This window comes from Leucoraja erinacea, chromosome 16 (assembly GCF_028641065.1).
Source record: "Leucoraja erinacea ecotype New England chromosome 16, Leri_hhj_1, whole genome shotgun sequence".
Lineage (NCBI taxonomy): Eukaryota > Metazoa > Chordata > Chondrichthyes > Rajiformes > Rajidae > Leucoraja > Leucoraja erinaceus.
The window spans coordinates 36,166,568-36,238,656 of record NC_073392.1 but is presented as its reverse complement, the minus strand read 5'-3'; the positions used below and the strand labels follow the sequence as shown (position 1 = coordinate 36,238,656).

The 72,089-nt window shown below is 43.9% G+C and overlaps 2 long non-coding RNA genes across 2 annotated transcripts; one reads left to right on the top strand and one right to left on the bottom strand.

Moving 5' to 3' along the window:
- Positions 1 to 50,742: 50,742 nt before the first annotated feature.
- LOC129704811 (uncharacterized) lies at positions 50,743 to 67,999 on the bottom strand. The gene is made up of 5 exons (XR_008724777.1): positions 67,334 to 67,999; positions 65,012 to 65,073; positions 53,396 to 53,489; positions 52,565 to 52,752; positions 50,743 to 50,875 (listed from the first exon to the last, which is right to left on the bottom strand). It is a non-coding gene; the product is annotated as an uncharacterized LOC129704811 (long non-coding RNA).
- On the top strand, positions 50,848 to 55,435 carry LOC129704812 (uncharacterized). The gene is made up of 3 exons (XR_008724778.1): positions 50,848 to 50,884; positions 52,678 to 52,783; positions 53,751 to 55,435. It is a non-coding gene; the product is annotated as an uncharacterized LOC129704812 (long non-coding RNA).
- Positions 68,000 to 72,089: the final 4,090 nt, after the last annotated feature.

Below are 72,089 nucleotides of genomic sequence, written 5' to 3'. Positions count from 1 at the left end.
GAATGATTTAGTGCCAGAGCACTAAGTTCCATCCTGCCCTTGGGCGATGTCATTGTGGAGTTTGCACATTCTCCCTGTGACCATGTGGGTTTCCTTCAGGTGCTCCAGTCTCCCCCCACATCGCCAAGATGTACGGGTTTGTGGGTTAATTGGCCTGTGTAAACTGCTGCTAATGTGCGGGGGATGGATGTGAAAGTGGGATAATACAGAATTCGTGTTAATGGCTGATCAATGGTCAGTGTGGATTGGTGCACGGAAGAGAATACTTCCATGCTGTGCCTTTCAAGCAATCCATTAATCAATCAAGCTTGCTTCCATTCTGGTTTGTAGTTTCTCAGATGCCTTGGACCCAAATAATGCCATTTTATTTTTGTGGGAAGGAACTACAGATGCTGGCTTAAACCGAAGATAGACGCAAACAGCTGGGGTAACTCAGCGGCACAGGCAGCATCTCTGGAGAAAAGGAATAGGTGATGTTTTGGGTCAAAACATTTCTTCAGAAGAGTTTCGACTCGAAATGTCACCTATTCCTTTTCTCCAGAGTTGTTGTCTGACCCGCTGAGTTACAACGGCTTTTATAGAAACATAGAAACATAGAAAATAGGTGCAGGAGTAGGCCATTCGGCCCTTTGAGCCTGCACCGCCATTCAATATGATCATGGCTGATCATCCAACTCAGTATCCCGTACCTGCCTTCTCTCCATACCCCCGATCCCCTTAGCCACAAGGGCCACACCTAACTCCCTCTTAAATATAGCCAATGAACTGGCCTCAACTACCTTCTGTGGCAGAGATTTCCAGAGATTCACCACTCTCTGTGTGAAAAAATGTGTTTTTCTCATCTCGGTTCTAAAAGATTTCCCCCTTATCCTTAAACTGTGACCCCTTGTTCTGGACTTCCCCAACATCGGGAACAATCTTCCTGTATCTAGCCTGTCCAACCCCTTAAGAATTTTGTAAGTTTCTATAAGATCCCCCCTCAATCTTCTAAATTCTAGCGAGTACAAGCCGAGTCTATCCAATCTTTCTTCATATGAAAGTCCTGACATCCCAGGAATCAGTCTGGTGAACCTTCTCTGTACTCCCTCTATTATCTTCTGCCATTTTATTTAACTAATGGAATAGACAGGTTGTTGCTTCTGCCGTTGGCTTCAATTGTGCCTTAACAAATGTACTCATGTCCTCAGTGCCAACCTGAATGCTCATTCTCCATGCTGATGTGTGTAAACCGGGAGAATATCATAGAAGTCGTGTCACACAGCACAGAAAGACTTCTTGGCCCGGCTGTCCAGGCCAATCATCAAACACCCCATCTGCACTAATCCTAGTAATTTTAATTTTACCCCCCCCCATATCTCCCCCCACCTGCCCCCCCCCCCCCCCCCCCCAATTATACCCTCCCCCTCCAACGCCTCCAACCCATCCAGGCTCTACCACTCACCTAAAGAAGGGGCGATTTACAGAAACCAGTCCATACACAGCCAGCATATAGCGGCTGGATGTCATTTTATTTGATTGGTGGTAGACATTGCCAGGGATGCAGGCATCGACTGGAGCATCCCCCGCAACACATCACATTACACAGAGAATCTGCAAACTCCACATAGATGGTACTCAAAGTCAGGACTGCACCCAGGTCATTAGTTGTGCGAAAGAGCAGCTCTAATAACTATGCCATGATGCCACCCAGTATTGTTATATTGTCTCCTCTATTCTACTGATAATCTATGCCCTGACATAGTTTATTGAACGCTGTTTTTGGAGGCTAGTGTTGGGCATGGAAATGACATTGTCTGCCCATTGGAGCTGACTGAATATAATTTGAATCTCAATAGCAGATATGTTGAAGATAGACACAGAATGCTCAGCGGGACAGGCAGCATCTCTGAATAGAAGGAATGGGTGATGTTTTGGGTCGAGAGTCTGAAGAAAGGTCTCGATCCAAAACGTCACCCATTCCTTCTCCCCAGAGATGCTGCCTGTCCTGCTGAGTTACTCCAGCATTTTGCGTCTATCTTCGGTGTAAACCAACATCTGCAGTTCCTTCCCACACAGCAGATATGTTTCCCTGGGATAGGATGCAAACTCTGAACATAGAAACATAGATGCAGGGGTAGGCCATTCGGCCCTTCGAGGCAGCACCACCATTCAATATGATCATGGCTAACCATCTAAAATCAGTACCCCATTCCTGTTTTTTCCCCATAATCCCTTGATTCCGTTAGCCCTAAGAGCCAAACCTAACTCTCTGATGAAAATCGTCCTCAAATACCGTCACGTGTGTAGTTGTTCAAGGAAATGGCAGCCAAGATTCCGCTATCTCCTCAGCCCGTTTTGACTAGGTGGGGTACATGGCTCTCTGCTGTACTCTACTATGCTGCAAATTTTGAAAAGATAAAATAAATCGTCAACTTTTTGAAGAAGAAGAATCTGCTGCAGTCAGGATCGTCAGTGAAATCATGCAGAAAAAGTCCCTCCACCGCGATCTTGTGTTTATTGCTTCCAATTTTGCAAACTTCCCACAAGCTATCACTTCCCTTGAGAAACGTGGCGAAACATTAGTGAATAACTTGCAGGTTTTCAACAAAGTAACTTGACGACATTCGTAAAGTTCTTGGCGATGTAGGTAAAGACATACTAGAAAAATGTGAGAGTGATTTTAGCTAACAAAGATCTTGAAGAATTACAAAACATAGCTAAAGTTCTCAAAGGTAGTTGTAATGCACAAGATATTGACATGAATGTAGAGTCTGTAGCTTGTTTCGGGTATGCACCAGTGACCTCAGCTGGGATAGAAAGATGTTTTTCACAACTGAAGCATATTCTGTCTGACAGACGGCATAGTTTAACACCAGATAATTTGAAAACAAATGCTAGTAATTACGTGCAACCAGGAAACTTTGGTCATTTAATTTAGTATACCTTTATATTATTATTTTTATCCATATTTTGGTGGTGGAAATAATTGACTTTTTATGCCTTTTTGGTCAATAAGTGCCTTTTTTGTGCCTTTTTTGTAATTTTATTATGCCTTTTTTCCTGCCTATTTCAGAGTTGTTTAGTGCTTAAACATCCTGGCTCTAGTCATCATCAATGCTTGCCTTAGCTGGGAGGTGGCACCTGAGACAAGGAGAAGCATCCACGTTTCAGAGTTCTTTATGTTCTGGGGTGGGGCTGAAGGGCAGCACTGTTAGGTTGTGGGGATGGGCTGGTCAAGATGTTCACTGTAAGATCCATTCATTGTGGAATGTAACCACAAGGAGGTCAGTCTTTGGATGAGTAGTCCATACAGCTTCAGTTTTGTTTCAGTTTCAGTTTAGTTTATTGTCACGTGTACCGAGGTACAGTGAAAAACTTTTGTAGCGTGCTAACCAGTCAGCAGAAAGATAATACACAATTACAATCGATCCCTTTACGGTGTATAGATACGTGATAAGTGAATAACATTAGTGCAAGGTAAAGCCAGCAAAGTCTGATCAAGGATAGTCCAATGGTCACCAGTGAGGTAGATAGTAGTTCAGGACTGCTCTCTGGTTGTGGTAGGATGATTCAGTTGCCTGATGACAGCTGGGAAGAAACTGTCCTTGAATCTGGTCTGAAGAAGAGTCTCGACCCGAAATGTCTCCTATTCCTTCTCTCCATAGATGCTGCCTCACCTGCTGAGTTCCTCCAGCATTTTTGTCTACCTCTGAATCTGGCGATGTACATTTTCCTTCTATACCTTTTGCCCGATGGGAGAGGGGAGAAGAGGGAGTGGCCAGGGTGCGACTCGTCCTTGATTATGCTGCTGGCCTTGCCAAGGCAGCGTGAGGTATGGAGTCAATAGAAGGGAGGTTGGTTTGTGTGATGGTCTGGGCTGTGGCCTCAATTCGCCTAAACAGTGTCATCTGCACACTAGCTTAATGGCTGAGGTCGGAGTGATCTTTATCAATGTTGCCCCAACTCTGGTTCACCTTGGAAATGTGCACATAAAGGGGCCAACAAGGGAGCCCAACTTCACCTTCAAAATCACTTGATTTTATGAACTGATTGGAATTATAGAGAAACCACAATTGAAAAATACCACCTCAGCTGAATATACTTTTATTCCTGAATAACTGAATTACTGATATAGAAAACAGTATCAAATAAGCCAGGATGAGGTATTCCACACCAGGGCATCGGAAATGTCCTCATTCTTCACGGAACGGTGGTTCCTCTCCCCCACTATAGATGAGGCTCTCACCAGAATTTCTTCATTACCCCGTAACACTGCTCTCTCTCCCCACCCCCCCACTAGTAACAAGGGCGGAGTCCCCTTGGTTCTCACCTCCCACCCCACTAGCCGTCACATACAACAAATAGTCCTCCGTCATTTTTGCCACGCCCAACGTGACCCCACCACTCGCCACATCTCCCCATCTCCCCCCCTGTCTGCTTTCCGCAAAGACCGCTCCCTCCGTAATTCCCTGGTTAATTCTTCCCTTCCCATTCGTACCACCCCCTCCCCGGACACTTTCCCTTACAGCCGCACGAAATGCTACACTTGTCGCTTTACCTCCTCCCTCTACTCCATTCAAGGACCCAAGCAGTCGTTCAAGGCGCGACAGAGGTTCACCGGCACCTCCTCCATCCTCATCTATTGTATCCGCTGCTCTAGATGTCAGCTGATGTACATTGGTGAGACCAAGCGTAGGCTTGGTGATCGATTCGCCGAACACCCACAATAAACTACCTGATCTACCGGTGGCTCAGCACTTCAACTCCCCCTCCCATTCCGAATCCGACCTTTCTGTCCTGGGTCTCCTCCATGGCCAAAATGAGCACCACTGGGAATTGGAGGAGCAGCACCTCATATTTCGCCTGGGCAGTTTATACCCCAGCGGCATGAACATTGAATTCTCCAATTTCCGGTAGCCCTCATTGTCTCCTCCCCTTCTCAGCTCTCCCGCAGCTCTCTGGCTCCTCCTCTTCCTTTCTTCTTCCTCCCCCCACCAGCCCCAACCTACATCAGTCTGAAGAAGGGTTTTGGCCTGAAACGTTGCCTATTTCCTTTGCTCCATAGATGCTGCCGCACTCACTGAGTTTCTCCAGCATTTTTGTCTACCTTCCATTTTCCAGCATCCGCAGTTCCTTCTTAAACAAGCTTATAATTGTAATATTTTCAGAATTTTGATACGTAAATATCCCAAACCTCCCAGAAATAATACCATTCACTCACCCCAAATACCCTTCAGTGTACACCTAATCATCCCCTGGGTGACCATAAGACATAGCAGCAGAATTAAGCCATTCGGCCCATTAAGTTTACTCCCCCTTTCAACCATGGTTGATCTGTTTTTCCGTTTCAAACCAGTTTATGCTTTTTAGAAAATGAGCGAATGTGTGAATGAAGCGGTGAATTGATCCTCCAACATATCATCTGAAGCTAAAGACTTGAACAATTATTATACACCCTTCCCCCATCCCTTTCCATTTTATCCCAGCAGAGAGAACGTTATGTACCAAAGAGCAGCACGCAAAGAGCACACCATGTGCCTTTCCATGAGCCCGATGCCATTCTAAATCCTGACGTTGCTGGAGATCTGAGAAAAACAAGTTCATCTTCTTCTGTCTGGGCAAATCACCAACAAGGACTATATCCAAATTAATGTGGAAGAATTAAGCAGAAATCTGTAGCTGGTTTTATTCCGGTTAAGGTCTTATTAAATCATTGGATAAATCTACCAGGAGGCAAAGTACAGAGCAAGATGCCTTCATTTTGTAAAATGGGTGTTTAAGAAGTCAGAAGTGCAACACTTACATTGAAGTAAGAAGTTAAGATAACTCAAAACTGCATGCACATGCATCCTTATATCTACCACATACAAAATACATTATCCACGATTAAAGCGTTTCTGATATGTTCTCTGCCAAAACTGCATATGCAGCTTATGATCTCAATTAGAGTGAACTTTCTTTCTCCGCAGCGGCTGTGCCAGATTCATTCTGCAAATTCCCCTTTGTTTCACTTGGACATTTCTTGACAACAGATTTTTTGCGGCCTCAATAAATCACACCGGGAATGAGAACTTCCTACACAAGGTACATTTTTAAGAAATCCTGCTTTGCCTTCAGTTTTATATTACTACAGCTTAATGAAATTTGGAATGGGTAATTGAAGAGTAACCGTTTCAGGGAACATTTGAATGCTGATGTATGAAAATGAAGAGATTGTTGCCTCCTGCCAAAGAAAACTATTTTGAAGTAGAATGAAATATAACGGTATAATTATGCCACTGTCAATACCTCTGAAATTAGAAAAAAAAAGGAAATGTCAAAGGCTCACTAGAAAAATAAGGCCTGGCTTAATTATTCCACAAGAGAAGGATAATCAGCATCTATCACGGCCACAGGCCAAGTATACATGGCATTTAAGGAGCCACATGTTTCCTTTGTTTTCTTGTATAAACTTTTAGTGTAAAATTATGTTTGCCTAATGAAACCAGTTGATTCTGCCTTATCCCCGACAGTATATCGTATTAGAGGCATGCACTTTAATGCAGCACCACTAAAATCATTTGAGGTTAAGAAAAATGCGAATTGCTAGGATCTATTTTTGTTCATGTAGCATCACCGTACCCCTGGAATCCAAAAGAAAATTAGCTTCCATGTCATTAAACTCAAAGAGTCGAAGATCTGCTCATCATCTGCCATTTTGTCTGTTCTTTTTTCCTGTTTTTTAAGGAACCAATTTCCATACTAAAAGTGAAAACAAACAGGCATATTCTGTATGTCTAAAGTCAAAACGTTGCAAGTTAAGAAATTGCTGCTCTTATACTGTGGTGGGAAACATCCCATCAGCATTTTAAAGGCATATGTGATTGCTGCAGTTGTTTGCAATTACTCGGCTGGAACTGTCTTCCCATAATTGGGGAAACTTATATTGCTTTAATCATTGCCAATGTTAAAAGACAATCAATGTGTGGAGTATGCAATGATATTGCAGTTGGTTGTTCAATGACACTTATTTTAACCTGTTATTCCTGTTTAGTCAGAGAAATAGGTTGGACCTTTAATGATTTTTGATCTCTCAATGGAAGTGAGGATCATTGATTACAAATACTCGATGGAGGCTTATCTCATCAACTGACACTTAAGAAGGATTAAAATGGTAGTTAATACTAATAATACTACTACTAATAATACTACCACTACTACAGCTATTATTACTACTACCACTACTACTACTACTACTACTACTAATAATAATAATAATAATAATAATAATAATATGTGCAGCACATGGCCCAGCAGTGGCGTTGCTGCCTTATTTTGAGACCCAACCTAACTACGCCGTCTCTACATAGTCTGTATGTTCTCCCCGTGACTGCATGGATTTTCTCCGAGATCTTCGGTTTTCTTCCACACTCCAAAGACGTACAGGTTTGTGGTTAATTGGCTTTGGTAAAAATTGTAAATTATCCCTAGTGTGTCGGATGATCGCTGGTCGGTGCGGACTCAATCGGTCGAAGGGCCTGTTTCCGTGCTGTATCTCTAAACTAAGCTAAACTAAACTAATCTAAATGAGTACTGGAGTACCTCAGTGGGTCAGTCAGGATCTCTGGAGTTCTACAAAAGGGCGGAGAGTGCTAATTTAAATAATAGATTTCAATAATAGACCATGTGCCCAATTTCATGATAAAATATATTGTCTATAAGCATTCCAACAGGGCATCAGACTGGAGTAATGAGTCAAGAAGATGAATATGTTGGAACAGTGCAGAGCCAACATCAATTATATTACAAATCAAACCAGAAAATGTTGCATTCAGTAGTCAAAATAAATAGGCAGATTATTATCTGAATGGTGTCAGATTATGAAAAGGGTAGGTGCACCAAGACCTAGGTGTCCTTAAACATCAGTCACTGAAACTAAGCATGCTGGAACGGCAGGCAGTGAAGAAAGCTAATGGCATGTTGGCCTTCATAGCAAAAAGGATTTTAGTATAAGAGCAAGGAGGTCCTACTGCAGTTGTACAGGCCCCTGGTGAGACAGCACCTGGAGTATTGTGTGCAGTTTTGATCTCCTAATTTGAGGAAGGACATTATTGCTATTGAGGGAGTGCAGTGTGGGTTCACCAGGTTAATTCCCGGGATGGCGGGACTGATATATGATGAAAGAACAGATTGACTGGACATAGTAATTGGAATTTAGAAAGATGAGAGGCGATCTTATAGAAACATTTAAAATTCTTCAGGGATTGGACGGACTAGATGCAGGAAGAATGTTGATGGATTCCAGAACCAGGGATCACAGTTTAAGAATAAGGGCTGAGATGAGGAAAAAACGTTTTCAGTCAGAGAGTTGTGAATCTGTGGAATTCTCTGCCACGGAAGGCAGTGGAGGCCAATTCACTGGATATTTTCAAGAGAGTTAGATTTAGCTCGGAGCTAACAGAATCAAGGGATATGGGAAGAAAGCAGGAACATCAGCCATGATCATATTGAATGGCGGTGCTGGCTCGAAGGGCCGCATGGCCTACTCCTGCACCTAACTTCTATGTTTCGATGTAAAACCATGTATGTGCCGCACATCAAATAATAAAATCAATTCAATTGTATGAGATTTGTATGAACGAAGTGCCTAATTTGGAGTTTGGAAAACTGTTCCAGTTCAGATCAGGTCTGATAAGAACTTATGAGTTCTTTATTTTTCTCATTAATTTTCACTTTAAATTACTTTAACATTGACTCTTTCAGCATTGCTCTGGACTTTCAGCGTAGATTCTTTGCTGAAGGCTCTGGAGAGCTTTGAACCCATGGCCTCCTGACTTAGAAGTGTGAGTGCTACCCACTGAGCCAAAACCAATACCCTGACATTTTTTCATTCTCCAATACTACTTGTGCACAAATGCTCATTTACAGATACAAGCTATTAGTAAAGTTGACGGTGATACATTAAAATTACACAGTGGTATTTTGAAATGAAAGGTGGAAAGTGTCAAGGAGTGCAATGAATTTTGAATGTGGTTGTGAGGTATTTTGTGTGTATAATAAAATTGTGCCTTCTACTGCATACGGTTACATATATGCAGAATTCTAAGGAGTTTAGTCTCTTGATACTTGTATGAACAGAGACACTAATTTGAAAGTTTCCACGTGAACCATTATGTAAACAGACTAGTACTGTACCAGGAAGCAGAGTATAATGGAGGCATTAAGTAGCTGTTATTATTTTGCATAACGTTTTTAGCTAAAATAGCCTGAAAAGCCACATCAATTTTCACTCAATAATTATTTCTGTGGTTAGAAAATTCAATTGACTCTTAGGAAGCATCAAACTAGCATTTTAATAAAACAAATGATTATTTCACAGACAATGCTGAAATGTTCTATACAAAAAATATTAAAATTGATGTCGTAACAAAAAGGATTTTTCATAACTTCTTTACTTTTTCTGTGCAAGACAAATGGGTTGGAACTAAATTTGCTGGAACCTGGAGTCATGCAATGATGTTTTGTCTATTGGATAAGAAATAATTGTTATGTGAAAAATTGGATGTTCAATGTAATTCTCTTAACGTTGACCACTCCTGGCCTTCTGTGCAACACAATGTGTGAATCTCTATAAATAGCTTTGAAAAGATTGTAAAATATATGCCATGAAGAAAAGCAAAATCCTTGGAGAAAATGAATCTCAGAGTGATGAATGACAATGTCCATGGTGAGCCAGCCACCAGATATTGCAATCTAAAAATAGAGACATGATGAATTTTACCAATTAATGAAAATATGGCTCCAGGGATTAATAACTATTTGAAATCGATCTCAAATGTTGGAAATTCACTTTCAGTCCCTACGCTGAATGGATGTGCAATTGCAGTCTCAGCAACAAATTGCCAATGAACAAAAACATTGATTGGGTATTCAGTGCCAACCTTTTGGTTCCACAATAATGAATTTGGCTGTCTACTTTGTTGGCACCAGTCTTTATCAAGATCTGGGAAGGGAAGATGGGGATTCGGAGGGAGAAAGGCGTGCAGGACTGGGGGAATTTGGAGGTGTGGCCATGTAAATGGAGACCAGGAACACCTAAAGTATCGCAGTGAAGTAATTACATTCCTGGAACAACAATCCAGAGATCCCTGCTTTAGTAGTCCAGAAAAGTTGAGCTCACATCCCAATGCAACAGTTTAACATGAAAGATATGGAAGACTGGACCATGCAGCACATGAATACACCCTTTGGCCAACAATGCCTGTGTTGACCATTATGCAGAACTAAACTTATCCCATTTGTTCATATCTCAGAAGACATTTATCTTTCCCAGATAACTTTTCCTTTGTGATTAGTTCCACACCGACTTTGTATTAATGTCCCAGGATCCCCAATTCTTCACCCAACCATCTTCCCCCATCTTGATCATCTTCTTCTTTTTTAATACATTTTAATGAGAGGCATCTGCATATCATAGTCCAAACCAATACAGACTTTGTTTAATGGTTACATATTAAATATCCAGGTTTCCAGGGACCAAGTTACCAAAGTAGCTGGGATCCTCCTTTGTCGGTTACATATTAACATTGCCTCTAATTATTTATTTATATTTATAGATAGGAAAAATAAAAGAAAGAAAGAAAGAAATTAGAAAAATAGGATAAACTATCAATAATACAACTTAGGAGATAGGTCCGTAGGTCACAGAACATCACTATTTATCTAGTCCTGGGTTTAGGTTTCAGTCCGGCCACCGCACGGTCCAGTCTACCCCTTCAAATAATCTATAAATGGAGACCATATTCTAGTAAATAATTCTGGTTTGTCAATTAAGTCAAATCTAATTTTTTCCAAATGTAAGGTCTCCAACATCTCCATAATCCACATCTTGATTATGGGGGCTGTTGGGTTTTTCCAAAGTTTTAATATCAATTTTTTCCCAATTATTATACTGTAATCAAGGAAATTTCATCTTGATCATCTTCTGGCCAATATCTCCACCTCTACTTTCCATTCAAATCCTTCAAGAACAAACTCACCTAACAAATGTTATTCTGCTGATTAGTTGTCATCGCTCACCTTTCCCTCCTTTGCTGAGATTCTCTCTCCCACACCATCAGTTCCCTGCTGTAATCTTCCACCATCCACCTCCCAATCTATTTGCAATGTAATTTCCTTTGTCATCTCTACCTTTCATAATGATAGCTGTCAGTGGAGGAAATTCATGTGCGAGGCTTGTAATGTAAAGATTAGTATATTTCACTCTTTTCAACGGGATTCCAATACTGGCCACATTTTCCCATCTCCACCCCTTTCTGCTTTCCACAGAGAATGTTCCCTCCGCAACTCCCTGGTCAACTCGTCCCTTACCACCCAAATTACCCCTTCTCCAGGTACTTTCCCCTGCAACTGCAGTAGATGCAACACCTGTCCCTTTACCTCCCCTCTCGACTCCATCCAAGGATACCAACAGTCTTTTCAGGTGAGGCAGAGGTCCACCTACACCTCCTCCAACCTCATCTACTGCATCTGCTGTTCCAGCTGTCAACTTCTGTACATCGGCGAGATCAAGCGCAGGCTCGGCGATCGTTTCGCTGAACACCTCCGCTCAGTCAGTCTTAACCAACCTGATCTCCCGGTGGCCCAGCACTTCAACTCCCCCTCCCATTCCCAATCTGCCCTTTCTGTCCTGGGCCTCCTCCATTGTCAGAGTGAGGACCAGCGCACAATTGGAGGAACAGTGCATATTTCGCTTGGGTAGCTTACACCCCAGCGGTAAGAACATTGACTTCTCTAACTTCAGATAGCCATTGGTTTCTCTCTCTCTCTCTCTCCATCCCCTCCCCTTCCCAGTTCCCCCACTAGTCTTACTGTCCCCGATTACATTCTATCTCTGTCCTGCCCACTCCCCTGATATCAGTCTGAAGAAAGGGGTCTCGACCCGAAACGTCACCCATTCCTTCTCTCCAGAGATGCTGCCTGTCCCGCTGGGTTACTCCAGCATTTGGTGTCTACCTTGGAATATTTCACTCCACAATATGGGTTTCCTGGAGGTCTTGCACAAACTAGCACAGGTCACCCACACAGCACCACTCTAAACCGCCTCTTCAGACGTGTAATCATTTATGTGTCTGCAGTATCTACCAATATAGTCTGCAGTATCTACCAAACTGCTCAGTTGTATTAAACTTGGAACTACTATGAATGATCAATAGAATTGCTTTGTCAGTCATTCACAAGTTCAGGAGAAATGTTCTCGCATTACTTTAAGGATCATTGATCAATACACGTTTAAACATGTTAAACAATTAGAGAGAGGTGATCCAGCTATGACTGACATCAAGACAGTTTAGTTTCAGGAATGATGCAACAATATGCTTTTTCAGGTAAGGAGCTTGGATGAATAAACTGGAAATGTTGACCAAATGGCAACTGCATTTCTGACTTGACATACAGACCGGAAGGAAGCAGGCCCTTCGGCCCACCATGTCTGCGCCAAACAGCGATCCCTGCCCACTAGGGACAATTTTACCAAGCCAATTAGCCTACAAACCTGTACGTCTTTGGAGCGCGGGACGAAAAACCCAATGCGAGTCACGGGGAGAACATACAAACTCCGTACAGCCAGCAACCATGGTCAGGATTGAACCGTCGGTCTCAGGTGCTGGAAGGCAGTAACTCTACCGCAGCGGTACTGTACTGCCCCTCCTTGACTTACCTGCTTATCAGATTTCAAGAAGTTTCTAGATCTAATGGGAAGATGATTTGTTTTCTGCACGTACATGCTGCAGTGCGCTGGGCTCCTACATCAAGGGAAGATGATGGTGGTCCATGCAAAGGCAAAAAGCTAATGTTGGGCTTGCTCTAAAATCCGACAAGGCTTTAGACTTTAGTGAAACAGCGTGGAAACAAGCTCCTCGGCCCACCAAGTCTAGCACTATCCTACACACTAGGGACAATTTACAGAAGCCAATTAAACTACAAACCTGCATGTCTTTGAAGTGTGGGAGGAAATAGGAGCACCCAGAGAAAACCCACATGGTCACAGGATGAAACGTGGGTCTCTGGTGCTGTGAGGGCAGGAACTCTACCTGTCTGCCACGGTGCCATCCTAGAGCAAAACACCCAAAGTGCTTTGTTTATGTTAAATTTGAAAATGATTAATTCTGAAATGATTTGTCCTATAAATTGTCCCTTAAAGTCCTCTTCTCATCAGTACCTATTGAGTCCGTCCCCGCAAAAATCAAAAATGATTTACACTTCTGTACCGAGCTTTTCCATTATTTATACAAGACAGAAATCCAAGTACATGACATTTCAATAAAAATAAGTGAAATATTAAACCATGTGAAGAGTAACAGTTATTAAATTCTCTTGGCTGGGGATTGGCTGTACAATTGTTTAGAACATTAGTTTTACTTCAGGGATCTGACTGTAAATTGAGCTCAGAAAAAAGGAAGAAATCCTATTTACTTTATGCATCATAATGAATGATGTTGACCTTTGAATCTCATTACATTTCCTAGTAAATATGAACTCAGAACTCCAGAATTGCTTGGCACATCACCCCACCTCATTTAACATTGCAATTTACAATCGTAGTGAAAGTGAAAAATTGCGTCTATTGTTAAGGAGGACCCAACTTAAAGAGGTATAACATTTTGTAAAAATATCCTTGTATATATGTTTACTCCACATCATTCTTGGTAACTAATATTTTGCTTCATGCTAATCTCCTCTGTAACCATCGATTAACACAAAATGCTGGAGTAATAGCCCTGTCCCACGGTGCGAGTTCATTTAAAGAGTTCTCCAGAGTTTGCCCTAATTCAAACTCAGAGATTTACGGTAATGGCCACTCATCGGTACTCGGGGCTCTCGTGGACATTTTTCAACGTGTTGAAAAATCTCCCCGAGTCTTCCCGTGCTTACCTGCCATTAGCGAGTCTTCCCGAGTACCTGCCGTTAGCGGTACGAGCCGGTAAGAGACGTCCCCTAGCTCCAACGTACCCGCTACGTTCATTCTCCGTGCTTACCACGAGTTTGATTTTTTTTTAACTCGGGAGAGCTCTTGGAATGAACTCGCACTGTGGGACAGCGCTTTAACTGTGGAAGAAGTTAATTTAAAGCCCTGTCCCACGGGGGCACTCACAACACAAGGGCATCTTGACATTATTCTATCTCACCCTTTAGGTGCCCTACGCAACCATCCCTTCGCAGAGGCAATAAGCCCCCCATTTACGGTAACATTTCTATGTCACAAAAAGGCAGGTATAGCTGGGGCCCATACAAATGCCCATAGCTATATCTTTAACGGAGAAAGTGAGAGGAGTTAATAGAGAAGCTGTTGAGGATGAGCAGAGAGTTAGTAGAGGGAAATTGATTGGGTCTTTGTTCATGGAAGAAATCTCCTGGTGGGAGATGGAGGTGTAGACGGATTGTATCAAGATGTTGCAGAGGGAGTGGTCTCGGCAAAAACAGAAAGGGGTGGAGATAGTAAGATGTAACTGGTGGTGGTGTCAGAGGATAATGTGTTGGACGCAGAGGCTGGTGGGGTGAAAGGTGAGGACTAGGGGAACTCTGTCCTTGTTGTGTCTGGAGTGAGGGGTTGCACGAGCAGAACTACGGGACACAGGAGATGCGTGTGAGGACCCCATCTATGACAGAAGGGGGGAAACCAGGTTCACTGAAGACTGAGGACAACTCGGATGGTCTTGTATGGAAAACCTCATCTTGGGAGTAGATGCGGCAGGGCTGGAGGAAATTCAGAGTAGGGGAGAGCTGCTTTGCAAGTGGCAGGGTGGGAAGAAGTGTAGTCCAGATAACTGTGGAAGACGATAGGTTTGTGGTAGACGAGAACATCATTTTTTCCCCTTCTGTCATAGATATTGTCCTGACATGCGTCTCATATGTGTCCTCTAGTTCTGATCTCGCTCCTCCTCCCCCCAACCAAACGCTCTGCAATTCCTTGCTTCACTCATTCATTCCCACTCAAACCACCTCCTCTACAGATACCTTCCCCTGCAACAGCAGGAGATGTAACACCAGCCTTCTCTCACCTCCATCAAAGACCACAGAAGCCCTTCCAGGTGAGACAGAGGTTCACATGCAGCTCCTCAAACCTCATCCACTGAATCCAGAAGATAGACACAAAAAGCTGGAGTCACTCATCATCTCTGGAGAATATCGATAGGTGACTTTTCGGGTCAGGACCATAATTCAGACTGATTGTAGTAGGAAGAGTGGGGGGAAAGCTAGAAGCAAAAAAAAAAATAGTACCATTTGGGCCATCAACAGATGATCTCAGTCATGGAGGTTCCATGGGGGTGGGCGAGGAAGTGGAGGAGGGAGAGAGAGATGTAGGTGTCAGTGGAAGTTACCTAAAATTAGTGAATTTACCATTCAATCAGTTGAGTTGGAAGCAAAGCAAAATATAAGGTGCTGCTCCTCCAATTTGTGTGCGGCCTCATTGAAGAAGGGTCTCCACCCGAAACGTCACGTACTCCTTTTCTCCAGAGATGCTGCTTGACCCGCTGAGTTATTCCAGCTTTTTGTGTCTCTCCGGTTTATATCAGCATCTGCAGCTCTTTGCTACATATACTTGAACCAGATGTGGGTTCCTGTACATCGGTGAGGCCAAGCGTAGGCTCGGCGACCCTTTCGCTGAACATATATAATGTAATCATAGAAATATAATATAATATAATCATATAATAATTACAGCACGGAAACAGGCCATCTCGGCCCTACAAGTCCGTGCCGAACAATTATTTTCCCCGTCCCATCTACCTGCACTCAGACCATAACCCTCCATTCCTTTCCCATCCATACACCTATCCAATTTATTTTAAAATTATAAAATCGAACCTGCCTCCACCACTTCACTGGAAGCTCATTCCACACCGCTACCACTCTCTGAGTAAAGAAGTTCCCCCTCATGTTCGCCCTAAACTTCTGTCCCTTAATTCTTAAGTCATGTCCTCTTGTTTGAATCTTCCCTACTCAATGGGAAAAGCTTGTCCACGTCAACTCTGTCTATCCCTCTCATCATTTTAAATACCTCTATCAAGTCCCCCCTTAACCTTCTGTGCTCCAGAGAATAAAGACCTAACTTATTCAACCTTTCTCTGTAACTTAGTTGCTGAAACCCAGGCAACATTCTAGTAAATCTCCTCTGTACTCTCTCTATTTTGTTGACATCCTTCCTATAATTGGGCGACCAAAATTGTCCACCATCGTCCAGAATTGGTCTCACCAATGCCTTGTACAATTTTAACATTACATCTCAACTTCTATACTCAATGCTCTGATTTATAAAGGCTAGTATACCAAAACCTTTCTTTACCACCCTATCTACATGAGATTCCACCTTCAGGGAACAATGCACAGTTATTCCTAGATCCCTCTGTTCAACTGCATTCCTCAATTTGCTACCATTTACCATGTACGTCCTATTTTGATTTGTCCTGCCAAGATGTAGCACCTCACACTTATCAGCATTAAACTCCATCTGCCATCTTTCAGCCCATTCTTCCAAATGGCCTAAATCTCTCTGTAGACTTTGGAAATCTACTTCATTATCCTCACACCACCTATCTTAGTATCATCTGAATACTTACTAATCCAATTTACCACACCTTCATCCAGATCATTGATGTACATGACAAACAACAGTGGACCCAACACAGATCCCTGAGGCACCCCACTAGTCACCTGCCTCCAACCTGACAAACAGCCATCCACCATTACTCTCTGGCGTCTCCCATCCAGCCACTGTTGAATCCTTCTTGCTACTCCTGCATTTATACCCAACAATTGAACCTTCTTAACCAACCTTCCATGAGGAACCTTGTCAAAGGCCTTACTAAAGTCCATATAGACAACATCCACTGCTTTACCCTCATCAATTTCCCTAGTCACCTCTTCAAAAAATTCAAGAAGATTAGTCAAACATGACCTTCCAGGCACAAATCCATGTTGACTATTCCTAATCAGACCCTGTTTATCCAGATGCTTATATATATTATCTCTTAGTATCTTTTCCATTAATTTGCCCACCACTGAAGTCAAACTAACAGGTCTATAATTGCTAGGTTTACTCTTAGAACCCTTTTTAAACAATGGAATAACATGCGCAGTACACCAATCCTCGGGCACTATTCCCGTTTCTAATGACATTTGAAATATTTCTGTCATAGCCCCTGCTATTTCTACACTAACTTCCCTCAATGTCCTAGGGAATATCCTGTCAGGACCTGGAGACTTATCCACTTTTATATTTTTCAAAGGTGTCAGTACTTCTTTTTCTTTGAATCTCATAGTATCCATAGCTACTCTACTTGTTTCCCTTACCTCACATAATTCAATGTCCTTCTCCTTGGTGAATACCGAAGAAAAGAAATTGTTCAATATCTCCCCCATCTCTTTTGGCTCTGCAGATAGCTGTCCACTCTGTCTCTCTAATGGACCAATTTTATCCCTCGTTATCCTTTTGCTATTAATATAGCTGTAGAAACCCTTTGGATTTGCTTTCACCTTACTTGCCAAAGCAACCTAATATCTTCTTTTAGCTTTTCTAATTTCTTTCTTAAAATTCTTTTTACATTCTTTATACTCCTCAAGCACCTCATTCACTCCATGCTGCCTATAATTATTGTATCTCTCTCTCTTTTTCCGAACCAAGTGTTCAATTTCCCTTGAAAACCATGGCTCTTTCCAATTTTTACTATTTCCTTTCAACCGAACAGGGACACAAAGATTCTGTACACCAAAGATACAGAGGTACACCGTTCGGTCCACCAAAGCCTACTGGATCTTCACCAAAGCCCCTTCCCATTCCCATACTGACCTCCTCCATTACCAGAGTGTGGCTGCATGCAATTTGAAGGAGCAGCATATGAAATTTGAGTTCATAAGTTCATGTTGTAGGAATAGAATTAGGCCAAGTCTACTCCGCCATTCAAACATGGTTGATCTCAATTTTATGTATTATAATTGGGCAGTAAATATTAAAAATATGATTCACCTGCTGGACAATTCTGCACAGCAGGCGGACTGGAAGGTAATGGAAAAAGGGGACTGCTCCCCGAGTAATATAGGAGCGACCATCCTCTCACCAATAAATTTGAATAATAAAAATTATAATAAAAATCCAATTATACATAACACAATAAGAACATGGAAACAAATAAAACAGAATTTAAAATTAAGAAACCTATCTCTTTTAATACCAATAGTCAATAATCCATCGTTTAAACCATCAATCATAGACAAATCATTTATACAATGGGAAAGAATGGGAATTAAAACGCTCGAAGATCTGTATGAATTGGGGAATTTACTATCATTTCAACAACTACAACTGAAATATAATTTGAAAAATAACCAATATTTTAAATATCTTCAAATTTGTGATTATCTGAAAAAACACACAAAAGACTATCATAATATGCCTTCCGACTTATTGGATGAAGCAATGAAGACCAAGGCGGAATCAGCTAATTTAATATCGTACCTATATAATATCATTTTAAACATAGAAATACCCACAACAGATGGAATTAGAAAAGATTGGGAACAAGAATTAGCTATAAAAATATCAAAAGAGACCTGGGATAATCATTTACTACAGGTGCATAAATGTTCGATCAACGTACGACATACGCTCATCCAATTTAAAACATTACATAGATTATATTATTCAAAAACTAAATTAAATAAAATCTTCCCTAATGTTTCACCAATCTGTGATAAATGCCTGTGTCAAGAAGCTACCATAGCGCACTCTTTTGTTTTTTGTACAAAAATCCAAAAATTCTGGTATGAAATATTTGATATTTTTTTAAAATTGATCAAAATAAAACTGGTACCAAAACCAGAATGGATTATCTTCGGAATATCGGAAGGTAACCCTGAATTAAACGTGTTTCAGAAGAATTTATTTAATTACGGGCTAATAATGGGAAAAAAGCTTATACTTAAATTCTGGAAAAATGCGCCGACACCAACAATAAAAATGTGGATATCAAATATGTTTGAAACATTACATCTGGAAGAGATGAGATTCCTCCTAGCAGGTAAAGCAGACCAATTCCAAAAGACGTGGTCTATGTTTCTGGACCTATTACAAGTATGAGGTGCAATAGTAATTAAAAAAAACCCAAATATATAAATAAGTGGTATCAGGACCTGGTAATGGGAGGTAAAACAACAAAAACAGACTTGGTTGGTAGTCCCCTTTCTGCGGAGTTTAATGTTATAATAGAGCGATTGTTTCTATTTTCTCTTTCTTTCTTTTCTAGGGTCTATTTTCTCACTTTACCTCCTTCTCTAACTTCTTTCCTAAGGGGCTTTCTTTTCCCAACACTCTTGCACTTCACGACTCTCTTGCACTTTCTTTACTTTCCTTACTTCTACCTTTTTCTTAAAGCTCAAAAAAAATGAAGCTGTACAAAAAATGTATTAAGATATATGTGTTGTGTAGGATTGTAATTTACCGTACTTCTAATAAAAAAAAAAAAAAAAACATGGTTGATCTATCTTTCCCTCTCAACCCCATTCTCCTGCCTTCTCCCCATAACCCTTGACACCCACACTAATCACGTTACAGCAGCTGAGTAAAAGATTGGTCAAATGGTAGGTTCAATGAAGATCGGGCAAGGGGGATTGGGGCGGGGGAAAAGTATCTATAGCTTGGGATTGCCTAAATGAGTACTGAGATGGATTATCATTCCACACCAAATTTATTTGACAATAATACCATATATGCAATTATCACAACATTATGCTGGATATGGAACAACGGACTATGTATGGTACATTCTTGTAAATTAGTAAAACAAATGTTCTTCTTTAAGTACTGTTGTTTCTGGGATGTGGTGACTGATTACAATTAACCTACATTCTATATTTTGTCATAATGTGGCTGAAACAATGGCATATTTTGTGATATTTATTGAGATAGAAAGATACAACTGAGTTTGGGCAAAATATTACCTAGCAATATTCTGTATGTCTGATAGATATTGTGAAATGGAACTCAGAAATTATGGGAGGATTACATAAAACTACAATTCAAAGGTAATGAATATACTGAGTTCTTATTTCCATCATGAACATACAATAGTGATATAGGACACCAGGTCCTACTATGGTAAACTCACGAGCTACTATGGTAAACTCACGAGCCACTATGGTAAACTCACGAGCCACTACGGTAAACTCACGAGCTACTACGGTATAACTGAGTTTAACAGTATCACATTTTTCCATCCCAAGTATATTTTACTCGAGGACATTTTTCAACATGTTGAAAAATCTTCACGAGTTACCACGTTTCCCGAGTATCTGCCGTTAGCGCTAAGAGACGTCCCGAGCTCCGACGTACCCACTACATTCATTCTACGTGCTTACCACAATTTTAAACTCAGGAGAGCTCTTGGGTGAACTTGCACAGTGGGACAGGACTTTAAGAAAGAACTGCAGATGTTGGTTTAAATTGAAGATAGACACAAAAAGCTGGAGTAACTCAGCAGGACAGGCAGCATCTCTGGAGAGAAGGAATGGGTAACATTTCAGGTCGAGACCCTTCTTCTGACTGGTTAGGGATAAGGGAAACGAGATATATGGATGGTGATGTGGAGAGATAAAGAACAATAAATGAAAGATATGCAAAAAAGTGAAGATGATAAAGGAAACAGGAACATTGTTAGCTGTTTGTTGGGTGAGAGTGAGAAGCTAGTGTGACTTAAGTGGGGGAGGGATAGAGAGAGAGGGAATGCAGGGGCTACCTGAAGTGAGATAAATCACTATTCATACCACTGGGCTGTAAGCTGCCCAAGCAAAATATGAGATGTTGTTCCTCTGAGGCCAGAAAGGTCTGTAGGAATGGGAAGCAACCAGGAGATCAGGTTGGTTCACGTGGGCTGAGCGAAGGTGTTCCGCGAAATGATCGCCCAGTCTACGTTTGGTCTCGCCGATGTATAAGCGTCCACATCTTGAACAATGGATACAGTAGATGAGGTTGGAGGAGGTGCAAGTGAACCTTTGCCTAACCTCAAAGGACTGTCGGGGTCCCTGGACAGAGTCGAGGGAGGAGGTGCAGGGACAGATGTTGCATCTTCAGCGGTTGCAGGAGGAGATACCTGGGGAGGGGGTGGTTTGGTTGGGAAGGGAGGAGTTAACCAGGGAGTTGCGGAGAGAACAGTCTCTGCGTAAGGTGGAAAGCAGTGGAGAATGTGGCTAGTGGTGGGATCCCGTTGGAAGTGGCGGAAATTTTGGAGGATTATGTGTTGTATGCGACGGCTGATGGGGTGAAAGTTGAGGACAAGGGGGACTAGGTCTCTGTTGTGACTAGGGGGAGGGGGAACAAGGGCGGAGTTGTGGGGTACCAAGGAGACATGATTGAGGGCCTCATTTATGATGGAAGAGGGGAACCCCCGTTCCCTAAAGAAAGTTAGACATCTCGAATGTTCAAACATGGAACACCTCATCTTGGCGCAGATGCGGCGTAGATTGAGGAATTGGGAGTAGGGGATAGCGTTTCTGCAGGAGGCAGGGTGGGAAGAAGCGTAGTCGAGTGTCAGTGGATTTGTAATAGACATCAGTTGATAGTCTATTTCTTGTGATGGAGACTGTGAGATCAAAAAGGGGAGGGATGAGTCGGAGATGGTCCAAGTAAATTTGAGTGCAGGATGAAAATTGGTGGTGAAGTTGATGAAGTCCATGAGTTCTGCATGAGTGCAGGAGGTAGCACCGATACAGTCATCAATGTAACAGAGATAGCGTTTAGGGATTGGGCCAGTGTACGCCTGGAACAGTGATTGTTCAACGTAGCCTACAAAGAGGCAGGCATAGCTGGGGCCCCTGCAGATGCCCATAGCTACGCCTTGGAGGAAGTGGGAGGAGTCAAAGGAGAAGTTGTTGAGGGTGAGGACCAGCTCCGCTAGGCGGAGTAGAGTGTTATTGGAGGGAAATTGGAAGGTTCTGCAGTAGAGGAAGAAACTGAGGGCTTTAAGGCCTTCCTATTGGGGGATGGAGGTGTAGAGTGACTGAACATCCATAGTAAGGATGAGGGAATGGGGGCTCGAAAAATGGAAGTGATTAAAGAGACAAAGGGCATGTGGGGTATCTTGGACATAGGTTGGGAGAGGTTGGACCAGGGGGGATATGATGGAGGCGAGGTATGCAGAAATAATTTCCGTGGGATAGGAGCAGGCTGAAACAATGGGTCGGCCAGGACAGTTGCATTTGTGGATTTTGGGGAGAAGGTAAAAATGGACTGTGTGGGGCTGGGAAACAATAAGGTTGGAGGCTGTGGAAGGCAGACAGCCAGAAGTGATGAAATCAGTAATGGCGTTTGAGATTAAGGCCTCGTGCTCATCTGTGGGATCTTGTGTCAAGAGGCAGAACCTGCTATCTGCCTATTGTTGGGGGGGGGGGGGGGGGGGGGGGGGGGGGGGGGGGGGGGGGGGGGGGTGGGGCTATTGAAAGGCAGATAGTTGAACAAAGCTAGAGACCTAAAGATAAAAGGTATTTGATAAGGATGAGAGGTGCGACGTGAAGTTAGAGGAAGGAACAGAGTTAGTTGAAAGAGGAGGGGAGCAATGGCTGTGTCCATTTAGAGTCATTTGTATGTTAGTTACCTGGAGAATTGGGATGTCAGCTGCCCAAGCAGAATATGACTTGCTGTTCCTGCAGTTTGTGTATGGCCTGACTCTAGCAGTGGAGGAGGCCCAGGACAGAAAAGTCAGTATGGGAATGGGAAGGGGAATTAAACTGGTTAGTAACATAGAGATTCAGACGGCTTGGGCAGACCGAGCGCAAACCAGTTAGCAACTCTACGCTTGGTCTGAACGGCTGTTTCACCAAACACTTGCATCTCATTTAGTCATTGCTCTTCATAGCTTTCCATCCAAACTAAATCTTCCATCTGACCTTTCAGAACCCCTCTTCCACAATCCACAGATCATTCAAGTAACTCCTGTTTACTTGAAGATAGACACAAAGTGCTGGAGTAACTCAGCGGGTCAGGCAGCATCTCCGGAAAAAAGGGATGGGTGATGTTTTAGGTTGGATCTCTTCTCCAGACTGAAAGTAAGAGGGGAGGGAACTGGAAGTAGGGAATGGCCAGAACAAGTCAGGGCTGGCAACATGTGGCCAAGGATAGAGCCCATAATGGCCCATTGTTGGCTGGGGAAGCGATGATACTGACGTGATACAGGGATGAGAACAGTGGAACTAGTAGGATGATGAGGATAGGAGGGGGTGAGAGGTAATGCAGGGGCTACTTGAAATGAAATAAATCAAAATTTATACCCCTGGGCTAAAAGCTGCCCAAGCAAAATCTGTATCTGTCCACTGTAGATGGCTCGATTGTAAGCATGTATTTTCTTTCCGCTGGATGGTTAGCACGCAACAAAAGCTTTTCATTGTACCTCGGTATAACTATAAACTAAACTAAAATATGATAAGCTTTTCCTCCAATTTGCGTATGGCCTCACTCTGGCAGTGGAGGAGGCCCAGGGCAGAAAGATCAGTGTGGGAATGGGAGGGGGAGATAAAGTGTTTACGGAGTTAAAGGGAGATCACTTGGGGAAAGGCGGACTGAGTGGAAGTGTTCAGCTAAATGATCGCCAAGGGTATGCTTGGTCTCGCCGATATATAGGAGTCCACAATTGGGGGCACTCGGGGTAGCCTAGTTCAAATAGGGGGAAGGGCAAGACCTAAAGGAATCATTACTGAGGTGCTCAGTACAGGGGGATGGGGGTGGGAGGGGGGGGGGGGGGGGGGGGGGGGGGTGGAGCAGTAGGACCCAGGAGAGTCAGACCATGTGGTGTAGGAGCCTGAAGCAAACAGGCTGTGGCCTGAGCCTTTTATCTTGTTTATTTCCACTTCTACTGCAAGAATGTCTGGGGAAATTACCATATATAAATTAAAACCCAGTCACATTCTATATTCATCCTTATGATAAATTGCTTTGCATCTACATTATGACAGAATAATGAAAATAATGAAAGGCTTGGATAGAGTGGGTGGAAAGGATATTTCCACTGGTGGGAGCGTCTAGGACAGGAGTCAGCAACCTTGTTCAGCAAGGGGCCAGGACACATGTCTGTGAGCGGATGGCAGGCACATCTATTGCATAGTGTGACACTCAGTGTTGTTTTTCGCGTTAGTTTTCATGTGTTTTTCAATTAGTTTTCTGCAGTTCCCAGATCGACTCGCATCCCCCGGACTAACTGCAGTTCCCAGGTCGCGAAAACTAATTGAAAAAAAATACGCCTTTGGGCCGGATAATTCTGGGTCATGGGCCAGATCTGGCCCGTGGGCCGTAGGTTGCCGACCCTTGGTCTAGGACCCAGAGGCCATAGCCTCAGAATTAAAGGGCACTCTTTTAGAAAGGAGCTGAGGAGGAACCTTTATTCAGAGGGCAGTTAATCTGTGGAACTCATTTTCACAGAGGGCTGTGGAGGCCAAGTCCAAGGATATTAACGGGTGTCAAGGGTTATGGGGAGAAGGCAGGAGAATGGGATTAGGCAGAGATCAGCCATGATTGAATGGCGGAGTGGACTCAATGGGCCAAATGGCCAAATTCTACTCCTATAACGTGACCTTGTAGGCTATGAATATATGCTTTGTCAACACCTATTATATTTAACCATACCATGTTTCCATTTCATTCCCCATTGTAGCCAAGAACGGAACTCACTATCAAAACATGGAGGGGACGGGGGACACAATTTTTTGGCGGCCGCGCGCACATGCGCACACTCACACACACGCGCGCGAGGCTTTGGAGGCTCAATCCAGCGCTAAATGCAGCTCAACTGCCTGTCTCACCGGGATAACTAACAGCCCTGTCTGGACTGACGGGATACCAGCGCTGCTTCTCCCACGCTGGCCATATTTCCCGCAAGCCCAGGCAGGTTAACCTGGCGGGGATGTCACCCACCTCTCAAAACATGGGGGGGACGTGTCCCCTCTTGCTCCCCCTGGTTTTCCGCCCCTGATTGTAGCTGTTGGCATGGGCAAGTTGGGCCAAAGGGCTGTTCCCATGCTGTGTGACACTATGACTATGTGGTGACTTAAAGTGATGAGGATTGCCAGCCAAATTGGTTGAGGTGCAAGTACTATACATTCCCATTGCTGTTGTTATGCAGGGACGGTGGACTTATTTCATTGACTGATTTGCTGAATACTTGTTATTTCTGCTGTTGCAAGCAGAGTTCAAATGTCATTTGTTCAGTTTGGAAGACATCCCAAATGTGATCCAGCCACATGTTCTGAGTGGAGAAGACTGAACTCTGCCAAGGAGAGAGATGCTATTTCTTGCAGCTGTGCTAGTGTGATTTTAGTGTGCTCTTCTATCTCACCATTCAGATGTCTCGGCGTGGCTCCACGCTGGCTAATGGTCAACATAATGGTTTGGCCTCCCATGCCATGATAGATGACCAGAGCACATGTCCAGCTGCTCCTTCTTGGCTCCAGCCCCACATGGATAGGCAGCATGTGTGGAGCTAGCACAAGGATTGGAGTTCTCCATAAGTTCTCCAGGGCAGCACGGAGGTGCAGCGGTAGAGTTGCTACCTTACAGCGCCAGTAGACACTGCTTTCATCCTGACTACAGATGCTGTCCGAACGGAGACCGTACGTTCGCCCTGTGACCAGATGGGCTTTCCCCGAAATCTTCCGTTTCCTCCCGCTTTCTAAAGACGTGCAGGTTTGTAGGTTAATTGGCTTGGTATAAGTGTAAATTTCCACTAATGTGTCTAGGATAGTATAGGTATGTTGCAAAACCTACCTGAATCGTCGTTGAGAATCTGCCCCAGCCCGTGTGTGTGATTTTGGCGCTGTTTAGAGGGGGCGGGTTTAAAACGCGATTTTTACTAGGCTGTTCCAATCGAAGATGTTCAGCCTAGTAAATCATTAACGAAAAATCGCTGAAAGACCCCGTCGCAAAAGGTATTATTAGTTTTATAGGCCTCGAATAATAGTTATAATAGTTTTAAAATCACTCTCTCAACCCGCGACCTCTCGCAGCCCCAGGGATTTATAAAGCAAACAATTAAAGGTATGTACCTTATTTTTACATTAAAAGGGGCTTCTTAAGACCCCTTTATACAAAGTTTACTATAGCGAGTAGTTCATTTTGGGCTCTTTATATCCCGCAGTATTTTTCTGGGCATTTGAGGGCACAAATCCAGCGCAATGTGAACGTTCTAAACCAGCGCGTTCACAGGAACCCACTAGAAAGCTGATTTAAAATGGACTTTAATTTACAGCAATTGAACACTAAATTCCTTCCATTTGGCCTATAAATTGATGTAAATGAGATTTAAAAATCATGTTTTATTGTGAATTATTTGCGAATATTATTTGGACACTTAGGCTATTTAAAAATGTTAATCATTTATTAAGAAATGGATAGATGTTTAGATCTAGTGATTGAAGTTTGAAATTAGCTACAATTGGGTAACTAACTAATTAACTAATGCTTTAATTTCAGGTCATCCAAGTAAGATTATTTTATATTTGTTTCAGAATGGTTCAATCTATGATAACTGAAAATTTCATTCAGTTCTCTTAATTTTTAAGAAGGTTATGGGCTTTTGACTGTCCATGATCACAGTTTTTTTGTTATGTCCATAGAAAATCAATAGGGAACAAGATGCTAATTTCCGAGTATGAAAATGGCCATAACTTTTTTTATTACTTGAGATATGAAAGTGAATAGTGAGATTAAACGAGTACTTACCAGTACAAAGTTTGATCTGTATTTTATGAGGAGTTACGATGAGGGATTACGTGAAGAACCCACCCAGCGCGCAGGCGCGGCATACTTCCAAGCAGCGATGTGGAATCACAGGTAGACACAATATTGAAGTAAAGATAGTAAAGATTAATGAGACATCAGCCCGAGTTTGATCTATACAATGAGGGTGGGAGCGGAGGGCACGTAATCCCTCATCGTAACTCCTCATAAAATACAGATCAAACTTCGTACTGGTAAGTACTCGTTTAATCTCACTATTTTACTTCGGAGTCACGTGAGTGACTACGTGAAGACTTCAAAGGTCTGTGATTTCAAACCGTGTAACAGTTATATCACTCACTGCCGAAAGATCATCGAGGGAGGAAGTGGTATCTAAAGACCAACGAATTTGTTAGTTTTTTAAAACAAAAATGTTTATTTAACAATAACAAAAATAGCTCCCCTGGGCTTTAAATTATAAATTTGCGGATTCTAAAATTTTCTCCGCAAAGACGTCCTTCTCCATCAGCGGTTTGTGGTAGAATTTTTGGAATGTCGATTCCCTTGACCATCCCGCTGTACTAAGGATGTGGTCTATGGGAACCTGCATCCGTTTCGCCGCTGACGTGGACGCTGCCCTGGTTGAATGGGATTTAAAAACATCCGTGTTAATCCCCGCGGTATTTAGGACCTGTTTCAACCATCTAGATATTGTCTGGCTGGTAACCCGTCCAAAAGGCTTTTTATGGCTGACCCATAAGGCTTTCTCACTCCCTCTAAGTGTTTGGGTTGTGTCTATGTAATCATGTAGGTGGGTCACAACACATAGCCTAGGTTCTGGAGGGTAAGCCCGGAAGATTAACGGAGAGTTGGATATACCTGGCCTGCTCTGTTTAACCAACCCCGGCATGGTAAAAGTAATGGAATCTGGGGTGGTCACCATGTAGTCCAGTCTTAATTGATGCAGCGACTGAACCCTCTGAGCAGAGACGAGCGCCATGAGCATGAGGGTCTTGATAGTGGACTGCTCCAGGCTCAAGGATCCCACCGGAGGCCAACCTCGAAGGTGTTGCAAAACTACACTAACATCCCACACATGGGTGTATCTAGGTGTAGGGGGTTTGGTATTATAAATCCCTTTAAGGAGTTTGATAACCAGGGGGTGGGATCCAATATTATGATGTCCTAAGGGCATGAGGTATGCGGACAGGGCGCTTCGAGCTGCATTGATGGCACTGTAGCTCATCTTTTGGTCATGGTGCAAGTGGCCCAGGAACTCCAGCACGTCCGTGATCGAAGCTGTCTTGTAAGATGTCCCTGCATTCAGGCAGTACTGTTCCCATTTCCTGATGTAGGTCAAGTACTGTTTCTTGGTAGAAACTCGCAGGGATGCCGACATGGTGGTGATTGTTCGTTCTGATAACCCCAATCCCTGGTAAGGTCTGTTCAGAATCTGGAAACCAGGAGGTTCAATTTTTGATGGCATGGATGGCTTATGCCAGATACCGGGTGAGTCAATAGTTGTGGGTGGCTGTGAAAAACCATAGGTGACTCTACCACCATGTCGTGGAAAATTGGGAACCATGGTTGGGTAGGCCAGTCGGGTACGACCAGAATACCTGAAGCTGAGTCAGCTTGTATTTTCTGGAGTACCCGACTGATGAGGCAGAAGGGAGGGAAAGCATAGAAAAAGAAATTTCCCCAGTCCAGCGTGAAGGCATCTACCGCTGCTGCCTCTGGGTCTGGTTCCCAAGCCACATACATGGGTAGTTGGTGATTTAGTCTAGATGCAAACAAATCTATATCTGGCGTACCGTATTGCTTGACAATTCTAGCAAATATTTTTGGGTCTAACATCCATTCGATGTTGTCATTGAATTTTCGTGACCTGGTGTCCGCCACTGAGTTTAGCTTGCCTGGTAAGTAGGCAGCTGATAGCCAAATATGTCTCTCGACGCACCATTGCCAGATTATAGTAGTCAATTTGTCGCATGATACTGATTTTATGCCACCCATGTGCTGGATGTAAGACACCGCCGTTGTGTTATCAATCATAACCCTGACATGCACATGCCGCATATCGGATGCATATGCTTTTAGCCCATAAAATGCGGCGAGCATCTCCAAGTAGTTTATGCCAAGTGATTGTAGTAGCGATGCCTCTGAGTTAGTCCATCTGCCACCTGTGCTGGCTATAGAGTTAGTAGCTCCCCAGCCTAAGCACTGGCATCCGTAGTGATGGTTATGTTAGGATTGGTGACGGCGATAGGACTGTAACTGTGCCAAATATTATCCACCCACCACTGAAGTTCTGATTTGGCTTCAGTGGGTAAATCCATTTTACGGTCATAATGCCCCCTACTTAGACGTAGTGCATGTGTCCTTGCTCTTTGCAAATTTTGATAATGCAAGGGCCCATATTGAGCAGCTGGGAATGCTGCTACTATACTACCAATGACTCTGGCTACGTGCCGTATCCTTGGTTGCGGTTTTGCGATTAAACTGTTACAGGCTTCTGTAAGTGTAACTTTTTTATCTCTAGGCAGAGTGACAGTCATACGGATAGTGTCAATAGTGAAGCCTAGGTAATCCATGTTAGTAGTTGGCTCCAATATTGATTTATCTGGGTGTAGAATAAATCCCAATGTTTCAAGGAGTTGTTTAGTGGCTAAAACTCCTGCGACAGCTAGTTCCCTTGTTCTCCCTAATATGAGAACATCGTCCAGATAGGCCACGACTAAATGTTTTTGTTCTCTCAATTTTTTCATGGCCACTTTAAGGATTTTGGTAAATAATCTGGGAGCTGTCGTTAAACCATTGGGTAATGCTCTATACTGCCATAGTTGCCCCATCCAGATAAATTTCAGATATTTGTAATGATCCTTATGAATGGGTACTAAATAGTAAGCATCCTTGATATCTATGCTTGCCATGAAGTATCCCTTGGAGATCAGTTGTCTGGCAGTGACAAACGTCTCCATTTTGAAATGTTGATACTCAACAGACTGATTAAGTGATGTCAAATCAATGATAATACGACATCCACCATCTTTTTTAGTTTTGAGAAAGATATTCGATACAAATTCCAACGGCTCGTGTCTGGTCCTTTCTATGATGCCTTTGGCCACGAGCCTGTCTAGTTCAGCTTGTCCTTCTACCTTCTCTAAATCTGAGGGAAGGAATACCCTTTGGGGCATGTGCTGAACTGGCGGTTCTATGCCTGATTTGAATTCAATTTTGTATCCACTGATACTGTTGAGTATAAACTCGTTGTTAGTAAGGGAGCACCAAACATGTTTGAAGAACCTCAAACGCCCTCCTGTTAATACAACACCCTTTGTCTGTGTATGTCGACAGGAACCAGACCCACCTACCTCCATGTTTATTTCTGGGAGCGTTTCCGATGGGTTTGGCCCGAGGGTGTCCTTGTTGGTGCTGCGGTGGGGCGGCGTATCTTCCCACGGCTCCGCCCTGGGCCCCGCTCTAAAAAAGAGCTCTGGGGGTAGTGGGAGGCGGTCACCAGGCTTTCACCAGCTCGGTACCTACTGGTGGATGCCGAGGCGTGCTGCCAACTGGGTGTCTTCACCCTGCTCGGTCCTGGCGCTGCCCTCATAAGGCCTACAGGTTTGGCCGCCTCTTCCAGTTCCTTGAGCTTTTTTGCCAAGTCTGCTCCGAATAGCAGCGCCTCCCTTTCTGGCGCCGGAGCTTTGCAGAGGCCCGCGTATTTGGGGTTGAGGGCAGGCCTGATGTTTTCACGCCGTAGGTTATTGAGCTCGTACTGCGTGTTGCACATTAACGCCAGCACATCCTGCTGGGGTGTAGAGAGCTCTGCGTCTCCGACGGACCGAGCAAAGGCGGTAATGGCTGCAGTGTGGAGCTTCAGGATTCGTTGCATTTTCACCTCCTGAGTCCTGATCTGCTGCCCCAGCTGGTTCCATATTTGGCCATTTACGGTCTTTACCCGCAGCGCCTCGCAGTTTTGCGGCGCTGTATAGGTGTCAAGGGCCTCCTGTACGACCTTCTCCTGCAAGGGCTTGTTGGAGAGCCTGATGATACTGGCCGCCATCCTTGGTGGTAGTATCATCCCGGTCGTCGGGGGCGCCGCGTACCGACTGACAACACCCAGTAGCTCTTCTTCCTCCAGCTCGCCCGGCATACTTGTGCTGTCGTCCGCCTGCCCTTGTGATAGGCCAGCCCAGTCCTGGCCTCCCTTGCTGCCCTCGAACAGAGAGGGAACAGAAGGGTGTGGCGATGGTTTGGAGGAGGCCAAAGCCCGTCCTCCTTGGAGATGCCTAGCCCGCATCTCCTCGTCGAGCATCTGCTCAAGCAGCTGCCTCATGCAGCTGATGCGGCTGTCTCCCCGTTTCGCCGGTGGAGAGCGTTCCCGTTCCTCCGACGAGTCGGAGATCACCGGCCGGTCTGTTTTGCGCGTTGCTTTCCTCCCTGTGCGGGGCGTCGTAATCGGCGGCACAGGGAGCGGCTCGGCTTCGGGTGTGCGGGAGCGTCGAAACAGCTCCTCCGCCGCTGGTGGCTGCCGCCCAGATATTGACCCCTCCTCGGGTGGAGTTGGGCAGGCAGTCCTCCTTGCTGGTCGCTTTCGGGAAGCCATTCTTTTTCCTCCGTTTAGCGACTCTGTAACACAAAAGACACTTACCTGAGGTCTTGTCTTTATGCTGCCGCTGGAGAGCCTGGCTCCAGCTGCTGCCGCTGTTGCGCTGCTGACGTAATGCCGCGCCTGCGCGCTGGGTGGGTTCTTCACGTAGTCACTCACGTGACTCCGAAGTAAAATTAGGTGTCAAATTAAACTTCTTTTTATGCTTTATCTGATGGGATAAATTGCAGACTTGATTTGTTAAATCTCAAAATTTTGTAACATTGCTAGATAGTACTAGTATACGGGTGATCGCTGGTTGGTACGGACTCGGTGGACCAAAGGTGCAGACAGCACTCGTAGTCGGGATCCAACCCGGGTCTATGGCACAGCAAGCGCTGTAAGGCAGCAACTCTACAACTCTACCGTGGCCACCCTGGCCTTGTTCCTAAACTCCCACAGGTTTACTCATCAGCCCAAAGAACGCACTTATTGCTCACGCAAATACATGGCTAATAATTTTTTTTAAAATCCCATTCGGCACAGCAATCATAAAGTGTATTGAGTTCATACGAGTATAATATAATTCATACTAATGCATTGAAGATTTTAAATAATGGCAAGACAGCAATCATGCTCATCAACTAATGGACTTGTGAATACAGTATATGTTCCAGTATTGATCCTCCGAAATTCATAAACAAATTGCAATCCAGTCAAAGCGTTTAAGAAGGAACTGCAGATGTTGGAAAATCGAAGGTAGACAAAAGTGCAAACGTTGCCTATTTCCTTCGCTCCATAGATGCTGCTGCACCCGCTGAGTTTCTCCAGCACTTTTGTCTACCTGCAATCCAGTCAATATTTTATATCTTTCTGCCTTTCCGCTGACTGGTTAGTACGCAACAAAAGCTTTCCACTCTACCTCAGTACACGTGACAATAAACTCAACTAAACTGGAACTATCTGACCATAGGATGTTTTCTGACCATGATATGAACTCTTTACTTCTCCATTTTTCACTTTCTCACCTTCCTCGAAAGAAGTGTCCCTATCATCCCTCTGCCCTAAGGCTACTGAAAACAAATGGGAGGCTCGCATTTCAGTCCCAGTATTGGTCACTAGCCAAGGGAACACTTCTCTCCTTCCTAGAAGAAAAAACGATGGACCTACACCAAGAAACACTTGGTTTGGCAATTGGAGGATTGGGTATCAGATTGAGCAATTACAGAGAAATTCCAGATACTCAGATAGATTCCCAGCACAACAAAAACGTGTGTTTATAGCACCCTTCGTGTACATACTTTTTACAGGATGCAAAGTCCGGATTTAGGACATTCACCCTTGTCAGCATTTGGACACAAATAGCTGGAGTAACTCAGCGGGTGGGACAGCATCTCTGGGGAAAAGGAATAACAGGGCTGCCAACTCTCACGCTTTGGGCGTGAGAGTCACGCATTTCAGCCAATTCTCACACCCTCACGCTGATGACAGAATTCTCACGGAGGAAAGAGAGAGGGAGCTGGAGGAGGGGGAGGAAAGGTGTGTGTGTGTGTGTGTGTGTGTGTGTGTGTGTGTGTGTTCCTGTGTGTGTGTCGCCCTGTGTGTGTGTGTGTGTGTCTCTGTGTATGTGTGTGTGTATGTCTGTGTGTCTCCCTGTGTGTGTGTCTCTCTGTCTGTGTGTGGTGGGTGTCTCTCTGTGTGTGTCTCCCTGTGTGTGTGTGTGAGTATCTCTGTGTGTTCCTGTGTGTGTGTCTCCTTGTGTGTGTGTGCATGTCTCTGTGTGTGTGTCTCCCTGTGTGAGTGCCTCCCTGTGTGTGTGTGTGTGTGTGTGTGTATGTGTGTGTATCCCTATGTGTGTGTGTGTGTGTGTCCGTGTGTGTGTGTGTGTGTGTCTCCCTGTGTGTGTGTGTGTGTGTGTGTGTGTGTGTGTGTGTGTGTGTGTATGTGTGTGTGTCCTGCTGTGTGCTGTGTGTGTCTGTGTGTGTGTGTCCCTGTGTGTGTGTGTGTGTGTGTGTGTGTGTGTGTGTTTGTGTTCCTGTGTGTGTGTGTGTGTGTGTCTGTGTGTGTGTGTGTGTGTGTGTGTGTGTGTGTCTGTCTCCCTGTGTGTGTGTGTGTCTGTCTCCCTGTGTGCGTGTCTGTCTGTCTCCCTGTGTGTGTGTGTCTGTCTCCCTGTGTGTGTGTGTGTCTTCCTTTGTGTATGTGTCTCCCTGTGTGTGTGTTGTCACATCCTGGCCATAGGTGACGTTTCGGGTCGAGACTCTTCTTCAGACTGAGAGTCAGGGGAAAGGGAAACGAGAGATATTGACGGTGATGTAGAGAGATATAGAACAAATGAATGAAAGATATGCCAAAAAAATAACGATGATAAAGGAAACAAGCCATTGTTAGCTGTGAGCTAGGTGAAAACGGGTTACAGACAATGAGACTCAACAAGACAACCTTAGAACTAGTACAGCAACTTGGGTGGGGGAGAGATGCAGAGAAAGGGAATGCAAGGGTTATTTGAAGTTAGAGAAATTAATATTCATACCACTGGGCTGTAAGCTGCTCAAGCGCAATATGAGGTGTTGTTTCTCCAATTTGCATTTGGTCTCACTGGCAATGGAGGAGGCCCAGGACAGAATGGCCAGTATGGGACTGGGAAGGGGAATTAAAGTGCTTGGCAACTGGCAGATCAGGTAGGCCCAGGTGGACTGAGCAAAGGTGGAAAGGCAGCATATATTGGAATTCATGTTCTGCACAGATTTTCCTCAAAGGATGACTGCTTCGTAGCCTCTGATCCCACTAGCCATTTTTAAACGCTATCGAATGAAATCAAGGAGCTTCTTCCTTACTGTTTCACTCATCTGCAACAATGATAGCTAGTCAGGCCAGATAATCTTACAGCTAACTTTTATTCATTATTTGAAGCGGAACTATGTTCATCTAAAAATCCTGGTTTTGTAAGAGGAGCACGTTATCAAATATTTTTTCCTTGAATCTTCAATAATTCAAGCAAAGATTTGAGGAAAAATTCATTTTGAACATTCACCACGATAATCTGTATATATATGTCTGGCACCAAGCTCACGATAATCAAAACACAAACAGGGTAAAACAGGAAATGAATGACCTTTGGGATCATCCATAGTTATAGTTAGAATTACAATTAGAATGATAGGTCAGGACATAGAATATGAAATTTGGGACATTATGCTGTAACCTTACAAAACTCTGGATGGGCTCCTCTTGGGAGTTCTGGCCACTATGCTGCAGGGATTACACTTAAGAGATTACAAAGGAGGTTCACCAGGATGTGATTTGGATTGCAAGACTTTCATTATGGGGAGAGATTAGATAGACGGGGCGTGCAGCCCTGGAGTAAAGAGGCTGAGTGGTGAGCTGTGAATAAGATAATGTGTACAATATGTTTCTCTGTGTACCGAGGTACTGTATCAGAAACTAGAGGGCTCAGGTTTTAAGGTGAGAGTGAGGAGATCTGAGAGGTGGAGCTTTTATGTAGAGGGAATGGGTTGATATCTGGAACTAGCTGCCAGAGGAGATGGTGGAATCAGACACAGTCATCATGTTTAAGAGGAATTTAGATGGGCATATAAACGGGCAAGGCATGGAAGAATTTTGACCCGAAACATCACTCGTTCCTCCTCTCCAGTGATGCTGCCTGCCCCGCTGAGTTTCTCCAGCATTTTGTGCCTGTCTTAAACCAACATCTGCAGTTCCTTCCCAGACAAGGCATGGACGGATATGGGCCTAACGATTGGCAAATGGGCTTAGTGCGGATGAACATAAGGGTCAGCATCGCTGGGCTGAAGGCCGATTTCTATGCTGTACAACTCTATAACAGAATCGTATATACTCTTTCCATTAAAGCCACTTATCTATATTACTAAAAGTCTCATCTTGACCACTTCCTGTTGTTTCTGTATATTGATTTTAGAATAAACGCTGCCACTTATGGCTGTGATTTTTGGCCATCTTACTAAGAGTCAGAGGTCAAGAGGATTTTTCTCATTGTTGCCTTTGGTTTGAAAGTGCTAAAGATGTGTTGCCTTTGGTTTGAAAGTGCTAAAGCTGCGTTGCCTTTGGTTTGAAAGCACTAAAGGTGTGTTGCCTGAATAAAGCTGCCTTGCCTTGCTTTCTATATAATTAAAAGTCTAATCTTGACCATTTCCTGTTTGCGTTTTATATTGATTTTAGAAAAAACACAACCACCTACGGTTGTGATTTTTGGCCATCTTACTCAGAGTCTCCCTCTGCTTAACAGGTGCTGAGGATTTTTCCCATCGATGAAAATTAAAAGAGTTATTAGTGTTAAAAATTCTCTCTCCTGTCAATCACGCCATGAAGGCCACGCCCCTTCTGGTGGAAGTGGGGGAGGGACTATAAAACCCGGAAGTGTGGGCTGGCTCAGTCTCTGCAAGATGGGGTGGGAGAGGTTACGACTCGCAATCTTTAGTGGCCTTGCACCCTGCTTGAAATGGTATGAAACTGTACTTGAATTTGGTGGCCTTGCACCCTGCTTGAAGTGGTATGAAACTGCACTTGATTTTGGTGGCCTTGCACCCTGCTTGAAATGGAATTTCAAGGAACACCCGTGAGTCAACTGCGAGCCCACCAGCCATGAGTGAGTGAGCTGCCAGCACAAGAGGCTTGAGTGACTGAGCCGCCAGCCCAATAATTCATTTGGCCCACAATGTCTATACTAGCCCTCTGGAAACCAGTCCCTTCAGCGCACAACACCCATACTAGCGCTCCAGAAATCCCCCACCCCCCCCCACAGGCCACCAATATTGGAATTGGTGGAGAGGTGGAATATTGCGTTGGAGGACCAGCCCTCCCGTGTGATGCTGGGACCCAACGGGTCCCACTTAGTCTAGTTCTAACCTAATGTTCTGGAACCCGTTTCAACTATAGCAAGGGTTCAACCAAAGAGGATGCTGTCATTTATCTGAGCAGGGTTGGAAAAAATTACATTTTAAAGCACTCCGGCTCACTTAAATCATTAATCCTATGCACTAGAAATTTCTAAATTTAATTGTAGTCAATTAAACCCAATATTTATTAATACTAGTGGCAGGTGTTCTCAGCAGCAGCATAGATGGTTGTCTCGCAGCATAATTCTATCTGCAAAGGCATTTACTCTGAACTCAAGTAAATCACTGAGTATAAACAAGCCCAAATAATTCCATCTGCATTCGGCAATTTGTCGTTCCATTTGGGTCCAATTCTCCCGTTTGTCTTACAGATGAAGCTTGCAGGAAATGTCAAACCCAGTGATTGATATTTTAAGATTGGATGCATTCAGTTCAGGCTTGCATAAAATAAGACAGCTGTTGGAGGAAAGTTCCTACTCAGAGCTGGAAAGGTTTAAATTTTTCCCTTTCTCTGAATGTTTGCCTAATGGAAGATTTAGTTACTAGTGAAACAAGAAAAACTGGTGCATTTGGCTCCGAGAGACATAGAAAGTGTCCAGAACTGATGAGCAAGGGTATTAATGGCATTTACAACCGTTGTCATTGGACTGAAGCACTTGCACACAAATGTACAGTTTAATAACTCGGCATAACTTAACCAGTTGTTTTTTCTAGTTGTTCAATGGAATTTTCTCGCAGAAAGACGCCTACATTTGACTCTTATTTATAGACTGTAGCTTCACCTTCAACGCCATCATTTACAAAATCTTGAGAGGAATAGATCAGGTAGACACAAAGAGTCTCTTGCCCAGAATAAGGGAATAAAGAACCAGAGGACATAGTTTTAATATGAGGGGGGAACATTTAACAGTGACCTGAGTAGTAACGTTTTCACACAGAGAGTGGTGGGTGTATCGAACGAGCTGCTGGAGGAGGTAGTTGAGGCAAGTAATATTGCAACATTTAAGAAACACTAGACTAAGTGGGACCCGTTGGGTCCCAGTCACACGGGAGGCCAGGTCCCCCAATGGAACCCATTCCTCAATGCATTATTCCACCACTCACCTGTTCCTCCACCGCAACGGCGGGAGCGTTCTGTAGCCGGGGGATGGGGACGGCTTCAGGCGGGGCCTGTCGGGGGCTGGTGGGGCAGGTGATGTCTGTGGGGGGCGGGCAGTGTGTGGAAGGAAGTGTGTGAGGGAGGGGGAGTGTGTGTGGTGGAAGGGGGAGGGTGTGTGGGGGAAGGGGGAGGGTGTATGTGGGGAGGGGGTTTGTGAGGTTGTGGGGGTAGGGGTTGTGGGGGTAGGGGAGGGAGTGTATGTGGGAGGGGTAGAGGGGTGTGGGTGGTAAGGGAGAGTGTGAGGTGAGGGGGCGTGTGGGGACAGGGTGTGGTGGAGGGGTGTGTGTGGGGGGGGGGGGGTTGTGGGGGAGGGGGTGTGTGTGGGGGGAAGGGGTGGGTGTGGGGGAGGAGGTGTGTGTGGAGGAGAGGGGTGTGTGTGTGAGGAGGGGTGTGTGTGGGGGGGGGGTGTGTGTGGAGGAGGGGGGTTGTGGGGGGAAGGGGGGTGTGTGGAGGGAGGGGGTGTGTGTGGGGAGGGGGGGGAGGGGGTGTGGGGGAGGGGGTATATGGGGGTAGGGTGTTGGTGGTAGGTGGGTTATGGGGAGGGGGGTGTGTGAGGGAGGGTGGGGGTGGGCAGGGCTGCCAACATTGGGTGAGAGTTGAGAGTGAGAAATTGTGAGGGAGCGCAGCGACCAAGTGGGGGGGGGGGGGGGGGGACCTTTTGCATTTTTCAGCTTGAAATTGTGCAATCTCGTGCAGAATGCAACATTTATGCTTCAAATTGGATTAGGTATGAGTAAGAGTAATTACATTCCACAGTAGAGCCAGGCTCTGATCAACAGGTGCAGCACATGAATGACAGTACATTCATGTATGGAAATCAGATTATAATTCATGCTGCTATAGAGAACCAAAAGCTTAGAATCAAGACAAGAGGAGTCAGACTTCCATCACTGTTCTGCACAAATAAATCAATCAACCTTACCATTTGACTATAGAAACAAGACAAAAATAATGCCACATATTCAACCGTATGTGGTTCAAAAAATTGAGATATATATGTAAAACATATATATGGAAACAGGCTCTTAGGCCCACCAAGTCCACACCGACCAGCAATCTACCGTACACCAGTTGTATCCAACATGCCAGGGACAATTTACAGAAGCCAATTAACCTACAAATCTGCACTTCTTTCAGATGTGGGAGAAACCAGAGAAAACCATGTGGTCATAAGGAGAATGTACAAATAATGTGGCGAAAAATCGTAGCGCTATGGGGGATCATTTTTGCGCAAATGTAATTACAGCGCAGACAGGAAGTGGTGAAGATGAGAGTTTTAGTACTGTATAGATAGATTTGGACGTACATGGATAGTACAGGTTTAGAGGGATGTGGGCCAAACATAGGCAAGTGGGACCAGTTTAGCTGGGACATGTTGATCTGTATGGGCGAGTTAGGCTAAAGGGCCTGTTTACATGATGTATGACCCATGACTCATCCAAACTCATCTGCAAACTTCTGAACCTAGGAATCAGCACCCTCTTCTGTCACTGGATCCTCAACTTTCTGACCCATAGATCACAGCCAAATGGCCTACTCCTGCACCTATTGTCTATTGTCGATTGTCTAAAACCTCCTGCTTAATAATTCTCACAAGATGTGTTCTTTGTCCCCCACAATAATCCATGTACACTCACGACTATGGGGCCAAATGCAGCTCTAACTCCATCTATAAGTTTGCAGAATGCAGGTGGGTCGGATCACGAACAGTGACGAGATGAAGTACAGGAAAGAGATAGAGCACTTAGTAACATGGTGTCAAGACAACAATCTCTGCTCAATGTCAGCAAGATGGAGGAACTAGTTGTCGACTTCAGGAAACCTCAATCATGCTCCAATCAGCATCAAAATAGCCAAAATGGAATTGGTTAAAAGTTTCAAGTTCCATGATGTTATTATTACCATCGATCTATCCTGGATCAACCACTTTGAAGCAACAGCCAAGAAGGCACACCAACACCTCAACTCTGTGGGAGACTGAGGAAAGTTCGCATATTCCAATGACTCTTACAAACTTTTACCAATGCACCATGGGAAGTATAGGCTGCATCATGGCTTGGTTTAGGGACAGCTCTGCCCAAGACTGCAAGAACATGCATAAGAGTTGTAGATGTAGACAGGCCAGACTCTCCACCATTGACTCCATCTACAATTCGTGGTGCCTCAGAAAAGGAGCCAACATAATCAAAAACATGTCCCTATCTTTCTCTTCCCATCGGACAAAAGGGACAGATGTTTGAAAGAGCAGACCACCAGACGCAGGACCAACTTTTGCCATCTATTACTTCACGGTTGTGGCTTCAAACCCATGGCTATTCCAGCCTTAATAGTCATGCTCATTATCTGCAAATGGATAAAATATAATATGTCAGTCTGACCATGAGTATGAAGGCCATCAATCTATAAGTATGATGGCAGTGACTTTCATCTTCGAACAGGCATGCAACTTGACTTACCTCTAGTTGATTTCTAATTTTAATTGCATGGAAGCACAGGGTTATTTCCACCAGGAAGTCAAAGAGTAACATCTTGGACCTATCTATAGTGAGATGACACTGATAATATGTGCCACCTTGCAATGCATTCTGAGAATGAGACGTGACAAGTCAGTGCATAAACAAAGACTGATATCTGCCTAAATTTACTCCACCTTGGCGACAGTATGTAAAGACTCTTCTTGCAAGTCGGATCTGTCACAATAAGTTGTTTAGGTTAGTTTAGCGATACAGCATGGAAATAAGCCTTTCGGCCCACCGAGTCCATGCCGACCAGCAATGTCCCACACACTAGTTCTATCCTATACACTAAGGATGATTTAGAAATCCAGTTAATGCACAAACCTACACATCTTTAGAATATGGGGGAAACCAGAGCACCCAGAGAGAGCCCATGCAGTCACAGGGAGAACATACAAATTCCATATAGTCAGCATCTGTAGTCAGGATTGAACCCGGGTCACTGGCGCTGTAAGGCAGCAGCTCTACCTCTGTGCCACTTGGGTTTGAGATATGGGGGAGTGAACAAGCTTTCAATTATAAATTTCAACTTGAATACTTATCCTGCTGAAACATGGATGCTCATGAGTTGAAAGGCTGGAAGAGGACTTGGTATGATGAGCAGCAAATGTGCAACATATCAACAGGAATATGGACATTCATCTTGGCACTGTTGGGTAATCTTAATCTACTGTCTTTCTTAAAGAAAGCTGCCTTTGTCATTCCTAAAACCTGGTCCTGCTGAGCCCCTGGAAGCCGTGTAAGAAGGAACTGCAGATGTGCTTTACACCGAAGATAGTAACTCCACAGGAACAGGCAGCACCTCTGGATAGAAGGAATGGGTGATGTTTTGGGTCTAGACCCTTCTGCAGACCCTGGATACTCTTGAGTGGAGCAACTACCAAGTAGTCAAGTATTGTGCACTGCCATCTTGTGGAGAAGTTACATGGAATTGAAAACAGGGCAATTTCTTTGTTCACATTTCATGCAGCATCACATTCTCTAAGAGTCTAATTGGGGGCTGCTCCTACTAATATTCCTGTATGTATAATGTTCACACAGTGAGCTTGATGTGAACAAGGAACTTAATTGCACGCTAGTGTACATGACAATAAACTAATCTGAATCTGAATCTACCTCTACATGCCACCACTGGGGTTGGCTTCGTTTTCAGGGAACCTGCTGCTTCTTTCCTCAGCTAAGGATGAAAATCCTAAGGCTTTTTACATGTGTGTAAAAATAAGAGGTCAACTGGGGAGAAGAAAGGGCCGTCAAAGATGAAGGAGGATGTTGGTGAGGTACTAAATGACTACTTTGTATCTGTATTCACCGAGGAGTAGGACAATGAGATCAGTGTGAAGAGTACAAATATACCAGGGCAGTTTGAGGTCAATAAGGAGGTGGTGCTGAAACTCCTGACGACACATTGGACTGAGGAACAGGAATGAGTAGGTTAACCTATGATGAGTGTTTGTCAGCACTGGGCCTGTACACGCTAGAGTTTAGAAGAATGGGGGGGAATCTAATTGAAACGTACAGAATACCAAAAGGCTTGGATAGAGTTGCTGTGGAGAGGATGTTTCCACTCGTGGAAGAGTCTACGACTTGAGTTCATAGCCTCAGAATTAAAGGATGTTATTTATGAAGGAGATGAGGAGAAATTTCTTTAGTCAGAGGGTGGTTAATCTGCGGAATTCTTTGCCACAGAAGGCAGTGGAGGCCAAGTCAGTGGATATTTTTAAGGTAGAGATAGATAGATTCTTGATTAGTTCAGGTGTCAGAGGTTATGGGGTGAAGGCGGGAGACTGGGATTAGGAGGGAGATAGATCAGCCATTGAATTGCGGAGTAAGCGTGAAGGGCCGAATGGCCTAATTCTACTCCTATCACTTATGACCTTATGACATTAAGGTGGATGAGTCCCCAGGACCTGATGGGATCTATTGCATGTTATTGAGGGAGGCAAGAGAGGAGATTGCAGGGGCCTTGATGAGGATTTCTGTTTCTTCTCGAGCTACAGACGATGTCCCAGATGATGATGATGATGATGATGATGATGGTGATGGTGATGGTGATGGTGATGGTGATGGTGATGATGATGATTATGATGATACTTCATTGTCACTTGTACCTAGCTGGGTACAGCAAAAAACATTTGGTTTTAAATACAAAACACAATAGAGTCGCCACAAATGTGCTGACAGTTGCAAAAAGCACTCATTTGAGAGCTGGAGAGTGGCCAATGTTGTTCCTTTATTTAAGAAAGGAAGTAGAGAAAATCCAGGGAACTGTAGACCAGTGAGCCTCACGTCAGTGGTAAGGAAACTATTGGAGAGAAATCTTCGAGATGGGGTTTACTCCCATTTGGAAGAGAATGGGCTAATTAAGGATAGCCAGCACGGTTTTGTACACAGCAGGTCATGTCTCACTAACCGGATTGAGTTTTTTGAGGAGGTAATGAAGGAGATTGATGAAGATAGGGTGGTGGATGTTGTACACATGGGTTTCAGAAAGACTTTTCAAAAGGTCCCTCATGGTAGACTGATCCAGAAGATTAAGATGTACGGGATTCATGATGACTTGATCGTATGGATTCAGAGCTGGCTTATTCATTGAAGACAGAGGGTTGTGGTGGAAGGAAGATATTCTGGCTGGAGGTCTGTGACTAGTGGAGTTCTGCAGGGAGCTGTGCGTGGACCTCTGCTTTATCGATAGATATAAATGGTTTAGATGTAAATGCAGGTGGATTGGTTTGCTGACTTCGCCAAAACTGGAGTAATTGGAGACAGCGAGAAATGCTGTCAGAAGACAAGGTCGGGTATAAAACAATGGCAGGCGAGTTTAACCAGAGCAAGTGTGGGGTGTTGCACTTTGGGAGGGAGAATGTAAGGAAAGAGTATACAGTTAATGGCAAGACCCTTAACATCAGTGTGCAGAGGAATCTTGGAGTCTCACTGAAGGTAGCAGCACAAGTTCTGTGGTAAAGAAGGCTTATGGTAAGCTTGCCTTCATTGCTAGAGGCATTGAATATAGGAGTTGGGATGTCATGATACAGTTCCATAGGACTTTGGTTAGGCCACATTTGGAGTATCACATGTAATTCTGCTCGCCACATTACAGGAAAGACGTGGAGGCTTTGGAGAGGGTGCAGAAGAGGTTTACCAGAATGCTGACTGGATTAAAGAGTTTCAGGTACAGGGAGAGGTTGGATAGGCTTGGGTTGTTTTCACTGGAACATCGGATGTGGAGGGAAGATTTTAAAGACAGGCATAGATAGGATATCCTGTCATGATGCTATACTCATCCAACCATCACTGATTCATGCACCCGAGGTAGGAGACGGTCAGTGAATCCATTGGGGAAATAAGAACCCGTACAGCAGGCCTCGCTCATCTTGGTGTACGTCATTATCCATCATCCATCATCCCGTCATCCACTATCCCGAATCCATCATCAAACGCATGAGAACTGGGTCTCTTGGTAGAGAGCATTCTGACTGTTAGCGCTGGTCGTTAACTCAGACACGCAGGAACGATGGTGGCTACAGAGAGTGGTAGACATTGCCAGGTCCATCACAGGTACAGACAATCTCACCATTAAAGTGAATGACATTTGGACAGGTACGTGGGTAGGACAGACTTAGAGGGATATGGGCCAAATCTGACCAGGTGGGACTAGTGTAGATGGGGCATGTTGGTTGGCATGCCAATTTGGGCCAAAGGGCCTGTTTCCATACTGTATGATTCAATGACTATCTATAGGAGCCACTGCCTCAAAAATGTGTAGGAAGGAATTGCAGATGCTGGTTTACACTGAAGATAGACACAAAATGCTGGTGTAACTCAGCGGGACAGGCAGCATCTCTGGATGAAAAGAATGGGTGATGTTTCGGGTCGAGACCCTTCTTTAGACTGAGAGTCAGGGGAGAGGGAGACACAGTGATATGGAAGGGTAAGGTTTGAAAACGATATCAAAGGGGACAAAGATCAAGTCAAAATGTGTCATTTTAGTTCACTCTTGGCTCGGGGAAGGTGACAACAACGCACACAGAGATAAAGTTTAATTTAGTCAGATTGGTCGGAGAACTAGAATAGGAAAGAGATGGAGAGAGAGAGAGAGAGGGGGAAAACAAGGGTTACTTGAAGTTAGAGAAGTCAATATTCATATCACTGGGTTATAAGCTGCTCAAAAATGTAGCCAATATCGTCAAAGACCCTCAGCAGTTGGCCACACTGTCATGATAACTAACGTTCGGGAAGAAGTTGTACAGCAGCCGCAAAAGACCGGAAGGAGAGGGACCAGTGAGTCCTAGGACCAGCTTTACAGAAAAGATGGGGTTTAGGCTTTTGAGGCAATGCCAGAACAGCAACAGCAGAATGTTCTGGATTGACTGGGTGGTTGTTTGCAGGACTTCGGTTTAGCAAAACTTTAAAAGGTCCCTGGGTTACTGGAGGAGTTAGAATACGGGATTTTAATTATTATTGTTTTAGTTTTATTGTATTATATATTAATCTGAGAGTCATTTTTTTTTTTTTTTTGGGGAGTTTTACTTTTTTTAAGTGGAGTTCATTGGCTTGTTCTGCTGCAAGTAAGAATTTCCTTTGGGCAGCACGGTGGCCCAGCGGTAGAGTTGCTGCCTTACAGCGTTTGCAGCACCAGAGACCTGGGTTCGATCCCAACGGTGGGTGTTGTCTGCACGGAGTTTGTACCCCCGTGACCTGCGTGGATTTTCTCCGAGATGTTCGGTTTCCTCCCCCACTCGAAAGATGGACAGGTTTGTAGGTGAATTGGCTTGGTATGAGTGTAAATTGCCCCATGTGTGTGTAGGGTAGTGTTAATGTGCGGGGAACGCTGGTCGGTTCGGACGGAGTGGGGCCGAAGGGCCTATATCCGCGCTGTATCTCTAAACTAAATTAAACTAAACTTAGCTGGTGCATTTGACAATTAAACACTCTTGACTCTTGAGAAGAAGCTGCTTGAAAAAAACCATGCAATGTCCCTTGCAAACTTGCAATCTCTGCGTATCCCCACCACACTGAAACATTCACAGCACTGTCCATCTAGGCATTGCTAAGCGCAGCTTCATGTTAGAAGCTAAGGGACACTGCAGGAAGCTAGAAAAGAAATTGCAGGTGCCCTGGCAGAGATTTATGAGTTGTCATTAAATACGGGTCAGTTGCTGAAAGACTGGAGGATGCCAAATGCTGTGCCTCTATTTCAAAAGGGCTGCACAGAAATACCTGGGAACTACAGGGCAGTGAGCCGAACATCTGTGGTCAGAACGTTACGAGAGAGTATTCTGAGGGATAAGATATACATGGATTCAGATAGATAGGGGGTGATTAGGGATAGTCAACAAAGTTTTGTATGAGGGAGATTGTGTCTCACCAATCTAATTGAGTTTTTTGGAGATGTGCCCAAAAAGATTGATGAGGGCAGAGCAATACACATTATATATATATTCAGCACGGCATTTGACAAGATTCCGCATGGTAGGCTGCTCTGGAAGGTTAGATTGCATGGGATCCAAGGAGAGAGAGCCGCTTGGATAGAAAATTGGCTTAATGGAAGAAAGCAGAGGATGATCATGGAAGGTTGTTTCGTGGACTGGAGGCCTGTGACTAGTTGTGTGCCTCAGGGTTCGGTGCTGGGCCCATTGCTGTTTGTCATCTACATCAATGATTTGAGTCAAGTCAAGTCAAGAGTCAAGTCAACAGTGTTTATTGTCATGTGTCCCAGATCGAACAATGAAATTCTTGCTTGCTGCAGCACAACCGAATATGTAAACATAGTATGGAACAGGAGATAAAAGTTCAGTGTGTCTATATACCATAGACCATATATATACACAATAGAAAAACAGATAGAGTACAATAAGCTGTTATTGTTCAGAGTTTGTTTGATGGCGAGTTTAATAGCCTGATGGCTGTGGGGGAGAAACTGTTCCTGAACCTGGATGTTCCTGATTTCAAGCTCCTGCACCTTCTTCCCGATGGGAATGGAGAAATGAATGTGTGGCCAGCATGGTGTGGGTCTTTGAAGATGTTGGGAGCCTTTTTGAGGCAGCGACTGTGATAGATCCCTTCGATGGTGGGGAGGTCAGAGTCGATGATGGATTGGGCAGTGGTCACAACTTTCTGCATTCCTTTCCGTTCCTGGGCGCTCAAGTTGCCGAACCAAGCCACGATGCAACCGGTCAGCATGCTCTCTACTGTGCACCTGTAGAAGTTTGAGAGAGTCCTCCTTGACTACTGACTCTCCGTAATCTTCTAGGGAAGTAGAGGCGCTGATGTGCCTTCTTTATGATTGCATCAGTGTGCTGGGACCAGGAAAGATCTTTGGAAATATGCACGCCCAGGAATTTGAAGTTCTTGACCGTTTCAACCATCGTCCCATTGATATAAATGGGATCATGGGTCCCGTTGATATAAACAGGATTGTGGGATTGGATGAGAAAATACAAGGCAGGTGGCACTAAAATGCGTTGTATTGTGGATAGCAAAGATGGTTGGGCAGGTGGACTGAGGGATGGTTTATGGAATTTAATACAGATAAGTGTGATATGTTGCATTTTGGGAAGTCTAACCAGTGTAGGTCCTCCACAGGGAACGACAGGGCTCTGGGGGATGTTGTGGAGCAGAGGGATTGATGAGTGCAGGTATATAGCTCCTTGAAAGTGGCGTCACAGGTAGATCCGATGGTCAGGATGGCTTTTGGCACATTGGCCTGCATCAATCAATAGAAGTTGGCATGTTATGGTATAGTTCTACAAGACCTTGGTGAGGTCACATTTAGAGTATTGTGTTCAGGTCTCGGCACCATGTTGGAGGAAAAATGTTGTTAAACTGGGTGAAGAGACTATTTACGAGGCTGTTGCCTGGACTTGTTGGCCTGAGATGCAGGAGGTGGTCGAGCAGGCTGGGACTTTATTCCTTGGAGCGCAGGAGGATGAGGGGTGACCTTATAGAGGTGTATGCAATCATGAGAGGAATATATAGGGTTAATCCACAGAGATTGTTATCCAAGAATTAAGAACCAGAGGACATAGGTTTTAGGTCAGAAGGGAATAATTTAATCGGAACCTGAGGGGCAACATTTTGGAACAGATGGTTGTGGGTATATGAAACGAGCTGCAGAGGAGTTAGTTGAGGCAGATATTGTCAAAACATTCAAAAATACATTTGGACAGGTACATGGATAGAATAGGGTTAGACACAAAATGCTGGTGTAACTCAGCGGGACAGGCAACATCTCTGGAGAGAAGGAATGCGTGATGTATTGGGTCGAGACCCTTGATACGGTTCGAGGGATATGGGCCCAACAATATCCTATACACTTTAGGGACAATTTTATGAATTTTGCCAAGCCAAACTGCTGGAGCTCTTGGAGAAAACGAGAGCAGTCACAGGGAGAATGTGCAAACTCTACACAGACAGCACCCGTAGTCAGGATCGAACACGGGTCTCTGGTGCTGTAAGGCAGCAACTCTGCAGCTAGGCCTGCATGCTGGCTATGTAATCATAATAATTGCCTTGAATTAATTTCTCATGTTGTTAATTCAACCTGTGCTGATCCCTGTTCACAGTTTTAACTCTAGCTTTTCGTTAAGCCTGCAGTAATGAAGCGGTTTACTTTGCTAGCAGCGCAAGAATAATAGTGATTCCACTTAGTCCTACAGCATGGAAACAGGACTTCAAGATGTCCACACAAACCAAGATGCCCCATCTACACTAATCCCACCTGCCCACATTTGACCCATATCCCTCTAAACCTTTCCTATCCATGTAACTGTCCAAATGTATTTTAAATATTGTTACAATACTTGCCTCAACTACCTCCTCTGATAGCTTGTTCTATACACCCACCAGCCTCTGTGTGAAAAAGTTGTCCTTCATGTTCATATTAAATATTTTCCCTCTCATCTTAAATTGATATCCTCTGGTTCATGATTACCCTACTCTAGATAAAAGACTGTGCATTCTATCTTTTCTCCTCATGATTTTATACACCTCTATAAGATCAGCCCTCAGACGTCTGCGCTCCAAGTTCCAGCTTTCCTAACCCCTATGGAAACATAGAAATATAGAAACATGGAAACATAAAAAAATTGATGCAAGAGTAGGCCTTCGAGCCAGCACTGCCATTCAATATGATCGTGGCTGATCATCTAAAATCAGTACCCCGTTCCTGCTTTTTCCCTGTTTTTCCCCATATCCCTTGATGTCATTAGCACCAAGAACTAAATGTAACTCTCTCTTGAAAACATCCAGTGAATTGGCCTGCACTGCCTTCTGTGGCAGAGAATTCCACAGATTCACAACTCTCTGCGTGAAGAATGTTTGTTCTCATCTCAGTCCTAACTGCCCCCCCTTTATTCTTAAACTGTGAACCCTCGTTCTGGACTCCCCGAACATCGGGAACATTTTTCCTGCAGTTACAGTAAGTGAAAATCTAGCAGGCAAGCAGGATGCTGTCACCAACCACCCCCATTTGAATTCCACTATCTTCCATCGTTTCTACCCTGTGCTTGGTACTTACTTCCAGCTGCCACTGGTTGTCCTCCAGGATGCACCGAGCCGCAGCCTGATCCATGCCGGTCACCTGGGCGAATTTGGCACAGAGACTCTCACGGCAGCGGCGCAACGCTTCCGACGCCTCTGACGGCCCGGGACTCTTGCACTGAGGCTGCTCAATGGTCGGAGCTGCAGTGAGCGACTCGCCAGCCCGGCAAACACTCGCCAGCCCCGCTCCCCGTCCGCATCTGTCCCCGCCACTGCTTCCGCTTCCAACACCCGCGGCCCATGCAGTTGATATGAGTTTTGAAATTTTTGTTGATTACAGAATTTCTCACAACAGAGCGAGAGAAATTTGTGATCAGCGTGAGAATTTGGTGAAATGCGTGATTCTCACGCTCAATGCATGGGAGATGGCAGCCCTGACTCTATCCCCCTCTCTCTCACCCTCTCTCTCTCTCTCCTCTCTCTCTCTCTCTCTCTCTCTCTCTCTCTCTCTCTCTCTCTCTCTTCCCCTCTCTCTCTCCCCCTCTCTCTCTCCCTCTCTCTCTCTCGTCTCTCTGTCCCCTCTGGGGTTTTGGTCCCCCCTGGGGTGACCAAAAATGTAACAATACTACAAATTCAGACCTGCCATTGTGTTATATGGCTGTAACATAACAATTCAACTTCTGTACTGAATACCATCACCGATGAAGGCCAATGTACCGAAAGCCTTCTTGACCACCCTATCTACCTGTGACACCACTTCCAGTGAACTATGTATCTCCACTGCTAAATCCCTCTGCTCTACAACACTCCCCAGGGTCCTGCCATTCACTGTTATGATCCAGCTCTTGTTTCACTTACCAAGATGCAACATCTTGCACTTATCTACATTAAACTCCATCAACTGTCCCTCAGTTCACTTGCCTAGCTGATCAAAATCCTGCTGTGACTATTGAGAGCCAGGGTCTCAAGCAGAAACATTACCCATTATTTCTTTCCAGAGATGCTGCCTGTCCTGCTGGGTTACTCCAGCATTTTGTGTTTATCTTCGGTATAAACCAGCATCTGTAGTTCCTTCCTACACTTCAGTGTAACCTGCAAACATATTAAACATGCCTTGTATATCCTCATTCAAATCATTGAGATAAAGCTTGTAAAGGTCTACAAAGTGGCACCGGGAGAAAGCAGCGTGCTTCATTATGATGAAGTGTCGATCCCATCATCTTTCATTCTGTATCTGGGTGGGGTAACATGTCCAGAAATACCTTTCTAGTCATTCCTGGTTTACTAGAGTGACTTGCCCCTTCACAGGGCTTTGTGCCAGGATGCCCTGACCTTAGCCCAATGCCAACATTCAGGTCGTTTTCAGTAAAGAATGAAGCAGGGTGTAAAATGGCTCTTCCATCTCAGTGACAACATGCTAAGCCAGGGTCAATACTTCATGCAACAATCGCTTGATTATGTGCAAGAATTTCTTGATTAGTACGGATGTCAGGGGTTAAGGGTAGAAGGCAGAAGAATGGGGAGAGGAGGGAGAGATAGATCAGCCATGATTGAATGACAGAGTAGACTTGATGGGCCAAATGGCCTAATTCTTCTCCTATCACATGACCTTAAAAAGACCATGGAACCCTTGATGCAGCAGAGAGAAGAAGAGATGCCTCCAGAGTGATTGTAGAATGTAAAAGAACGCGGAGGCCAATGATTGCTCAAAAACAAACTTTAATTTGATAATTTATTTTTTTAAACATTAACTTACAGGACACATATTTTAATTAAAGAATGAATAATTCTCTATGAGGCTCATAAAGGCTGCATTTGGAGTATTGTGAGCAATTTTGGGCACCATATCTGAGGAAGAGTGTGCTGGCTATAGATAGGGTCCAGAGGAGGTTTATAAGAATGATCCCAGGAATGAGTGGGTTAACATATGAGCGTTGGACGGCACTGGGCCTGTACTCGCTGGAGCTTAGAAGGATGAGAGGGAACCTCATTGAAACTTACCGAATAGTGAAAGGCTTGGATAGAGTGGATGTGGAGAGGATGTTTCCACTAATGGGAGAGGCTAGGACCAGAGGTCATTGCCCCAGAATTAAAGGACATTCCTTTAGGAAGGAGATGAGGAGGAATTGCTTTAGCCAGAGGGTGGTGAATCTGTGGAATTCTTTGCCACAGAAGGATGTGGACTCCAAGTCAATAGATATTTTTAAGGCAGAGATACGAGTGTTAATTTGGGTGTCAAGGGTTTTGGGGAGAAGGCTGGAGAATGGAGTTAGGAGGCAGAGATAGATCAGCCATGGTGTAGTAGACTTCATGACCCAAATAGCCTAATTCTGCTCCTATCACTTATGACCTTATGACCTTATGAATAGAGTAAGATTAGTTCATTCATAAGAAAAACCCCAATAGCTGCCAAGGCCGTCAGCTCTCTTCTAACATTGAAACTTTTATTGACATTTGTTTTTCCTTCTTCCAGGCCAAGAAGTGATGCAAGGACTTCCAGTGTAGCTGAGGCCTGTCATCACGATATCACACTCAATGGGCACCAGTCTGCGATCAGTAAGTATAATATAATGTTGTTATTAATTTCAAAATACTACTTCCTACAATAAAATTCAATTGAGAACTGATTTTTCAATTGAAGATGTATATTTAGCGCAAATTTATTTTTCCAATTATATTATTAAAGGCCATGAATATTGGCAAACATGGAAATAAATCTGGAACCAATCACATTGTAATGAAGTCTGAGCAAGATTGGAGACTGAAAATTGAAAAATAACATTGCGTTGATTCAGGTGTTAAAACAAAGTCCTAAATAACTTATTAATTAATGAGACCCATAAAAAAAAGGCCTTTACCAAAGTGGTGTTACATTAGATTTGAGGTAAGAGAGAATTGTATAAAAATATTTGTGTAGGATGGAGCAATTTTCAGACATGACCTTGTGCTGTACATCTCCTTGAAGCCTGCAGACTACAAGATGGGGACCCATTGCAGAACTGACATGGGCCCTCCTGAATAATCAAACTTGGGCCCTTTATTTACGTTCCCACTCTAAAATTGGAATGAATTGGGTGGAGTTTTCCCGGTAATCCTGTTTTAAGGGACTATAATTCCAATTTACCTCCAAGGTACTGCCGGAGGTCATAAAATGTAAAATAAGTGATGTTTTTTTAGAAAGTTTGAATTAATTTTACCAAGAAGTGCTCCTTGCCTTCACAGCAGCGCTTTAGGTTGCTGCGTACCCAGACCCTCACCCTCACTTAAGAGAGACACAAAATGCTGGAGTAACTCAGTGGCTCTGGTGAGAAGGAATGGGGGACATTTCGGGTCGAGACCCTTCTTCAGAGTGAGGGGAGAGGGACAATCACAGAGATATGGAAAGGGTAAAGTGTGGAAACAAGGCATCAAAGGGGCCAAAGCTCAAAGGAAATGTAGAATAGATCACTGTTAGCAAGGGGAAGGTGACAACGAAGCAGACAAATATAACATTTAACCAGGGGGACAGTCAGATGGAGAACTAAGATAGGGGTAGGGATGGGCAGAGAGGAAAAGTAAGGGTTACTTGAAGTTAGAGAAGTCAATATTCATGCTGCTGTGTTGTAATCTGCCCAAGTGAAATATGAGGTGCTGTTCCTCCAATTTGTGTTGGGCCTCACACTGACTGTGGAGGAGGCCCAGGACAGGTCAGTATGGAGGGGGAGTTAAAGTGTTTAGCAACCGGGAGATCAGGTAAGTTTTAGACAAACTGAGCAGAGGTGTGCAGCGGAATGATCGACGAGCCTGCACTTGGTCTCGCCGATATGTAGGAGTCCACACCTGGAACAGCAGATACAGTAGATGAGGTTGGAGGAGGTGCAAGTGACCCTCTGCCTCACCTGAAAAGACTGTTGGGGTCCTTGTGCGGAGTCAAGGGAGGAGGTATAGGGACAGGTGTTCCAAGTCCTGCGGTTGCAGGGGAATGTATCGCGGGAGGTGGTGGTTTGGGTGAGAAGGGACGAGTTAACCCGGGAGTTACGGAGGGAACGGTCTCTGCGGAAAGCGGAAAGGGGTGCAGATGGGAAGATGTGACTGATGGTGGGATCCTGTTGGATGTGGCGAAAATGTTGTAGGATTGTGTGCTGTATGCGACGGCTGATGGGGTGAAGGGTGAGGACGAGGGGCACTCTGCCCCTGTTGCGACTGGAGGGGAGGGGGAGCAAGAGCAGAGCTGCGGGGTATCGAGGAGACCCTTACCTGATCTTTCTCCAGGTTTTCATGCTCTGATCAATAGTGAAGAATTGAAATGATTTGCCAAACCTAAGAGGCCCAAACTGTACTAATTCTTGGTCTGATTTCCTTGGGCATAGGTTCATATTGCAGCATGGACTTCAAGCAGCTTTGAGGCACAGTTCTAGGTACTCAAACTGATATTTAAATGATATCTGACGAAAAAAACACACTACTGTTATTACGGTAACCACAATTTTTGACACAATAATTCTTTTTTACAGCTTTTTGGGGTTTAATTATTTACTGGGTAAATGTACAAAACATGTTTATAGCACAGAGCCGGAATGAATGTGATTAGTTCATTGAAAAAGAAAAACCTAATGAGATAAACCTTACCACTCACAGCTCAGTAGGGGATATCCTTCGTTTATTTTACTGAACCAGAACATTTAGGCATTCTAACATTATTAATTTTTGAGGTCATTAACTTTGTTAACATTATCGTTTTGAAAATATTGTGCTTCCTTTAACACTTGTAGTGTTAATGGGCCCTGGAGGTATTAGTAATACAGAGTGATTGTGTTCCCAGAATTATTTCAATTACAATATACACACGAACATACACACAAGCCCATTAGGTGTGAAGTACCTATATATAGCTTGCTGATTATTGGAGTGTTTCAACATTTATCATTATGTAGCGATCCTGTCAGATTTAGAATTGTAAAGCAACATTTCCAAATTAGGATCCCTTGCACTCAAAGAGTTAATTATAGGTTGCTAATTGGGCATGGAGGTGGCAAATTCCAACAGCAATAACAACATAAAACTTGTCAAAAAGCTCCAGAAACACACCTTCAACATACAACAGAGCATTGTGCAAAATGCATTTTGACCACCAGAAGATTTATGCCATGTTGATACAACTGATGTTAGCCGGCTGACTTGGCTGAAAGACAAATTTCAAGATCAAAATCAGACCATTGCATTCAGGAGAGCCAATGCTGTTAAATGCACTGATCACAATGTAAATGCTAGGTGTAAACAAATGGGGTGTACTTAACAATGATTTACACTTGAATCAGTACTCTATTCTATCCTCCATCACCACCAACCCCTAGTTGAACACTTGCTTTACAGTGAGTGCTTATGCAGGTGGACAGTGCTGTCAAAATGTCTATTGTGTATATGTTGTGTTTTCATCATTCAGATTTGTCAAACTGTTTAAGAAAGTGCCAGTCAAAAGAAGAAAGGCCAGATGGAACAAGTTTGCCTCAAACCTTGCTTTGGGTGTTTCAATCACACAGAGGCCACTGCCTTATTCTTGATGAAGTCAGTGACAAGGTGTCGCTGTGGAGACTCACAGACCCACAGCTTTCTATTTTAAGTCTGAGCTCTTTGTTAATGAAACCATTTTCCAAACACAAATACAGCATGATTATTATTATTTATAGGAATTATTATTGTTATAATTATCGGAATTGTTAATAGGAATTTCATTGTTCTATTTTCAGTACATATGATTATTAAACATTTTTGAGCCTCTTCACAACTGAGCACAGGAAGATTTGCACTTTGTCCAAGTTAGAGTTAAATATGTTCTATAGGTGTTACTGTTTATATATATTACAATTCAATGTCAAACAGAAATCAGTGACAAAAAATGGAACAAACTTGAGTCATTTATCATTGGTCCAACTAAAAACACTGAGGGCCCATTACAGCTAAAACAAAGCAGGCATACTGGAGCAACCCAAGCTCGCTTTTACTAAAAGCAAAACACTAACGTTAAAACTCCATTGTAAATATTCATAAACTTCAAATTTAAAGCAACATATATAGTGGTTAGGCTCTCAGAATTTTCCTGATGTTTCATTGTTGGTTTCTGAAATGTTAAAAAATCAAATGTTTGTGTGCTCAATATTGAAGAGATATGTATTTGCCCTGAAAAAGTAAATCGCACCTGAATCCTTCTGTCACAAAGGTTGAGCACAAACATCATGAACGAGCGGTACATCACACACAATACGATAGGATATGATAAAACTTAATTCATCCGCGGAGGGAAATTGGTCTCACATTGTGCTCATTGACACTCACGCAATCAATTTTACAGCTGGTGAACTTGGCCAATGAGAGTGGAGTTCTGAAAAAATAAATTCCCTCTGAATCCACTTCAGTCACAAAGGCTGAGCACAAAAGACATGAATGAGTGGTACATCACATAGGCCCAACCTCATATTGTGCCCATTGATACTCATACATTCAATTTTACAGCAGGTGAACTGGCTAGACATTGGCAGTGGAGCTCTGCCTGAATTCCACATCCACTTCCCCGTCCCGACCCTTGCTGACACACCCATGTCCAGGATCTTGCTTTGAAGTTTCTCATATTTCTTTACAACATAGGTGGTGTTCGGTCCCGAGAATTTGTGCAGGCTCCAACAGCAATTCCTAAAGTCTCATGGTCTCTTTAATTTTCATGCAAACATTTCTCTCGTTCCATTAACAGCCTCCTTTTAATTCTCCTACACTTGGACAGGTGCATGGATAGGAAAGGATTAGAGGGATAAATGCTGGCAAATGGGACCAGCTTAGATGAGCTATTTTAGTCGGCATGCTTCGGTTATTTGTGCTGAAGTACTGTTTCTATGCAATGTGGCTCTAAAATTGGGATTAAAAGATAAATAAATTAGACAAATTAAAGATATAAAGAAAACACATCATATGAATATTGATTTCTCGAACTTCAAGTAACCACTGCAATTCCTCTCTCTCCATCCCTTCCCCACCTAAATCACACCAGCTTCTCAATCTCACCTAGCAAACAACTAACGATGGCCTGTTTCATTTAACACTGTTACTTTTTTCCATATCTTTCATTCATTTGTTCTTCATATCTCTACATCTCCATCTATATCTCTCGTTTCCCTTTCCCCGACCCTCAGTCTGAAGAAGGGTCTCGACCCGAAAAGCTACCCATTCCTTCTCTCCAGAGATGTTGCCTGTCCCACTGAGTTACTCCAGCATTTTGTGTCCATCTTTGGAGTAAACCATCATCTGCAGTTCCTTCCTACACACTTCATTTTTATCAAAAGCCAATAATAATTAAAATTAAGGAGTAAGACTCAATTATTTTATATGCCAATCTTTTGATCAAAGAGTTGTTTGCTCAATGTTATGATTTAAAACCAAATTAAAACTGCAGCTGAACTTTGAGAAGTTCCAACTATCTTGGGCACATGTTGTGGTTATCTAGTGAATAAGCACTGCAAGTCTCCCACCTTTCTCAGTAGGTTAATGTTGAGCCCCCAGTGAAATGGTATTCATGAGAAGTTTCTGAAGTAGTGGGACAACTCAGACAGTGGCATCCTGACATTTGTGTTTAGCTATGCATACGCAGGCACCAGAATTTGCCACTTGATTTATTCAATAATAAATGAGTATGAATAGCCTTGATAACATTTCCGCTGCAAAATTCAGGCCATTAAATTCCTGGACAGGAAATTAAAAGACTGATTCAATGTTTGAATTCTCCTGCCACCTGAATCTTTGATTAGATCACTTGTGCAGATATTTCTTTCTTTCTTTAGTCATCCATTTAAACACATGTGGACACAAAATAAATCTGAAAGCTAGCGAAGCTGGCACTCTACTAAACATAGAACAGTACAGCACAGGAACAGGCCCTTCGGCCCACTATTTCTGTGCCAAACATGATGTCGAGACCAACTCTTAATTGCCTGCACCTAACCCATATTCCCTGCATATCCAAATGCCTATCTAAAAGTCTCTTAAATATGGCTGTTGTATCTGCCTCCATCATCAACTCTGGTAAGGGATTCCAGGCACTCATCACCCTCTGTGAAGAAAAACAGTCCTCCACATCTCTTTTAAACGTTGCACTTCTCACCTTAATGGAATGGAATGAAATGCTATTTATTGTCATTCAAACTTAGGTTTGAACGAAATTACATTTACTACAGTTTGTACTACAGATACAACAGTGATTGGCCTCATCAGCAACAATGATGAGTCGGCCTATAGGGAGGAGGTCCAGCTCCTAGCAACATGGTGCGCTGACAACAACCTGGCCCTTAACTCCAAGAAGACCAAGGAGCTCATTGTAGACTTCAGGAAGTCTAGGGGCGGCACGCACACCCCCATCCACATTAACGGGACGGAGGTGGAACGTGTTTCCAGCTTCAGGTTCCTGGGGGTCAACATCTTCGATGACCTCTCTTGGACCCACAATACCTCAACTCTGGTCAAGAAGGCTCACCAGCGTCTCTTCTTCCTGAGGAGACTAAAAAAGGTCCATCTGTTTACTGTTTACCCTCCTACCATCTGGGAGATGCTACAGGTCTCTCCTTTGCCGGACCAGCAGGTTCAGGAACAGCTTCTTCCCTGCGGCTGTTACACTACTCAACACTGTACCTCGGTGTTTGCCAATCACCCACCCCCCGCACACTCCTCCCACCAGGAAAAAAAAATACTATGACTGTATGCACGTAAATAGATTTATTTATTGCTCATATTTATGTCGCTCTTCTAGGGAGATGCTAACTGCATTTCCTTGTCTCTGTACTGTACACTGCACAATGACAATAAAGTTGAATCTGAATCTGAATCTGAATCTTTTACATTACAAAAATACCCAAGAGCCACACTTAACACAGTTTACATAAACATCCATCACATTGAGCCTCCAACAACTCATCACTGTGATGGAAGGCAAAGTCTTATCTCTTCCCTTTATTCTTCACCCGCGGTCCAACTGCAGCGTCCAGGTGAACTGGAGCTCCGATGTTAAAGCCCCCGGCGGATGATGATAAGTCCTGTGGCCATTTAGCCACGCCGGGCGATGTTAGGCCCCGGCTCCATGTCCTTTAAACCCCGTGGTTTAAGCAGACCAACCCGCGTTCCAGCAGTCCAACTGCAGCGTCTAGGCGAACTGGGGCTCCGGGGCCACTAACCCACTAACCGCACCGGGCGATGTTAGGCCTCGCTCCGTGTCCTTTCAACCCTGCGATTCCAGCGGGAGAAGCTGCCGTTGCGGGAGCTCCGAGAAGCGGTCTCCCACCAGGGACCTGGAGCTCCCGATGTTCCTGTCCACCAGGCCTACAGCCGGAGCTTCCGAACTCCAAAGTCGGGTCGCAGCCGAGCGCCACCACAGCTCTCCTCGCTTCTAGTATTAGATTTTTCCATCCTATCAAAAGAGTTCTGACTCTCTGCCCTATCTATGGCCTCTCACAATTTTATATATTTCTAATGGGTCTCAGCAACCTCTGGCATTCCAGAGCAACCAATCCAACTTCTCCCTGTACTTAATATCCACAAAACAAGGCATCATTCTTTTTTGGCAAACATTTGATAAGGTGCCACATGGGAGGCTGCGAAGGAAGACGGGAGCCCATGGTATCAAAGGGCAGATACTAGCGTGGACAGCAGGTTGACTGGATGGCAGAAGGCAAAGGGTGGCAATAAAAGGGTCTTTTTCTGGCTGGCTGCCAGTGACTAGTGGAGTTCCGCAGAGCTCGGTGCTGGGGCCGCTACTCTTCACGTTGTATTTTAACGATTTGGACGAGGTAATTGAAAGCTCTGTGGCCAAGATTGCAGTTGATGCAAAGGTTGGTGGAAGAGCAGGTAGTGTACAGAAAGCAGGGACTCTGCAGAAGGACTTGGACAGATTGGGAGAGTTAGCAGAGAAGTGGTAGATGGAAAGCAGTGCAGCAAAGTGTGCAGTTATGCATTTTGACAGCAGTAATAAAGGCAAAGGCTATTTTCTAAATGGGGACAGGATACAGAAATTGGACTTGGGAAATTGGTATAGGATTCCCAAAAGGTTAACTTGTAAGTTGAATTGATAGTAAGGAAGGCAAATCCAATGTTAGCATTTATTTCGTGAGTGCCTCCGTGTCCCTTTCTGTGCCTCCATGTCACTCTCTGTGTCCCTCTCTGTGCCTCTGGGTCCCTCTCTGTGCCTCTGTGTCCCTCTCTGTGCCTCTGTGTCCCTCTCTGTGCCTCCGTGTCCCTCTCCGTGTCCCTCTCTGTGCCTGTATCCCTCTCTGTGCCTCTGTATCCCTCCCTGTGTCCCTCTCTGTGCCTCTGTGTCCCTCTCTGTGCCTCTGTGTCCCTCTCTGTGCCTCCGTGTCCCTCTCTGTGTCCCTCTCTGTGCCTCTCTCTGTCCCTCTCTGTGCCTCTGTGTCCCTCTCTGTGCCTCTGTGTCCCTCTCTGTCCTCTGTGTCCCTGTCGGTGCCTCTGTGTCCCTCTCTGTGCCCCTTTGTCCCTCTCTCTCTACCCCCTCCCTCTCTAGCGATGCCTGCGAGTTGGGGGCTATGCGTGAGTGGATAGGGTAGGGGATGGGGTAAAGAGTTTATGATATTAATATAATATCAATGGGGGTGGTTAGTGTGTGTGAGGGGTGGTTAGTGTGTGTGTGATGCCGCAGGCCGCCCCCTCCCCCCGCAACCGCACGTTGAGGGGACGGGACACAACGGGTCCCATTTGCTCTAGTAACTCTTTAAACTCTGATCATCGATGTGTGTGTGTGTGTGTGTGTGTGTGTGTGTGTGTGTGTGTGTGTGTGTGTGTGTGTGTGTGTGTGTGTGTGTGTGTGTGTGTGTGTGTGTGTGTGTGTGTGTGTGTGTGTGTGTGTGTTTTACATATTCCTGTAGAGATTTATCCCATGAAGTCAAAAATCGCCTTATCTGAAAAATTAATGCATTATTTCTCAAGTTATTAATTAAAATGTTCAAAAATCTCAAATAACCTAGAAAATGAAACCGCTGAAACCGCTGGCTTTGGCTGATGATGTGATGACGTCACAATGGCGGCATGTTGTGTTCACGCGCTGCAAGTCACGTCGCCCAGGACTGCCCACTCAAAAGACACCATAAATCAGAAACCACAGCTGCAAAAGGCAGCGGACACCTGGAAACCCCAGCTCCAAAAGGCAGCAAGCTCCCCTGCGTCTCTGTCCCTCTCTCTCCCTCCCTCCCTCTCTAGCCACGCCTGCGAGTTGGGGGATATGCGTGAGTGGATAGACCGGGGGATGGGGTAAAAGGAGTGAATGAATATTAATATAATATCAATGGGGGTGTTTAGTTGGTGTGTATGTGGGGGGTGTGGTTAGTGTGTGTGTGTGAGGGGTTGGTCAGTGTGTGTTTAATGCCACAGGCTGCCCCCTCCCCCCACAATCGCACGTTGAGGGGACAGGACCCAACAGGTCCCACTTGGTCTAGTAGTCCTATAAATCTGCATCATGACTTTTTGACTTTTCTATTCAATGCCCCATCCAATGAAGGCAAGCATACCATATGTCTTTTTAACCATTCTAACTAGGTATGTTACAATATTGCGCCTGCAATTCTGCCACCAGCCGTGTGCACGATTTTGCTGTCTTTGAGGGGGGGCAGGGGGGCGGCGGGGTTAAAATGCGTTTTTTTTCTTACCTTGTCCTGGATTATATTTGGTTGGAGTGTAAGCTTTTGCTGAAGAATCATTCCGACGGGCGTTCTGTGTATTTTTTTTTTTTAATTGCCAGACTAGTCCAGCGCTGGAGTCATTTTAAAATCAGCTTCTAAAGCCATCAACGTCGACAACGGGGACGCATTTCATGTAGGTGACAGGTAAACAAAAGCTATTTATTTTTATGTATAAAAGTGGTCCTTAAGATGCCTTTAGTTCACATTTTAAGTTGTGAAACGGTGATTTAGTCCCCATACGAACCGGCAGTATTTTTCATGCCGATATGGGGACTAAATCACCAGAAACCGCAACGTTCCAAATGATCGCGTTCCAGAAAAACCCACTCGCAAGATGATTTAAATGGCCATTCATTTACAGGTATTAAACATTAAATTCCTTCATTTTGGCATATAAATCCATGACAATGAGATTTAAAAATTATGTTATATTGTGAATTCTTGTGTGAATGTTATTTGGACACAGACTATTTAAAAATGTTAATCTATTAAGAAATTGATAGATGTTTAGATCTAGTAATTGAATTTTGTAATTAGCTCCAATTAGGTAACTATCTAATTATATGCTTTAATTTCAAGTCATCTAAGTAAGATTGTTTCATATTTGTTTCAGAGTGCTTCAATTTCTTTCAGTTCTCTTAATTTTTAAGAAAGTTATGGTCATTTGACTGTCCTCGATCACAGCTTTTGTGTTAAGTCAATGGGGAACAAGATGCTAATTTTCAAGTATGAAAATGGCCATAACTGTTTTAATACTGAAGATATGAAAGTGAATTAGGTGTCAAATTAAACTTATTTGTATGCTTTATCTGAGGGGATAAATTACAGACTTGATTTTTAAAATCTCAAAATTTTGTAACATTGCTACTCTAACCACTCTCATGTTGTTACATTTAGGTAGTTGTTGTCTTAGACCCCAAGATCCCTCTATACATCAAAGTTGTTAAGGGTGTTACAATGTTATGTTATATTTTCACTTTACATTAGACCTCTGAAAGAGCGATACCTCACAAATTCCACCAGTCCTTTCTCTGCCCATTTCTGTAGCTGCTGTGTATCCCGCTGTATACTTTGACAGCCTTCATCACAGTCTGCAACCGCAGCAATCGTGGTGCCATCTTCAAACTTACATAGAAACATAGAAACGTAGAAAATAGGTGCAGGAGTAGGCCATTCGGCCCTTCAAGCCTGCACCGCCATTCAATATGATCATGGCTGATCATCCAACTCAGTATCCGACCTGTTACTAACCGTTACTAACTGACCTGTCTACTTTTACATCCAAGCAACATCTATATCACAAACAGCAGAGGTCCCAGTACAAATCACTCCACTGGTCACAGATCTCTCCACCCTGAACATTGTCAGAGAGTCATAAATTCATACAGCAGGGAAACAAGCCCTTTGGCCTGACTTGTTCATGCCACCCCATCTACACTTGCCCGTGTCCCTCTATACATAGTACAGCACAGGAAGGGGCACTTCGGCCCACAATGTTCGTGCCAAATATCTTTCCAAGCTAAACTGATCTCACCTGACAGTGCCTGGTCTATATCCCTTTCCCTTGTACATCCCTGCACCTTTTTAAACACCTCTTAAATGTCACTATCATATCTACCTCCACCACCATACCTGGCAATGCGTTTCAGGCTCCCTTCACTATCTGTGTTCAAAACCTGCCCCGCACATCTCTATTAAACATTCCCCCTCTCAACATAGCCTTGCCCTCTAGTGTTGGACATTTCTATCTTGGGAAAAGGGTTCTGATTGTCTACCCTATCTATAACTCATCATTTTATACACCTCTATCAAAGTCTCCCCTCAATCTCCATCGTACCAGAGTAAACCAGAGTACCAGAGTACACCCAACCTCTCCTAATAACTAAAATAGACGCTGCATTCTCTAAAACTTCCACATCTTTCCTGTAATGGGATGCCCAGAATTGCACGCAATATTCTAAATCCGGCCTAACCAAAGTCTTATAGAGCTGCATCATGATTTCCTGGCTCTTATACTCAATGCCCCTAGCAATGACGTTAAGCTCACCATATGCCGTATTTATCACCCTATCTACTTGTGCTGCCACCTTCAGTGTGCTATGTACTTGGACTCTAAGATCCCTCTGCACATCAATGCTGTTCAGGGTCTTGCCGTTAACTGTAGACTCATTTTTAGTTTAGTTTAGAGATACAGCACTGAAACAGGCCCTTCGGCCCACTGAGTCTGCACAGACCAGCGATCTCCGCACATTAACATAAGCCTAAACACACTTGGGACAATTTACACTTATACCAACTCTACAAACCCAAGCCAATTAACCTACAAACCTGTACGTCTTTGGAGTGTGGGAGGAAACTGAAGATCTCCCAGAAAACCCATGCGGTCACGGGGAGAACGTACAAACTCCATACAGGCAGTACCCATAGTCAATACTCATAATCTTCAATACTCCCTAGCCATTTACCTGTCCAAATGTCTTTTTAATGGTGTTATAATGCCGGCCTAAGCTACCTCCATGAGCAGCATGTTCCATATACCCATCACCATCTGAGTGGAAAAGATGCCCTTCAGATTCCTATTAAATCTTTCTCCTCTCTTCTCAACCCTATGTCCTCTAGTTCCTGATTCCCCTACTGTGTGCAGTCATCCTATTTATTACTCTTATAAGATCACCCTTTCAACCTGCTGCCCTCCTTAAGATAAAGTCTTAGCCTGCTCAATCTCTTCACGTAGCTCAGGCCCTTGAGTCCTGGCAACATCCTCGTAAATCTTTTTTGCTCTCTTTCCTATAGCCAGGTGACCGAAATTGAACACAATGCAGCCTCACCAACGTCTTGTAGAACTGTTAAATAACATCCCAATTTCTACACTCAATACCCCGAGCAATGTACCAATGGCCTTCTTGATCTCTCTATCTATCGGTAACACCACTTTCAAGGAACTATATACCTGTATCTCTAGATCTCATTTTCCACAACATTTCCCAGATCCTTGCTATTCGCTGTGAAGGTCTTGTCCTGGTTTGGGTTTCCAAAATGCAACAACTCACACATCTGCATTAAACTCGATTAGTCATTCCTCAACCCACCAGCTGATTTTAGATCCTGCTGTAATTTTTGACAACCATCTTCACTATCTACAATACTACCCACTTTAGTATCATCTGCAAACTTACTAATCATGTCTTGTACATTTTCATCCAAATCGTTGATATAAACCACAAACAGCAATGGGCCCAGCACCGATCCCTGATGCACCAGAAGTCATGGGCCTCCAGTCCGATAAGCAGCCCTCCACCATCACTCTCTGCCCCCTTCCATGAAGCCAATTCTCAATCCAGATGGCTGCCCCTCCCATGCAATGTAATGTTCCAGAGCTGTCTACCATGTGGAATCTTATCAAATGTCCTTCCACCACAACCCTCTGTCTCCCATCAGTAAGCTAGTTCTCAATCCATACCACCAAGGCATTATTAATTCGGTGCTTCTAAATCTACAGGATCAGCCTACCATGAGGGACTTTATCAAATGTCTAACTAAAATCCATGTAGACAACGTCCACTGCCCTCTACACAGCGATTAACTTAATTCCCTCTTCAAGGGGTGGAGATCTGAAATTTAAAATATAGCAAATGTTGGTTATAAGCAGTTAACATAGCCTACAGATGAATAATCTTTGAAAGGAATTTCAGTTTGCTGTTCTGCAGCAATATCGAAGCAGCATATCTATATAACTAAAAGTCTCATCTTGACCACTTCCTGTCTGCGTTGTATATTGATTTTAGAAAAAACGCTACCCTATATCAGTATGATTTTTGGCCATCTTACTCACAAGTCCTCCTCCACTGAGGCTGCCCCGAGGATTTTTCCGATCCATGAAAAATAAAAAAGTTATGAGGGTTTAAAAAATCTTGAGATAAGCTGATTGGCCCTCTCACCAGTCAACCACCACGATGAAGGTAACGTCCCTTCCGGTGGGGGCAGGTCTAAAAAACCCCAGATGCCTGGACATGAGTCAGTCACTCTGGAAGATCGCGAGGGAGTGTCCACGACTGTTATTCTAAGCTGTGAATCAATTGAACTGTGAGTCTGCAATGTACTTGCAATAAATGATTTGTTAGCCCTTGATGAAAATGAAATAAGTTGTTTGGCCTGTCCTGTGCTTGAAACGGCAATGGAAATGGAAATGAAATGAAAATACAATGAGCTGTTTGGCCTGCCCTATGCTTGAAACTGCAATGGAATTGCAAATGAAATGAAAATGTAATGAGCTGTTTGGCCTGCCCTGTGCTTGAAACTGCAATGAAAATGGAAATGAAATGAAAATGCAATGGGTTGTTTGGATTGCCCTGTGCCTGAAACTGCAATGGAAATGGAAATTACATAAATGCAATGAGTTGTTTGGCCTGCCCTGTGCTTGAAACTGCAGTGGAAGCGGAAATGAAATGAAAATGCAATGAGTTGTTTGGCCTGCCCTGTGCTTGAAACTGTAATGGTAATGGAAATGAAATGAAAATGCAATGAGTTGTTTGGATTGCCCTGTGCATGAAACTGCAATGGAAATGGAAATGAAATGAAATGAAAATGCAATTAGCTGTTTGGCCTGCCCTGTGCTTGAAACTGCAATGGTAATGGAAATGAAATGAAAATGCAATGAGTTGTTTGGATTGCCCTGTGCATGAAACTGCAATGGAAATGGAAATGAAATGAAAATGCAATTAGCTGTTTGGCCTGCCCGGTGCTTGAAACTGCAATGGAAATGGAAATGAAATGAAAATACAATGTTGTTTGGATTGCCCTGTGCCTGAAACTGCAATGGAAATGGAAATGACATAAATGCAATGAGTTGTTTGGCCTGCCCTTTTCTTGAAACTGCAATGGAAATGGAAATGAAATGAAAATGAAATGAAAATGCAATGAGTTGTTTGGCCTGCTCTGTGGTTGAAACTGTAAACTCCCCCTGTGGTTGAAACTGCAAACTCACCCCAGTATTTTTCTCCCTCCCTTCATTGGCCAGGATCGACTTTCCTCCTTCATTGCTGTGATCTGCAGAAAAAGATGAAAAATGTCTAAAATTGATTCTCCACCCTCTCCCCCTTCTCTCTCACAGTCTCTTACCTGTTTTGGGCAGAATTTCTGGCAGTTTCTGAGCTGCCAGCCCACCAGCCCTGAGTGACTGAGCTGCCAGCCCACCAGCCCTGAGTGACTGAGCTGCCAGCCCACCAGGCCTGAGTAACTGAGCTGCCAGCCCACCAGGCCTGAGTGACTGAGCTGCCAGCCCAAGAATCCATTCAGCCCACAATGTCCATACTAGCCCTCTGGAAACCAGTCCCTTTGGCCCACAACACCCATACTAGCGCTCCAGAAAGCCCCCCCACCCCCCCCCCCTCCACTGGCCACCAATATTGGAATTGGTGGAGGGGTGGAATATTGCATTGGGGGACCAGCCCTCCCATGTGAACATGGGACTCAATGTGTCCCACTTAGTCTAGTTACTTCAATACGTTCAACATTAACCTTTGATGCTGTTAATGTGGAGTTTTCACGTTCTCCCTGTGACCATTTGGGTTACTTACAGGGGTTCTGATTTTCTCCCACATCTCAAAAATGTGTAGCTTAGTTGGTAAATTGGCCACTGTTAATTGTCCCTAATGTGTAGGCGAATGGTATAATCTGGACGGATATGGTGAGATATCAGTGAGATAAAAAATAAGATTAATGTAGCATTAGTTCCGTTTTGTTTATCAATTTAGTTTACTGTCATGTGTACCGAGGTGCAGTGAAAAACTTTTGTTGCGTGCTATAGTGCAAATGGTTGTCTTGAACTGAAGGGTTTGTTTCCATACAGCATGATTAAATGAATTGTGATAGCATTGGGAGACATACACTGTAATATTAATTACTGTAGAATGGGAGTTTTGCAGGGTTTAAGGACAGAATTCCTGTATTTACTTCAGGCAAAGTTTCATGGATGAATGTATCCAGTGACGGAACTTTAGTAATAGCTTGCCAGAATAAGTCAAATTATTGTCCTAGTATATTCTGCGAGAAAGGAACTAAGGGATCACATCGAACTTTTAGGAAACATCAAGCTCAGATTGAGCACTGAACGAAGACTCAAGACTGAAATTTTAATGTGTGGGAAGGAACTGCACATGAGCCGAAGATAGACGCAAAATGCTGGAGTAACTCAGCGAGACAGGCAGCATCTCTGCTGAGAAGGAATGGATGACGTTTCGGGTCGAGACCCTTCTTCAGACTGATGTCAGGGGAGAGGGAGTGGGGGATATAATATGAGAATTACATTTCGAGAAGTTATTTGAGAACCAGGTTCAGAAGCAGGAGATTGGTGGGATTGGGGTCCAGGTAAGTTCAAACAATGGTGAAAGTAGGAGGGTTGGTGGTTGCGTCCTTGCTCGTTGGAGAAGACGGAGGTTGGGAGTGATTGCTGGCAGATTGGGGAATGGGTGGTGATCAAGCTGACAAGACAATGGATAATGTTGGGCTAATTGAGCAGTTCAGTGGCTAGAATGAGATTTCAGGGGTGGGCAGTCGGGTGACGGATTGGCAGGTGTGAGGGGGTCGGGTGAGGACTGTGACTCTGGAGAAGAGGTAACGTCAGGATAGAGTTAAGTGGGTACATGTGGATGGCAGGGACGGGGTAGAAAATCACTTAAAAGGAATCTAGCTGGGTCACATATCCTGCTGTGGATTAGTGCCTGCTGGGGCACATGCCGTTTTTAGTTTAGTTTAGAGGTACGGCGTGGAAACAGGCCCTTCGGCCCACCGAGTCTGTGCCGACCATTCATCCCTGCACACTAATACTATCTTACACAGTATTAGGGACAATTTACAATTTTACCAAGTCAATTAACCTGCAAACCTAAGATAGACACAAAAAGCTGGAGTAACTCAGCAGGACAGGCAGCATCTCTAGAGAACGAATGCGTGACGTTTCGGGTCAAGACTCTTCTTCAGACTCTCAACCTGAAACATCACCCATTCCTTCTCTCCAGAGATGCTGCCAGTCCCGCTGAGTTACTCCAGAGTTTTGTGTCTATCTTCGGTGAAAACCAGCATCTGCAGTTCCTTCTTACACATAATCTACAAACCTGTAGGTCTTTGGAGTGTGGGAGGAAACTGGAGCATCCGGAGAAAATCCATGCAGGTCAGGGAGAGAACATGCAAATTTGTACAGACAGCACCCGTGGTCAGGATTGAACCCAGGTCTCTGGCGCAGTAAGGCAGCAACTCGACCGCTGTGTCACCGTGTTGACAAGTCACTTTGAGAGAAACTGTAACTCACCATTCTTGTCTGTTACTACATGAGTGCTTTCACTGTGAGTGCACGAACATGTTGTAAGATAATTTTCTCCACCAGGCAGGCAATAAACGTCAGATACATGGTGAACTGCCGACCGTGCAAAGCACAGACAGTCCCCATTATTACATTTTTCTTACTTTTCATCGAAATTAAGTTGAGTGATGCACGGAGACATACCACTAAAGGATTCCGTTTCCAGGCATGCCTTTTATCCGCCACCACGACAATCTCCTGTAGTTGGACAAAACTTGTGTGAGAGGCCGTACTAAAACTCAAATACAATTCAGATTATTGTCTGAATTTCCAATGTGCCAAGGGCAATTCCTTTGAAGGGCCATTAACTTGTAATCAGAAGTGTTTTGGTTTCCAGCTTTAGATAAATAGTTCTCCTCATCTGCAATCCATTACATTCTTCACAAAGCATTATGTATATTTGTTAAGACTTTCAATACGTGAAGAACTTTTTTTCAGTTTATTTTTCATTACCATGTGTATGAGTCACACACAGCATTGTACTCCAACACGCACAACACAACTACCATACACCCTGCTCTTAAAATAACAATGACTTTAATCAAATATAGGTGGAGGTTCATTCTTTGGACCTCACCCTCTGCATCTCAATAATCTAAATGTTCCAGCACAGAATGTCCCCGGAAAAAGACATTTACTAATCACAATTCCATTCAGCCCATTTTACGTGCAAACTACAATAGGTTACATTTTGTTTTTTTTTTGAGGCGAGTGACTCAAGGACTGGAATCTCATATTTATAGTGAAGAATGCATCTCCAATTCTTTCCAAAAGCATGTGGCACCAACTCCACTAACGTTTTGGAGGCATGGTAGAGTAGCTGAGAGAACATTTTTTGAGATAATAATAGCATTTTTGTGACCTGGACTCAGTTATTTTTAGCACATTTTAGAGCAAGGTGCAGGGCTAATCCACATTCAGAAGCTCACTGACTCACTAAGGAATTCCACAACATGTGACCAGTAGGACAATGTTTCTGTCTTAGTGTTACATCAGGTGTGGCCATCCATACTCAAATAACACAATGCAGATCGGGCTGGTAAAATGTCATGTGATTCCTTGCAGAACCAACTATTGACCAGGTTCCTTCAGCAGGTGTGTGCTTACAGGTGTACATGTGTACACAACTTAAACTGAAATTCAAATTCAATCAGAATGCCTGGTTCTGTTGCCTCTGCTTGTCCACAATGGTAGTTGAGCTCAACCCTACCCAACCTCTCCAGGTTCTGCCAGCCCTCTCAAAGGCAGTAGTTGGTGAACAACGTGTAACAATAAAGGATTAACATGGCCTAGTTTTCATTTCAGATTTAAAAAATATATATATTAGGGTGGCACAGTGGCGCAGTGGTAGTGTTGCTATCTTACAGCGCCAAAGACCTGGGATTGATCCTAACTACGGGTGCTGTCTGTATGGAGTTCGTACGTTCTACCTGTGACCATGTTGGTTTTCCCTGGGTGTTCTGGTTTCCTCCCACACTCCAAAGACGTACAAGTTTTAGGTTAATTTTGCTTTGGTAAAAAAAATTGTAAATTGTTCCGAGTGTGTAGGATAGTGCTAGTGTAAGGGGTGATCGCTGGTCAGCACGGACTCGTTGGGCCAAAGGTCCTGTTTCCAAGCTCTATCTTTAACTTTAAAAATATATATGAAAAATTCCAGAGAGATATGCAAATATAGAGAAGAACATGTGTACAGTTCTGTTAATTATCCTAACACTTTGCAAAGAGCTGCCTGCTGCCTGTGCTTTTAGAAATTAAAGATGTGCTTAAATAAATAAAAGATGTATTTGTCCAAGTCATAGGTTGGAAGGAGTCTGAACATTTTTGAACCTTAAGCAGAAAAAGAAATGCTACTGGTCTATTGTTCAGAATTGATGTATATTCAGTGAGTAGTGCACAGCTATGCTGGGAAAGCTCAATTCCCTGATAAATTATGCCGGGACAGAACTTTTGAATGAGAGCTGGATATTTGGATTGATTTTAATTTCTGGCATTAGGAGAGTACAGGCCAGTCATAGGACAATGAGATTGGTGGAGAGAAAATTGCGTTGGCACAAAACAAAATGAGTTTAGAGTGATTTTCAAATTGGTTACTTCTCCTGCAGACCTGAACGTGTGCTATGTATTCTTTGTAAGGGCACATCTACAGATTCATAACAACGTTAGCAGTGCCGATGTAGAGATTGAACGTACTCATTATTCTCTCACACGTCAAGAGAGTGAAGAGTTTAAACTGTGTCTCTAAACTAAACTAAACTAACCTAAACTATATGTCACAGATAGAACAATGTAGGTATGTTACAATACTTACCTTCAACGGCGCTTATGAGGGTGTGGGGGGGGGGATCAGGATTAAAAAGGGCTGTTAGCTGATGCTGAAAAATTGTTCCGACTCGGAAGTTTTAAAAAAATATCGCGGGACAATTAAATCGCTGGAGTAAAATAAAAAAGCAACTTCTAATGCCGTCAATGCCGACAATGGGACGGATCTCACGTAGGGGACAAAACAAAATGAAATTAGTTTATTTTATATATAAACTTGCTTCTTAGGATGACTTTAATCTAAATTTGGTGAAAATGTGATTATGGCCGCATTCGAACCGGCAGTGATTTTCCTGCCAATATGGGTTTTAAATTCACCGCAAACCGCAATGTTCCAATCGATCGTGAGCCCCAAAAACCCACTCGCAAGATGATTAAAATGGCCATAAATCCTTCCATTTGGCCTATAAATTCATGACAATGAGATTTTAAAATCATGTTATATTGTGAATTCTTGTGTGAATGTTATTTGGACACTTAGGCTAATTAAAAATGGATAGATGATTAGATCTAGTAATTGAATTTTGTAATTCGCTACAATTAGGTAATTAACTATTTAATTATATGCTTTAATTTCAGGATCAATCTATAATAATTGAACATTTCTTTCAGTTCTCTTAATTTTTAAGAAAGTTATGGGCTTTTGACTGTCCTTGATCATAGCTTTTTAATACTGAAGATACTGAGGAATGGCCATAACTTTTTAATACTGAAGATATGAAAGTGAATTAGGTGTCAAATTAAACTTATTTTTATGCTTTATCTGATGGGATAAATTGCAGACTTGATTTTTTAAATCTCGAAATTTTGCTAAACAATTACATTCTTACTTGCAAGTAGTATGACAGAATATGTAAACATAGTACACTGTAAACAATATAATAAACGAGAAAAACAAAGTTCAGTGTGTGTATATACATATGCACACATATACATTATATACACACACACGCACACATTTATAAAAATACGAGACTATGTGGGACCCGTTGGGTCCCAGCATCACGCGGGAGGGGCTGGTCACCCAACGCAATATTCCACCTCTCCACCAATTCCAATATTCCTGGCCAGTGGGGAGGGAGATGGGGGGGGCTTTCTTTTGCGCTAGTATGGGTGTTGTGGGCCGAAGGGACTGGTTTCTAGAGGGCTAGTATGGACATTGTAGGCCGAATGGATTCTTGGGCTGGCAGCTCAGTCACTGAGGCCAGGCAGCTCAGTCACTCAGACCTGGCAGGCTGGCAGCTGAGAAACTGCCAGAAATTCTATCCAAAGCAGGTGAAAGACTCTGTGAGAGAGAAGGGGGAGAAGGATGGACTGAATGGATTATTGGGCTGGCAGTTCAGTCACTCACGGCTGGTGGGCTGGCAGTTCAGTCACTTACGGCTGGTGGGCTGGCAGTTGACTTACTGACGGCTCGTGGGCTGGCAGTTCAGTCACTCACGGCTGGTGGGCTGGCAGTTCAGTCACTTACGGCTGGTGGGCTGGCAGTTGACTTACTGACGGCTCGTGGGCTGGCAGTTCAGTCACTGACGGCTGGTGGACTGGCAGTGCAGTCACTCACGCCTGGTACGCTGGCAGTTCACTCAGTCACCCCTGCTCCCTTCAACCTCCCACTCTGCTCCTTGCCATTCCACTCCCCCCCCACGCATTCAGTCCATCTCCCCACAACCTCCCCCCATGCAATCTTAGTGGCTCTCCCACAGAACATCCATTGTTGCCCGTTAGGTTCCCCATTGTGATGAAGAACACGCAGGCATGAAAAGTGGAAAAAGGATTTATTAAATTGTTGGGTATTAATAGTGGAGTAGCAAGATGGATTCAACAGTGGCTGAATGGGAGATACCAGAGAGTAATGGTGGATAACTATTTGTCAGGTTGGTGGCCGGTGACTTGTGGGGTGCCTCAGGGATCCGTGTTGGGTCCACTGTTGTTTGTCATATACATCAATGATGTGGATGATGGTGTGGTAAATTGGATTAGTAAGTATGCAGATGATATTAAGATAGGTGGTGTTGTGGATAATAAAGTAGATTGTCAAAGTCTACAGAGAGATTTAGGCCATTTGGAAGAGTGGGCTGAAAGATGGCAGATGGAGTTTAATGCTGATAAGTGTGAGGTGCTACATCTTGGCAGGCCAAATCAAAATAGGACTTACATGGTAAATGGAGGCGAATTGAGGAATGCAGTTGAACAGAGGGATCTAGGAATAACTGTGCATAGTTCCCTTAAGGTGGAATCTCATGTAGATACGGTGGTAAATAAAGCTTTTGGTGTGCTGGCCTTTATTAATCAGAACATTGAGTATAGAAGTTGGGATGTAATGTTAAAATTGTACAAGGCATTGGTGAGGCCAATTCTGGAATATGGTGTACAATTTTGGTCGCCA